Consider the following 70,863-nt stretch of genomic DNA (forward strand, 5'->3'; position numbering starts at 1 on the left):
GCAAGCACCTCCCTCTGCGTTACTGATTACTGAAAGAATTGGGGGAAGAAGGTTTATTAATTGAGGGTCGAGGACAAGAAGCAACTACGGAAAGACGGGATTACAGCGTCCGAAAGTTGCAAAGCCTCCAAGGTTTTGTGTGGTTTGTGTGGGCACCCTCTTGGGCAAACTCGAGTCGGAGCGCTATTGGATGAAAAGAAATCATGGCAGTGATAGAAAAAGCACTGGTAACCAACACGCATGGCACTGTCTACGGCCAGGCGGTATCAGTCGAGGCAGGCGAAAACCATAACCGCGCCGTTGCACTACCAACATCTGGACCGACCCCATTCGCATCAACGAAAATCCACCCGACACCCAGCCTCAGCAAACTTCATGAGTACAAAACAAAATGGTCAGGCCGTAGTAGAGGTAGCCTGATAGCACTTTAGCTTCATCTGCAGCGAACGTGGCAAGTAGGTGTCGTGAATAGTTTGGGACCAGGACAGGCGTTGGCTGGAATTCACAGGCAAGACCTCGCTTGGCAGCCACGGAGTTTGCGTCATCTCGGAGGTTTTCAAACGATTGACATTATGCAGGATTAGGCATGTTTCAGTAAATCATAATTCTGCATTCAGTACAAATGCCATGACGGAAGGAAAGTAGCCGTTCCTTTCTTAGACCTCGGATAAACTTGAGAAGTGGACCGAAAACGAAGAAATGCAATTACCAAAACATTGCTATTCTAATCAGATGAACTTTGCCCATTATGACCATCTCACGTGACAGTTTGCTAATTCCACCTGAACGACTGGGCATACATCCATACCATGATTGGATAGGCAAGCTGCATGTTGTGTAAAGAGAGCTATATAAATATATTCCTGGCGGATATGCGGAGGTTGAAGGCAGACACTATGTACAAAACAACAACTTAAGAAGAGTCCACTCCAGTCCAAGTATCAGGTGCCATGTAAAAAGGATGTCGCGTTGCCACTTGAAAAAATGAGTACATTATAAATCAAGAGAGTAGAGTGGGAACTCAGAGGGTGAGTGCCACGGCAGCGGCAGTGAAGAGACCAGCAAGGGGAAATGAGTTCAGCATCGTGGGACTTGCAATAGATTCAGTGAGATTTCCCTCTGGGGCGGCTCCGCTGGGAGGCGCGGAAGTTGCGGATGCATTGGTAGCAGGAGAGTCGGTGGGGAAGTTGACGCCTTGGTGGGAAGGAAGACTAGTGGCCGGGTTGGGGGAATCTCCCGGAAGGGACGGGATGTGATTACCAGCGGCCTGGGAGGCGTCCGGTGTGGATGAGTATCCGTTGGGAGCTTGTGGAGCTGCACCAGGATACGGAGGAGCGGAGCTTCCCGGAGCCCAAGGAGTAGCACCACTGCCGCAAGTTTCTTTATAAAAGGGAGTCAGTCAGATGTTTCTAACAGAGGTAGTGATGCGGGTACATCCTTTGTGGTTGGGGGGAAAACCTACGGGGAGCTGGGCATAAGCATTGGCCAGAAGAGATGTCTCCAGGAACTGATGCGCCAGATCCATGGCTCACTGGCAAAGTTGCCCCAGTGGGGTCTGATGCAGGTGTAGCCCCAGAGGTGTGATTTGTCTGGAAAGGAATGAACGACCAGGTACAAATAAGAGAGGCATCCAAAAGGGGCGAAAGGACAGGTGGTCACTTACAACTGGCGTGAGTGGATGGCCGTTGGGGAAAGCTGCACCGGGAGTGCCGGCCTCAGGCCTAGTGGACGTCACGCTCTGGGATTCAAATCAAGAGGTAAGCTGGGACGACAAAAGAGCTGGCAAGGAAAGCAACACTCACGCCTGTGGGCGGCTGGGGGATAGAAGCGCTGGCGTAGGCGGCGAAGGCTACACTTAGGGGCACGAGCTTGGCGTCAAGAAACATGGCGGCCGATGGTTTGTGCTGCTATTACGAGGGACTAAGTCGATTTCTTTCCCTCACTGGTTAGGTGAATACAAACGGCAAGCCTTCGTAGATGGAGGTGACTGCAGTCGGTGGATGTTGTGCTGATGGGTTGCTTCACTGACCAGAATGACCTGTTATTTAAGGTCAAAATAAACCGACATGTGCCCCAGGGTGACTCGTTGGTCTTCGCCACCAAAGTGACAAAGGACGACAGCGACACTGCTTTATGTACTCATCTCGGCCAACCGTGCCGTCGAAGAGCTGATGAAACGTCTGACATTCGCTATGACGCCGGGCGGGGCCCTGACCGCGTTGGAGCAGGTTGGAGCCAATGAGCTTGCTGTTGCATGTTCTTAAACAAGCTGGTCGGAGTTAAATAAGCTCACGTAAAATATTTTTGAGATTTGTGACGTCTTCCATCTCTAGCCTGACAGATCCATCACTGCTTTCTGGAGTCAGCTGCCACATACGCTAAGGACTGCCAAGTGCTCCGGCCAACCTTAGAGAGCTGAAAAATGTAAATGTAATACATAGAGGGCTCAATGAAAGTATCCTCCTTCGTCACCGAGGGTGAACCGCTTGTCGCAATACGCCGGCAGGACGGAACTTCTGCCATTCAGCTCAATGGTTCTTGTGATTGTGTTCAATGGTAGGTTGATATAAAGATTCAACAAAATGTTTGTTGAAGAGCTGGACAAAATCCAAGCTTCTTTTGCTGACCAACCGTGAGCCGAGCAAAGCAATCTTTCATGGTTGGGGATTGGCTTTACAGAGGCAAAATGAGTAAACCATTTGTGACAAGCAATTCATGTGAGGTGATTCCCAGGAGAGAGGAGAGATTACTTTACTGAGAAAAGATAGTTGGAGAAACATGAATCCACTAGATCACATAATTTTTGGCAAATAAGATCACTGGTAACATTGCGTATGTGGGGACCACCTACAGTTCCGCAAGCTCATCTGATTTCAGGCCAGCAAGAAAATTTAATGGAAATTTTGGTGGTGGGAAAAAGTTTAAGTTTGGTATTTAAATGGATTAAGGGGTGATTGATTGAGTCATGATGGGTTCAACTTCAAGGAGGGGGAGGGAGGAGGAAGGAGTGGCAGTAGATGTGTTGAGGGTGATATTTCCAGCTGATGAATGGACTTTGTATATTGGAGGGTCAGTGTGACATGTCCTTGTGATGAAATAGAGTACTTGGTGGCCTGTGGAGTGGTAAGGGTTACATTTCCCTCTGGCACAGACATTCTAATAATTTTTTGGAATCTGTCTTCTGCCTGTTGGGCCCCCCACTTCTTGCCGGTTTTCTGGCTGACAAACCTCTCTCACTCCAACAGTTACGGCAAATGGCCACCAATGTCTGACAGGATGTTTGTCAGAAATTTGCCCCAGGCAAGTTAACATAAATTGCCCAAAGTCAAGCGAGATTGTATTAATTAGCTGAGGGTTGGCAGGTGTGTTGTCACTTTGGTGGCAATCTGACAGCCCTGGGGTCAATTTGTCAATGATTTCCACCCCACATCAATTGGATGGACAAAACATTAAATTGTGCAACTGCCATGAAGCAATGATCACCCACACAGAGATGACCATTTTGCACCTGTTGAGAAGCCACCCTTCAGCGGGTACCTGTGTGCCCTTGCAGGTACCCATGACTGGTGCTTGCTACTTGCTTGAATTCTTCCTAAAATGGAACACCCCTAACCCGCCATGGGTAACTGCAATTACAAGCAGGCATTGGCTGAATGTTAGCGGTTTTACCCGCAAGGGCACACAGGTACCTGCTGAAGGGTAGTGCCAAGTGGGTACCCGCTAGGGCTGGCGCCCGTTCCCGGCCTCTCCGGGTATACACGCTGTCTGCCCCGCGGGTATAAGGCTCCGGGACGCCTCTTTGCCTGGACCGTACCCGGTCTACCCGGCGGGTACGGTCCGTGGGCAGCCTGAGAAATACCCGCGGGCATATTGGGCATTAGGAAAGTCATGTTCAGGTGAACTGCAGCTACCACGTGCGCCCGCTTGGATGAAAGCAGAAACAAAAATGCACATATCAGAACTACAAAGGTCCCTCAGCCTAGACTGGGGCCCTCATGGATCATGAATGCAGTAGCTCTGGGCCTTTAGAGCATCAGAAATGGTGGCTAAGTTAGTATGGACTAACTAGCTTGGATTATGCTTGGAATAAGCTAATCCGAGTGGCCAACCGCATCGGTGCAGACTTGCAGGTCCGAGGCTGTCAGAGATTATGTGTTTAGGTGCCAGCATGTTATGTTTTGGGCACCTAAACACATAGAGTTCATGCTTTCAAGCATGATGAATATGCATGGTGTGTTTAGTCCGAGGACTAGTGGGGTCTACATCTAGACCCCACTAGCTCCAAACGGAGCTCCAGGTCAAGTTGATCCCAAGTTGATCTGAGCTGATGCGGATGCAGGGGTGGACTAAGTGCCCTAATCCGGGCTAACTTAGCCACGGATGCGGATGCTCTACAGGCCTTACCCACGGGAATCGGGAACAGGTTGCAGGTAGGGATGGCAATTGGGCGGGCTTGCCAATGGGCCGCCAGAACCCGCCTGGGTTTGGGCCAGGCGCGGGCCACCTTTTTTGGGAAATTTCCAAAGACGGCCCGGCCCAACTCACCTGGTACAACAGTTGGGCGGGCGCGGGCAGCCCTTTGGGCCGCCCCTGTCTCCCCCAAGTAGATATCTGATCAGGAGTAGGGCTGGGCCCCGGGTGATACCCGAGGCCTGGAGGCCATCCTACGCTGGTCCCCTGCGGGTATACCCAAGGTTGGGTATCTAATTAACTACTCCCGGGCACTATCCGTCGGATATTGGGTACCTCCCGCGGGGACCAACTGTCCTACTGGTTCAGGCCGTAGTATCTTGTCAATGAAAAAAAAGGGAAGGTACAATGCACGGCAATTTTGAAGAAAAACAGCCGTTCATGTAACACTTTGCTAACGCGGGACAAATGCTCAATCAAGCACAGAGCCTATGTGTGAGCTTTTATCTCGCAAACATCAGAAGATGTCCAGTTAGGTCATCAAGCAGCTGTCCTCTTGCTGTACATCCTCTCAATGACCAGTCTGCATTGGTCATCAAAAGGTTTGCATCCCCTTGATGACCACTCAGACCGGCCGTCCAGCAGCTTGAGTCTAGTACTGGATGACGGGTTTGTACCAATCATCGGCAGAACTCACGCCCCTCCATGACCGGTAAAGTACGTACAAACCGGTCATGGAGAGGCTTGAGTCATGTTGAGACCTCTTGATGACCGGTCAGACAGGTCATCAAGAGGGTTATTGCCACTGTTGCATATTTGATTCAAGTTTCTATTTTTTTTTTCTTTCAGCAACACTCTCTGTCTCTTGTAATGAAAAGTTGGTCTCTGACCTTCTCCAAGACTTCTCCCAAGTCATTTACCCGAGATATCCGCTCGGGTAAAAATCCCAAAATAAATTCTGCGCTCCGACCGACTGGGTCGGATAGTCGGGTATACCCGATTGGCCTCGGGTCGGGGCCCAGCCCTAATCAGGAGTAACCATATCAGCTAGGTGTTTGACCTGTATGACCCCAACTTTGACATTGTTGGCGGCAACAAACACCGGGCAAAGCAATATTGATGTCATTCCCCTTAGATCTGTATCTAGAGGAACAAAACCTCATCATCCCTGATGGTTCCGACTTTGACCTAAAGATGGCCAAACGGGTCCGGGTACCCGCAACGGGTGCGGGTACTTTGCGGGTACTTGCTACAAATTTCTCCAATTTTGGACACCCAGACCCGGACACGGCACCCGCCAACGGGTACCAGCGGTACTTGAGGGGGGTATCACGGGTACCGCCACTGCATTTTGCAAGTGGCCTATCGGGTGGCGATGGCCGGTCATCGAGCGCATACACACCCCTCTCGATGACCGCACATCAAGCGAGGTACACATCCCACTCGATGACCGGCCATCGAGTGGGATGCACACTCCACCCGATGACCAGTCATCGAGTGGGGGTGTAGGCCGGTCATCAAGCGGACTACACACCCCGCTCAGTGGCCGGCCATCGTGATCACCCCGCTCAATGTTTGGTCATCGCGTGGGATGTGGGGGTACGTACTCTGCTCGACGATGGCCGGTCATCGAGGGTGTGTACCCCTCTCGATGACCGTTCATCGAGCGGGGTGTGTACTCCGCTCGACGATGGCCGGTCATTGAAGGTGTGTACCCCACTTGATGACCGTTCATCGAGCGGGGTGTGTACTCGGTGACCGGTCAATGGTCATTGAGTGCGCATCCCACTTGATGGCTGGTCATCGAGTGGGACATGTATCCCGCTTGATGTCCGGTCATCAAGCGGGGCGTGTACTCCGCTTGATGTCCGGTCATCAAGCGGGGTGTGTACCCCACTCGATGGGATGGCCGGCCATCGAGTGGGATGATGTTGATGGCCAGCCATCACACTTGGAGTGCACAACTGCGGCTGACAACAACGGGTACAGACGGGTACCTGTTTGGTACCCGGGTACCCGGAGATTTTTCAGCCCAAATAGTATACCCGTACCCGTACCCGGCACCTGCGGACGGGTACTCAAAGGGCAGTGGCGGGTACCCGCCAACGGGTGCCGGGTACCCACTGGCAATCTCTACTTTGACCTATTTTGCTGGTGGAAATTGAATGCCACAAGATTCCCAGATTTATCCAAGATTTTCAGGACTCTACTGATGGTTCAACTTCCAATGACCTCAGTGGCATCTGGATCCGTGTTCTCTACCGGCGGACAGGTCCTGGACAATTATTGAATGCACTTGAGCAAAGAATTGGTTGAGGCGTTTATATGCACTCAAGATTGGTCCAAGGCAAGCAAGCTAGCAGACAAGGAGCGATTAGTTCCATTTTTTTCTTTTGTTTAGGCCTATTAGGCTAAGTATTAGCCATATTTTTTTATGACTAGGTACTATCTCTCAAATAGTGTAGGGAGTATTTGATAGGATCAAATAACCCTACCATGAAGAAAAAAATTGAAAAATTTGGCTGGGGCCCGTGGGCAGCAGCTAAATGGGTTTGGGGCAGGAGCCTGTTTGGTAAAAAGTGGCCCGGCCCAACCCACCCAATAATATTGCGGCCCAACACAGGCTGCCCGTGGGCGGCCTAAGCCGGCCCGATTGCCATCCCTAGTTGCGGGTATACCCGCAGGCTGGCAGGTATACCTATAGCCCGTTGTGGTATATGTAAACGTGAAAAATCAAAATTTCTCTCTAATACATATAATTACCCATACTAGGCCTCAAGATCCCACCAAATGTACCCCAGGAATAGATCCTATGGCCAATTTCACCCTTAGTCACCACTGGAGGCATCACTGGAGCCCCTCTGGATTGCAAGTTACACCTCTTTGGACCCCCTAAACACCTATCACATGTTCAACACACCCCCAGTCACCAGCCTCAATTCAAGGATCACGGCATTATGCTTATACATATCACAGGATACAAAAATACATCTCCCTGTCAGACTACATTCATTACATAGTGTCAAGTATGCCCTTATTTCCATACTATGACATCATTTTACACTGCTTCTGCAGCCTCTACGGATTGCCAAGTGAACCCGAGTACCCGTGGCCGGTGCGGGTACTGCCTGGTTTTTTTGCCCAAAACAGACACCCCCATCCGCACCCAGCACCTGCGGGCGGGTACGGTTTTTGGGTACTTTCAGGGAAGAAATGTGCCTTTTTGATGACAGGTGTGTGCCAGTCACTGAGAGGTTTGTGTACCCTCTCAATGACCAGTGTGTGCTGGTCATCTAGAGGGCTGAGACCCTCTTGATGACTGGTCTCTGGCGGTCATCAAAAGGGAGGTGTGCCTTCTTGATGACTGGTGTGTTCCAGTCATTGAGAGGGCTGAGACCTCTTGATGACTGGTCTCTGCCGGTCATCAAGAGGGAGGTGTGCCTCACTGCCAGTATATTTGGCTGGGATGAAGTCATCCCAGTTTAACTGGGATGCACTCACCCAATTTAAAACAGGTTGATCCCATCCAATGAAATATGAAACCAAGGGGGGTACCTTGGATTTATATTCCATCAGTTGAGATCAACCAAGTTTAAATTGGTTGAGGGCATCCCAGTTTAACTGGGATAACCTCAACCCAGCCAAATATGCTGGCAGTGCCTTCTTGATGACTGGTGTGTGCCGGTCATCAAGAGGTTCGTGTACCCTCTCAATGAACAGCACCAACCGGTCATTGAGAGGGGTGCTGTGGCACCTTTATTCACAATATAGAGGTGGGTGTTGACCACAGGTACCCAGGTACATGGTTTTTTTTGCCAAATTCCAAAACCCACCGTATGGCTGCAGGTACCGGGTATTGCCAAACGGGTATCACTTGGTGATCCTTAGCAGCCTCAGACTTCATTTACACACTCAGTGCATCTTTATGTCACTTCATGGAGCCTACTATCAGTACTGTCACTTTTATGCGGCACCACCAGCCTTCTGACAATGTTGTAACCGCTGCACTGCACTAAAAAAAAACGGTCATTTAGCGCAGCCCAGAAGTCACACTGCTACATCCCAGAGGGATGTAGCAGAAGCGGTTGAAAAACCGCTGCGGTAAGTGCTACACGCAGCGCGTCACCCCTACCCACCCAGGGAAATTAGCAATAGCACAAATCCGCTACGCTATCCGCTAATTTAGCGGATAGTGGAATTGATTGTGTCTTAAACTGATTTTAACAGCATTGATTTTTTTTCTTCTTTTAAAAACCCCTGAAGCGCAGCAGTTCAGCGCTACGTGTGCGCTTTTTTAGCGCGCTAAAAATCACCATTTTTTTCCAGGGAAAACAAAACTCGGTTAGTGCAGCGGTCTGACCGCTGCGCGTAGTGGTAGCGCAGCAGCGCACAAAAACTCTGCGCTAACCGCTGTTGAGTTGTCTGTTAGTCTGCTACCATGATGTATCACCACAGTAAAGAGGGCTGTTGGATCGACCCATGAGCACTACCAACCAACCACCCAGCTGGCAGCCACAAGCGTCTGTAGCCTAGTTGGTAAAGGCAGCACTCTAGTATGTGTCTCAGCATAGCTGAGGTCGTGAGTTCAACTCTCACCAGACACATCTTCATTTTACAGTCTCTACAGGTTATGAGCCCAGAGCTACCTGAGCGCTACTCGCTTACAATAGAGACTTGATGAATTTGTGAATGCTTACTTGTAAGACCACGCAAACCCCTATAAGCCTACATCTAGATCACGGGTTCAATCCCTACGCTGATCATCTTTCCTGGGTCTCATTCCCACTCTCTCTTGGGGTCAATCCCCACTTCCCATCATGTAGCAAGGGGGGGTGTTGAGTTGTCTATTAGTCTGCTACCATGATGTATCACCACAGTAAAGAGGGCTGTTGGATCGACCCATGAGCACTACCAACCAACCACCCAGCTGGCAGCCACAAGCGTCTGTAGCCTAGTTGGTAAAGGCAGCACTCTAGTATGTGTCTCAGCATAGCTGAGGTCGTGAGTTTGACTCTCACCAGACACATCTTCATTTTACAGTCTCTACAACCGCTTTGCTGCACTTTCTGCAGTGCAGCGTTTACAACATTGTGGTGGTATAAATAGGCAGGCCGTCAGAGAATGCCCACAAAGCAGCATGGCCAGAAAGCGCGGGCGGCTGAGCTCATCGGAAAGCTTTTGCATTCCTGAGAGAGTAGAAAAGCACGCGTGCTTATATGCTGCTGAGGGAACCTTGAATGTACAACCAAACAAAAGCACGCGGAAAGTCAAGGGGCGGAGGCAGGTGCAGACCGGGGGACCGACACAGGTGCGGGGAACTGAGGTTCAAGCCACGGCCTAGTCGGAGTAGGACTGAGGCGTATTGAGCACATGGATGGACTGGTAGCGGTGTGGAGCTAGGTGAACTGGGGCAGCAGAAGCGGACGTCATCAGCGGATGATGTTGGGGTGGAAGCGCTGGGTAGAGAATATCTCTGGAGGCTAGTCGCGGGGTGTGGGAGAACAAGCGTCACAGATGTGCTAGGCTGGGAGGCAATGCAGGCGGAGTTTGTTAGTGCAGGAAAGGGGGAATGCAGACAATGCCGGGTGGTAATAGAGGATGACGGGGCGGAGAGAGTGGGGGGGGATATGGAACTTTAGGGGACGGCTTTTCTCTTGGGGGGGGGGGGGGGGATTTTCTAGCATTCTACTACGGCTATTACGGTACCAAAATTGTAGTAGCTGTTTTCTTGTGTGTTACTTTACGGATTACTAGCATGCGAAGAGTTTTTACCTACCCTAAAAAATCATACCTTTGCAGAGTTCTTGTGTGCAGAAGTGGAGCAGTTGAACTCTTTGTAGACCAGGCGGATTTTATCAGACTCACGGAGGAGTGCTGAAGGGATTTGTACGTTGCAGAGTTTCAGTGCCAACTACCAAACAAGCCTGGAACAATTCTAGAAAGAAGGCAGACACTCAACTTGACCTATACGTCCCGCATTCTATTCAACAATGTTGCTTCTGACATCATTTATGTCCCCCTGACATGTTATTGAAAGAACTCAAAGGACTAAGAGCTTATAATTAGATGGTCATGTATACAATCTAATTACAAGTGTCACAAAATATGGGAAAGTAAAATTACCTAAGAGCGGAACAAGAAGCCGCTGTCTACTTTTTGTAGAACTAAAAAGTGGATTCCTTTATGGAATTCAGGCTTAAGATGATCTTAATGATCTTCCTGTTTGCTGGTGGCAAACTGTATCAAGCATTAGCTCTTCCTGCGCAAGGATAAGGATAAATCCAATCTCTTACTTGGATCAAGAGTTTATCTCTCATTGTCCAGCTTATTTAGCTTTGGCGAAACGGCGTAGGAGTTGCGCAACGGCGTCTAATCAAGAACACCTTATTTTCAGCTCCTACGGCCTTTTGTTTCTTATGGACGAAGTGTTTACACTCGCTAACTCACCTTTTTCCGTTTCTTCTCTTCGAGAGGATTCGGTGGTTTGTTTGGTCTTTTCCTGTGCGTCTTTGACTGCAGGAGGGGATGAAGCCTTTAGCTGAACATCTCTACCATCTAGTGATTGAACTTGCTACTCACCTTTGGTGTTAGCTGAGATTCTCTCTGCTAGAGGTATCTGAACGGGAATCTCCACGTGTCAATTTTTGCGGCTCGCGGATGCAGAAACTGTATTCATCATTTAGATGCAATCAGTATTTTCATTCCTCCGCGACACAGCCTTGGACTGCGGAATCTGGTTCGCTTTGCTTACCTTTTTCCGCAGCTTGTTGAGCTCCCGACACCCTCCTCAATTTATGAGGACGGTGTTGTTCACCTTGGCTAGTAATCTCACAGTTATGACATCATTTTTACATATTATTACATCATTTTTACCTACTGCCACCAGCTAAAATGCCTCATACCCCTGTCTAGTCTAACTGAAATCCTAAACCAGGAGCCTCCCTCAGAGGGGGGGGCTAAAATATCTCACATTTGTCTATAAAAGGAGCTCCTCCTCCACCTAGTTCTCTTCTCCTAAGTTCATTACTCACCAGTTCAAGTTCCCCCAATTTTTAACCCTTATATTAGAAATTAAAGCCTTATACTTGTCAATCAAACAAACTCATCTTGAGCCAACCACTTCTATCACTTCATTAAAACTTGCCAAGCATACCTTGCTGGGTATTGTTGTCTGATAGCCAGAAGGACATAGTTTGAGCCTCCATCATACCCTTCACCATTCAGCAAAACGTTTTCATTGCCGCTTTTGAGTCCTACACCGTCAGCCCTGCAGATACCCTGGTCCTGTTCCTGATTCCCACAGATAGGGCTTGGGCTGCTTTATTTTGGTACCCAAGTGATGGTTATACCCGCGGGACGGGCGCCGGTGTAAAGCTCAAAAGTGTTCCTGAGAACCTTTTGCTGAGTGCGGAAAGGGATGAATGAGGTTACCTCTGCCTTTCCTGGGTCACTAGACACTAAAACAAGCCCCCCAATCTACGATTGGAAGTTTTATGTAGTGATAGTGGAGGTGTATCAAAAGATAGCCTACTTTGAGCAGGTGGCTTAAGGGTTATGGTGATGTAGCTGATGTGTAAGTGTTGTAATGAAGTTGTAATTTGTATTTAAGGGTGTGGAACCACCATATAGAGTGGGGCTAATACTGTAGAGTGAGCAAGTATTGTACTGTTATGGGGTAAGCTGAGTGCAAGTAGTTTGCTGAGAGAAATTACAACTGGGGGGAGGAGAGCCTCCTTAAATAGAAAAGAGTGAGGGATTTTAGCTCCAGGGGAACAAGAGAATGAGGGGTTTTAGCTGCCCTGAAGACTACAATGAGGTATTTTGGCTGGTGGTTGACAGGTCACATGGCGTCATGATGTCATATGAGGGAATTTAGCTAGTGAGAAATAGGAGGTGAGATATTTTAGCTGGCCTGGCCTGTCAAATGATGTCATCTGCAAGCTGAATGAGGGGTTTTTGCTATCTTTATACCTGCATGATGTCATCTGTCAACTGTCAGACTGCAGCCCCTATTACACTAGTCTGCATGCACCTGCTTAAGACTGCATAAGCCTGCATCAAGTGTGCATAACACTGCATGACATGTGCATAGCACAATGAAATGAGTGCAGCTGATGAGGTAAAGTGTATGTAAAGGTTTAGACAAGCTGTCAGGGTGGTCCATGTAACGGATTACATGTCCTGGGTAAGTGTGGTTCATGTAACGGATTACATGACCTGAGTATGGTGTTTGTGTGTGTGAAACTGGCTGATGATGTCTTGAAAGGGTTGTAACTGGTGGTCCAGAGGGGTGTAAGATGTGTTGTCCATGGTGTCCTGTGTAGTTTTGGCCGTAGAATCCAGTGGTGTTGCAGTGTTGGTTGATTTGAGAGTGTACATATGAGAAAAAAGGAAATTTTTGAAATGGGCTAGATAGGTAACCATAAAGCATACCACACCGGCTAGCTCAAAGTAGCTGGGTACCCTGCAGGATCCAGCCCTAGTACCCGCCAATGGGTTCAACACCATTTCTACTCCCACATGGAGGGCAGTTATGAACTATCAACACAATTTGGCATGCAAGTGTTTGCATTTTTTGGTGGCAAATGATGTCATTAGTTTACTCCATAGCAGTAACAGTTTAAACAAATCTCATTTATCATTATTCCTCTGGAACATGCAAGCTTGAGCATCTTTACCTCAAACCTTCCAAATCAGAGCCTTTCCATTCTATCTCCTTCATGTCCCCCTTGAAGCCTCCTAAAATTTGTGATGTTGGGTTTTCCAGCAGCCACTTACCTCAATATACTGACAAAACCCTGATTGCAAAAAAACCCTAGTAAGGTCATGGCAAGTCTTTAAACAGTTGTTGATTTCAAAACAATTTGTGAAGCATGCAAAACATGTTTATAAAAAACTAAACAGACATAAAGATAGCCAAGATGCCAGCACTCATCTGGGATATAGGTCTCCTCCATGCACCTTTGCCCCTTTTTCCACCCAAATCAGATCCAGGATGCTCTCCCACACTAGCTTTTGTAATTGGAAACCAATACAACTGTGTTATGTTACAGTGTCATGTTGTGTTACGCTACACTACTGCCTCTACGCTGTGTTACACCATTACTGCCTGTACGCTGTGTTATGCTGGAGGCTTGCTTCACAAGACAAATGCCTGCAGCAGTGAGGGACTTGGTTGAGTTTGCGCAGATGGTGACTGCAATCATTGATTGGGGTTAATTTTTTGGAATTGAGTTGCCAAATGACAGACCACGGTCAAACTTAATGAAGTCCCTCTGCTGCAGGCATGTGTCTTGCAAAGCAAGCATCCAACAGCCCTTGGCAGGAGGGACTTGCGCGCTATTGCCCCTTTTTGGCATACCAAGAATCTGAGTTTGGCTGGGTGTAATTTTTGAAGCTTTATAATTCCTGCCCCCTTGACATTTTTTGGAATATAATAGCTTAGGTTGTAGGCCTGATTTTTCCCATCCAACCTACATAATTCCAGGAGTTTGGCAAAAATTGTTCCACCCGCAGAAATTCCACAAAAATCCCCACTCAGCTGGAGTTACAAGTAGTGCTCAACTTGCACACTGCACCTTGCAGCTTGTGTGCACAATTGGTGGTTGTTTTTTTGTGTAGCTTTCTCTCAGAGGATGCTATCAGCCCTAAAAGAACACAATTGTTCACCAGCTGTGAACATAACTGGAATCAAAGTGGCATTCTTGCTGTGCCAATGTGGGGAGGTACAGTAGGACAGTTCACGTAGGGATTTTTAACCCTGCTGATGTTATAAATCAGCCAGCCTTCCCAGCCAAATGGGCTGGGACCGTGGGATAAACTTTATTTTGGTCTTGCTGATTTTGGCCCTACATGACCCGTCCTAGTGTATTTACATATTGGTTTAGTCACCCGACTTAGGGCCCGCGGTGGAGATGCTCCAAGTCCCTCCTGAGTCCTGACGGAGGCTTGCTTTGCGAGTTCAGCCTACCGGGGGCCCGAAGTCTCGAGGGACTCATGTACATAGCTAAGTTCGGACCGCGGTGGACATGCTCTTAACTAGCAGGGCTCTGCTGACCGGATAATTCACACAGCCCCCGGGCCCCCCGACCTACGCCCCAAATCGCATGTGCATGTGCTCCCCCAGGAGACCAACATAGCCGCCGCAGACTACCAGAAGGAAGACTCCGACGGGGACACGGACCTCCCGGAACGATGATGAGCTTATTACGTTGTTGGAACTGCTCGGGACGGACGGCTCCATCTGGTCTATCAATCCAGGCACGGTTATCAAATATTGGCCAATCGATAGGATCCCGGAGTCATTTGATCGGTAAAGCTTTGGACGGAGGACCCCTACACTTCGATCGACAGTTTTCTCAAACCCGAAGGATTGAATCGACAATCAACCAAACAATCAGAGGATGTAGGAAGACCGTCCGGCGAGAAATCAAAGCACCTGCATTAGAAGGCTGCCCTCAAAAGAAAGGTGTCTGTTCAAAGTTATATACCGTCAAGCCTAGGAAACCCAACTCGGCCGTCCGAAAGGTGGCTAAAGTTAAACTCGCAAATGGAAAAACCGTTGTCGCTTACATTCAAGGTGAAGGGCACAATTTGCAAGAACATTCTGTGGTCTTAATCCGAGGTGGTCGAACTCAAGATTTGATTGGTCTGAAGTTAGTCGCCACATGGTTTTATTGCAATCCGACTTGATGCTGATTGTCTATGACTTCGTCTCATAAACAACTCTGGTCAGGTACAAGATTATAAGAGGAGCATTAGATTTTGCAGGTGTGGTCGGACGAAGAACGTCAAGATCAAAATATGGCGGTGAGTGTATTAGTTCATCTGTCTTCTCTCTCAATCACAGGTTTCCCTCTGCCCATCTGATTCTTTTGTTTTGCCCTAAAAACCTAACAGTTAAAAAACCGAAGGATCAAGCTGCTCCTTGATAATGATAAGTACACCGCCAGATAGGAAACATGCAACAGCAAATCAAGGAGCAGATCAATCTCCTTGTGTGGTCGTGCCGAAATGTAGAAACAATTCACTCTATGCCCTCTAAAATGTGTAATTCTGCCACACGGCACATGAGAGTTAGACCCATGTCCATGTTACACATTATATGATGCTGTTCGGAGTGATGCACAGAAGCATCAACAGTGAGTGTTTCCATGAGGACCCCGACAATCAGCCATCTCAATGTGCCATGGAAGGCCGGATAGTATAAGGCTGTCCGGATCGAATCCGGAACTGACGGGGGTCCCGATGGAAGAGGGAAAGATGCCGAGCCACGTCCATGTCCAGAGGAGTCTTCATGGTATCATGGCTCAACTCAAAGAAACGCTTGACGGGAACGGCTCATCACTCAACCTGCTCAGCTCGGCGGAGACGAACGGGCTCGGCACCATCTCATCGGATATCAACCCCCCACCCACCACCACCACCACAGCAGCAGCAGCAGCAGCACCAAAATCTTCAGCAGCTTCAGACCGGCAGCAGAATCAATCCAATGACACCACTCAAAGCCAAAACCAGTCTATCTGGCAGCAATCATCACATCCAGTCGCACTGTTCTTCCTGTTCTTATTCCGATCCCTAGCAATCGCAACCTATGTCAGTCCCCAAACTGATTGTCATTGTAGGGCCTACACTGACGATCAGTTTTTTTCTTTTTTTTCTTTTTCTTTTTGGGTAGCTACTATGTGGATTTTTTTCAGATTCGTACGTGTTTTCGACAGTCATAGTCGTCATCCTCCTGTCCATCGACTTCTGGACCGTCCGCAATGTGTCGGGACGAGTATTGGTCGGGCTCAGATTTTGGAATCAGGTCGATGAAGACGGCAGTTCTTATTGGGTCTTCGAAAGCAGAGATGTGTGTCCCTCCACTCTTTCGTCTCTTCAAATTGGGTCTGATTCTTTTACTTCCTCTTTCAGCCATCTCAAGCTGCAAATGCGGTCGATTCAAAGTGAGTATAGTCGACCACCAAGAGCGAGGGAAAAAAATCAAGTTCAAGTCTTCAGAAGAGAGAGCCTGACTGGGCTTGGATTTATTGTTACTGATCCCACCGTTGATCGGATTGACGATGTTCATAGGATGTTTTGGATGGCACTGTACACGTTCCCGGTGGCCTGGATCTTTTTACTATTCATCGGGATCCTAAAATTCAACCTCTCCTTTCTCCCGATCGTCGTCCTGGCGCTAGTATTCAACCTGACCAACACGATCGGCTTCACCTATGCAGTTGAGCCTTGACCCCCCCCCCCCCCCCCCCCCCGTCGACGATCGTTCAACATGCTACTCCAATTAACTGATTCCGGGTCACCATTCCTTTCCTCTCTTTTTTTTTCTTGCAGGATCGTGATTCGAAACGAAAATGGGCCAACGAACTCGGGTCGAGTGGTATCAACGGCCTTCTCGGCCAATTCGGCGGCGGATTACTGGGCGGTTTGACGAAAGTTGGAATCGGAAAATTCTTTGGATAACAAACACCATTATGTACTTCAAAAAAATAACACATCAACCAATCTCTATCTCTTTCCTCCCGCTTCTTCACTTTCTTTGTTTATTTCTTTTTCATTCTTTCATGATAATCCTCTTATTATCTCTCATCTTTCATCTCGTTGATGCAGTCAATTGTCCCAAAACAACCCCCTCAACCAAAGGCAACTAAATCTTCTTTTCTTGTATTTCCTTCCACATTCTCGTTGATTATCAATATTTCCTTTTCTGTTTATGTTTTGGTATTGTTGTTGAAAGAGATTAAACAAGAAAAAAAAGAATAACATAGAGAACTGATTCTTCAAATGATCTCCGTCAGCTGCTTGGGTTCCATGATAAGCTGGATAATAGGGGGATTCAAAGTTGGCCATGCGCAACTTGCATGCACTTTTGCAAGTTGGTGTTCAAGGCTTTGATTGAACACCAAATTTCAAAAAAACATCCAAGCAGGCTTAGGGGGTGTAGTACAGTGTGGCTTGCATGCACTTTTGCAACTTATGGTATTCAAAATTGCATATGTCACTGTTTACATAAAATCATAAAGCCAATTTTGGCTGGGAGATGTCAGGTTGCATAAAACTTAAAGTGACATCTCCCAGCCAAAATTGTAGTTTATGATTTTATGTAAAAAAATCTTATGCAATTTTGAATACCACAACTCGGTGTTCAAGAATGAACTTGAACACTGACTTGCAAAAGTGCATGCAAGTTGCATCTGGCCAACTTTGAAACCCCCTGATCTCCAAGTAATGGCAGTAATGGCCATTTGTCTGATCAGCCATATGATCAGCCTTACTCTTAGTCTATGCAATGAAGAATTTATTCTCAAGAGCTCAAACAGGTTTTAGGTAAGATGAGGCTACATATATTGCTTGGATTGCATGCCTCATGGAAAGAAAGACATCCTCCTGAGGCATATGCAGGTTTAGCTAGAAGGAAATTGACAGATTTAGGTGCAATAAATAGTTTGTTGTGGTGGACATCAGTTGGATACTTAGTATGTATGACATATGTATAGTGAATTGACTATGTATATGCACAATTGGCCAACTGAGTTGTAGCCCTTGATCTGAGCTATCTTGTATATATTTTTTCAAGTATTTTTAACAAAAATTGGCTGCTCGGCAGCCATCCTTGCCAGGGCTGTTCCTGGGCAATGTGATGGATCCATTGAACCAATTTCAGGTCAAGATGAGACATGGTCTCACGGTTTTGGCCTCACAAGACCTCCCAAGCCAGTTTTTTACATCACAATTTTTTCCAAGGCTTAGAGATGAGGATACAAGGTTGATGGGATACATCACAACATGCACAATGAGAAGCTGATTATAATGGTACAGGAGGCTGTGAAGAAATCAGATGGGTCTGCACACGGCAATAAGTGGGATAAAAGTAAATTTTGGACAAATGGTTGGGCAGCCTCAAGCCAAATGTAGGACATTAGGCACAACTAGCTTAACTTGGCCTCTCAAATGGAGGGTCCAGGCAACGGTGGGCCGCTACGCTACACTACGCTACAGGGCCACTTAGCGTTAGCGTAGCCGCAAAAAGCGCCCGCCCATTTTGAGTAGCGTTAGCGCGCTGTTAGCACCGCTACGCTGCGCTACGTTTCAGCGGCGCTAACAGCGCGCCAATTGTTGTTAGTGTTAGCACGCCGCTACAGTCACTACGCTTTGCTACGCTTTGCTACGCTGCGCTACAGCGCTTCTAGCGGAAAAAAAGGTCTTTTTTTCAGCTAAAAGCACTGTGGTGCACCGTAGCGCGCGCTCTTTTGCGCCCTGCGTGTGTAGCGTTAGCGCAATTGCGCGCATCTGCGCTAACGCTACGCTAACAGCTAAATTAGCTGCGCACCCTTTGCACGTAGCGTTAGCGCAGAGAAGGCGCAATTCCGCTAACGCTACGCTAAAATTTAGCGGAATTCCGCTACGCTACGGTTAGCGTAGCTGGCCCACCGTTGGTCCAGGGGACCTTTCCCAGAGGGATCTCCACAGAAGGGCTTATGAATAATGTCTGGAGGCTTGCAGAAAAAGGAATGATTTTCAAACCCAAAAATACTAAACAATTATTTGAAGATCAACAAAATAAGCACAAGAAAAACTGAATAGAAAGTGGAGGACTTCCCTTCAACTTGGAATAAATATGGATCACTTTGGGGATCTTTTTGGATCCAGATTTTGCTGTGAAATCTGAAATCTGTTGGCTCAGATCTGACTTTTCAGATTGACTGGCAGTGGAAGTCCTCCTGTTTTTTTGGCATTGCTGATGTGCAGGGATTGGGGAGATGAAGTGCCATTTGAAAGCTGAGGTCGAGAAGTATAGTCTGGCACTGGGGTTGGTCCACAGGAGCTGAAGGGGAGGCTGGGGGTGAGGCTAAATATTTTTCCTCCAGCCATTCATGATTTCTTTCTCAGCCAAATTAGTGACTTTGTGCACCAGTGCCTGCCTGCGGCGAGCCTCCCACCGGGGGGCTTGTGTCGCGAGCACAGGGAGGGAGGTGTTTTATGCAAGTTCGGCCCAAGCGGCCCGGCTGGCCCGACAGCCAGCAACCCAAACTCAACACTCATCCACCGACAGCCAGCCAGCCAGTGGAGCAGATGATCACCAGTTTCTTCCGGATCCTCCGCCCGGACCGCCTGTGCCAGCCGACGCGGCTCCAGCAGACGACCGTCCATCCGGCGCGCGGCCTGGCTCGTCGGACGCAGGGCAGGCTCGCCAGCGATCAGGGCTGGCGACCACCGGTGCGGCTGGCGAGCGGGATGGCGAACCTCAAGCCGGCCAAGGGCTCGACCCATTCCGTCAGTCCCAGCCCACTCTTCCTATCTCTTTCTCTCTCTCTCTCTCTCTCTCTTCCCTCTGTACATTACACTCACTCACTCCATTTTGTGCAGAGGAAACGGGTCGGCAGAGGCCAGGGATCGGGGTACGGCGGGACGGCGGGCCGCGGGCACAAGGGCCAGAAAGCGAACAAGGGCAACAGCCCTCGGCTCGGATTCCAGGGTGGGCAGACTCCGTTGACTCGACTGTTCCCGAAGAGGGGGGCCGTGAACCCGTGAGTGATGGACAGGGATTGAGGAGAGATGTCGGATGAGGATTGTTGAAGACTGATGATACTCATGTGTTTCGCCGGATGCTGCAGCACGCAGGTCGAGATGTCACCGCTCAACCTGTTCCAACTCCAGCTCTGGATCGACCAGAAACGGATCGACCCGAGCCAGCCGATCACGATGAAGGAGATGCTAGATTCGCGAATGGTGCATGGGATCAAGGACGGGGTGAAGCTACTCGGGAAGGTGAGCGAGAGAGAGAGAGAGAGAGAGAGAGAGGGGGGAGCAGGCCAGGGTGGCTGATGAATGGACAGCTGACGATGATGATTTTGGGCAGGGAGCGGCAGACTTCCGGGCGGCGAATCTGACGATCGTCGTCTCGCGGGCGTCGCAGAGTGCGATCGAGGCGGTGGAGAGACAGGGGGGGCGGGTGATCTGCAAGTTCTACAACCGGCTGAGTCTGCGCGCGTTACTCAAGCCGCACCGGTTCGCGGCCAAGCACCGGTTCCTGCCGGGCGACGCCCATCCGGTGCGCAAGCAGGACTGGATGCGCTACTCGGACTGGGAGACCCGCAGGGGATATCTCGGCAACCTTGCGCTCGCTGAGCAGGTCCTTCGACAGGTCTCCGACAGACGCGCGGGCTTCGGCTGGCTCTCTCGGGAGCAGATCGCCAGCCAGGTCAGGGCCAGAGTCCAGCCTGACCAAGCGCCCCCTCCGAGTTGAAGCAAAGATCACTGTTTTCTTTTTTTCACTTCGTCTCTTTGTTACATGCTGCAACCCATCAAAATACAACTTTCTTCCACACACACACACACACACACACACATGCAGTGAGCGTTGGCCTGGGCCCAGACAGAAGAGACTTGGGCTGATGTGACCACCATGGGTGGCTTGGCGGCATCCACCTCGCGGGGGTGACTGAGTGTGCCTCGGGGGGTGTCCGGGGGATCGCCCGGTGGCCTGGCTCCTGCTGCCCAGCTGCAGCCCGTCCCTCCACTCCCAACACCACCACCCCCCAGCCACCCTCGCCAGCCATCACCCGCCCCAGCCCCAGCCCCAGCCCCAGCCCCAGCCCCAGCCCCAGCCCCAGCCCCAGCCCCACTAGCTTAGCCCATGCAGTCCATCAAGTGTGTCGTCGTCGGCGATGGAGCAGTCGGAAAGGTACTTGCTTGTCCTACCATCCCCCCCCCAGCACACCCACACCCACACCCACACTGACCACGCCCACCCCACCCCACCCCAAGACTTGCCTGTTGATCTCCTACACCACCGTCAGTAGCCCTCCCTCTGCCCGCCCACCCCGCTGCGAGCCCCACTCATCCTGCCCCCCCTCTCTGCCTGTCTCTGTCTCCTGCAGAATGCCTTTCCCGGCGAATACATCCCAACCGTCTTCGACAACTATTCGGCCAACGTCATGGTCGATGGCAAGCCTATCAACCTGGGCTTGTGGGATACCGCCGGTCAAGAAGTCAGTCCCCCTCATCACACACACACACACTCTCTCTCTCGATGACTACCGAACTCACTCAAACTCGCGCTCGCTGACCATCTTCCTTAGGATTACGACCGGCTAAGACCCTTGTCCTACCCCCAGACCGACGTATTCTTGATCTGCTTCAGCCTCACCTCCCCCCCATCATTCGAGAACGTTCGAACAAAAGTCAGTCACCCAACGTCTCCTCTTCCTCTCTCTCTCCCTCTCTCTCCCACCCCCACACCGTCACTACAAAACAGAAAAACATCGACTGATTGATCCTCATCATCCGAAAAACCATCAGTGGTACCCTGAGATCTGCCACCATGCTCCCAACATCCCGCTCATCTTGGTCGGCACGAAACTCGACTTGAGAGAAGACCCGCTGACGATCGAGAAGTTACGCGAACGTCGGATGGTCCCGATCTCCTACCAGCAAGCCGCCGGGATGGCCCGTGACATTGCCGCAGTCCGGTCAGTCTCCTCTCCTACTTACTCCCCACGCGACTCTCGCTCTGGCACACAAAAAAAAGAGCGTAGAGCTTGAATTAAAGCGTTCTCTTTTTCTTTTAAAAATCTAGATATCTCGAGTGTTCAGCCCTGACTCAAAAAGGCCTCAAGAACGTTTTTGATGAGGCTATCCGAGCAGTCTTAGCACCTGCTCCGCGTGAGAAGACGACAAAGAAACAGTCGAAAGGCTGCACCATCTGCTGAACCCCCCGTCCGAACCGGAGATCCATCCATCTCCCATCCACCCCCCTCTCTCTATCTTTCTCTCGCCGCGTTCTCCAACTTGTCTCGTCCTTTCTTTCTCTCTCTCTCTCTCTCCTCTCTTCCTTTCTCCCACTCTTCTTTCTAATCATCTGGTCCTACACTAACACACACACACACACACACACACCTGATCTCTCGCTCCTCTCTACTTGAGGCGGATCTCGTTTTGCATCCAATCTCATCGAGTAAACGACCCACTCTTTCTCTTTGCGCTTTAATCCTTCGCCTTCCTCCTCCTGCTCCTCCCCCCTCGCCTGATAATTTTGCTGTGTTTTCTCTCTTCTCAATTACTGTTTTTTTTCCAATATTGTCTTTTTGATTACGGTCTAATTTTTTTTTGGTATACATACTTTCATCAGATTCATCTTGTTTCTCGGCTCCCTTTATCTATCCTTCTTTGCCTCTCTCTCACACATAACAACCAAGAACTTTTTTTTTTTTTTTGAAACAGAAAACAAAAGAAACTGACTACATACACCTTAAATACTTGCCCTCCATCTGTTCTTCAACAACTCATGTCTTCGTTCTCCTTCGTTGATCAACTCGAATTATATTTATCCCATTTCCCCCTTCTATCATCCTCCTTTTTTTCGAACACATAAATTAAATTGTTTCAAATGAACTATATTCATTTTTTATCTCGATTGTGAGGTTTGCTCCCCCCTCCCTCCCCTCTTCTCGCCTTCGCTCGCTCTTGCTTTCCATGAAAGACCATCGCTCTCATCCCAGTACACCCTGCACCCCGACCCCTACGACCCCGTCTCTCAAATCAATTTCGATCGTCCTTTTCTGGTTGTTGTCCTGCTCCATCCCTCCGTTCATTTTCTTCAACCCAAAAAAACAAACCACAAATAAAATACACATTCATTGATCATCATCCTCTTCTCTTTTGTTCTGCCTCTTCTTGTGGGGCTCCCAAAACACCTGCTGTTCCTCTTCTCTCTTGCTCTTGATTTTGGGGATGGTTCATCTTTCCTTTTTGTGCTCAGTATTTCATTTCTCAACTGAAGAAAGACTACCAAATAAAATACATATAAAAGTAAACCAAACATTCTCAACTGATGCGGGCGTTGGTTGGGAGGGCTCAGGGAACGGGGGGCTGGCAGGGGAGGGGGTGAGTCTTTCATTTCTTTTTGATTTGTTGTTTGGACTGTTATAGTTTAAAGTTTCAGTTATCCATACACTTTCTTTATTTATTTCACTAGCATACACAGATCACTCCTGGACAAACAACTTTTTCTGGAATAACTTGACTGTAAATCACTATGCATGTCCCGGAGAACTTCCCTTCAAGACCTGAGGAAGTGATCCAGAGTTCCACATTTCAGATTTCACAGGGAAATCTGAAATTCCAGATTGATTCCAAGTTGACGGGAAGTCCTCCACAATGTATCTGGCACTTTTGATTTTGATTTGTCTCATGATGGATAAAAATGCATACAAATAGGGGGTCAATATTTGTGCCCGGTTTTTCTGTGCTTACCTTTTGTGGACCCCCTTCTTGGCACCAGCCCAGCAAGAAGAGGGATTCCTCATGGTGGGGCTGGTATACATACAACACAGGGCGGGTTTCTGGGAAACCACCCCTTCCAATGGACCCTACGGGGCAAAAGCATCACTTGGACAGTTTCAAAAAGCGTCCCAGTGCCGCTTTGCTGGCCAAAGCGTCATTTGGACACCCAAAAAATAGCATCCATTGGACACTCTCCTCCAGGAGTGTCCGATGGACGGTTTTCACGCAAATGTGCGCTCCAACAATTGGACACTCCAGCCGGAGTGTCCAACGGACACCAAACAAGTTGCCCAGCGGACACTCTTGGTTGACAGGGTCCATTGAAAACAAGAAACACTGTGCATCAGACACCCTTGATTCATGAGGGTGTCCAATGCGCACCAAAAAAAAACCCTTGGACACCCTTGATCAAGAGTGTCCAATAGGCTGTTGGACAGCGAAGGGGTGTTGTTGGTTGCAGTCTTTTTGTGACAAAGCTGGGCATGATCACAAGTGTTGTCTACGTGGCGTACACTGCCCGCAAACGGGTGTCAAAATCCGGATTTTGTTGCGCTGACAAAATCCAAATGTTGCCCTGAGTTTGAGCCCCGGCGCTGTCGTCACCTCCAACAGGTCACCCACGGATTTTGTCAGCTGATCTGCCCATGGGCAGATTCAGATCTCAGGTCAACGCTCCCTGGCAGCCGCACATCACCAAGAGGAGTACACACCCTCTTGATGGCCGGTCAAACCATTCATTGAGAGGAATACACATCCCCTCAATGACCGGTCAAACCGGCTGCAGTCACCGAGAGGAGTACACACCCTCTTGATGGCCGGTCAAACCAGTCATCAAGACGAATACATTTCCCCTCAATGACCAATCAAATAGGCCATCAAGAGGGGAACACACACCCTCCATGGCCGGACATCAAGAGGAATCCTCTCAATGGCCAATCAAATTTGTCATTGAGAGCAACCATGGGAGGTTACATTAGAGATAATGCAAAGTAACGTTGTGGTGATCCAGATCTGTTGCGTGCAACAAAACTGTCAAAACCTCAACTTACAGCCTACAATACTAGCATATGATAGAATATTATTAGAGAAATAGATTCTACATACAAACTTAACCCTAGTCACTCACTTCAACTACCCAGCTAGCTCTTTTAGTTTAGAAGTTAGTTACAATTATAGGTTTAGTACAGGCCATACCCAGGTGGAAAGTCATATAAATCATAAAAGGCATGCATATATAGAAGAGTATAGTTAGATTTACTAGTTAGGCAGGCCTCCACTATTAGCTACAGATCACCTCACGCAACCTGCGCGTTGGAAACTGCAGCGACTAGGCCTCCACTCAACAACTCAACAGATTTGCGCGGACCTTACATCGATGCATGCGGTCAGAAAGCCTCCACTTTGGCAGTGCAACCAACCTAGGTGGACTTTGCCTTAAAAAGTACAAATCACACATGGTCATGCGGAACATCAGTTTAAGTTATGCACCCCTTGCAGAAGGCAGTGCAATCCACAGGGTCACCACCAGCAGAAATGCCTCAAGTGCAGCCCTCACCAGCAAAAATAACTCAGGAAAGAATATATAAGGAGGCCCTCCTCCCACCATTTTTCCATCATCACCCAGGCACCCCAGCTCAGTGGTCACCAGTCATCATTTTTGCTATCATCACGGAAGACACAGTCATCATACATTAACATAGAAATCTCATACCACACTCCATCATCATTTCTCTCTGCTGAAACCATTAAAAACCCAACAAAACATATTCTCACTTGATTATATTCTTTGCCCATCTCGCCATATAGAGGTTGTATACGCATCTTGTACTTGTTAAAACTGATCTAGGTCTGATAGAGACTACTACATACAAGTTTTCTCCGTCATAAAAGTCACGCCACAACAATAAATAAATTTGTTGTCAGAATTCTGTAGTATAATAGAGGGGCAGGTCTTTCAAACCACCCGTAACAGTAGTATTACTTAGCTGGAATATCATATTGTTATTTCCCCCTCAAAGGACTGCCAACCCATCCCAAAGGAGTTCTCACAACGTTAACGTAACTAAAAAAAGCACGTTATCGTTGAAGTTTTTTCTAACTTTTTCAAGTTGCGTTAGGTGTATTTTTCCTTCTTTTTTTCTCACTTGAGTTACGTTATCAGTTTTTTTTTTTCTCTTTATTTTTTAGAAAAGTTACGTTATTCACGGCAGCCAGCTTGCTTTAGAGCGAGCTGGGTTTGTACGCGCCGCAGTTGTACTGTTGGTTTACGTGTAATCCAACAGTACAGCCGCGGCGCACTGAAATGACGGCGGCAAGCTTGCTCCAGAGCGAGCTGGGTTCATACGCGCTCCCATCCACATGCCGCCCAGACTGGTCAAACCACAGGCAGGGGAGCAAATTGCATGTGATTGCGTGCATGCATAGACTCAAGTTGTCCACATTCCTCCGCGTGTGTGGCCACCAAGTCTGACCAATCACTGCATGCCACCAACAAGTTGTATGTATGTTGCGTGAAATTCCAGTAACACTTTAGACTGCCTGGATCAACTCAATTTTCCAGTATCTGCACAGAAGGCAAAACACCGCCCTAATCTCTCCGGCCATCCAAAGGCTCCTACCATGCCAACCCAACATGTATTATACTAACGGGTAACAAGGTAGGAGTCAAGGGGGTCTATCACATCAAAATTAAATGCAGCTCAAGCTCACCTCATCCAGTCGCCGCTGGTACATATTTCTACAGTCTATAGCCAGTTCTTTCTTCATTCCTACTGACATGTGTTTTTTGATTTCGTTCACCTCAACTCACACAGGTACCTACTATTTGCTCACAATTGTCTCATGATCCTTCTTGATCAGATCCAGCCTCAAAGACTAGCACAGTGGTATTTGACGTGTTTTTTGGGCCCCTCAAATACTGATTCGTCGAATATTCGAGTATTCAGAGATATTCGACGGAAAAACTTCCAAAATACATTAAAAACACCAAAAAATTACATTTTTTGTGTTTTTGACTTCTTTGGGCCCATTTCTGGGCCATAAATTTTTGAGGAGGTCATCCGTCAAAAATTTCATGGTGCCAAAGACGCTTACAATATTGCCGGAGGCATATCTCATAATGGCGGACGCACTATTCAGAGTGCCGGACACACTTTTGATAGTGGCGGACGCACTTTTGATAGTGGCGGACACACTTTTGATAGTGACGGACACAATTTTGATAGTGGCGGACACAGCGTAGCGCGCGCTCTTTTGCGCCCTGCATGCTTAGCATTAGCGCAATTGCGCGTATCTGTGCTAACGCTACGCTAAAATCTAAAATGTATCTGTGCTAACGCTAGGCTAAAAGCTAAAATAGCTTTGCACCCTGTGCGCGTAGCGTCAGCGCAGATGTGCGCATAGTGCAGCGCAGATGCGCACAATTGTGATAACGCTACGCTAAAAAAGAGCGCATTTGCGCTGCGCTACACTACACTAAAAGCTATGGTTAGCGTAGCTGACCCACTTTTGGGCCTTTTCAAAGTCACCTGGGGCCTTTGGGCCCCATAAAAGCTTGCATTGGCCCTCTACGCGCCCCTTTGAGCCATTATTCGAATTTATTCAAATATTCGAGCTTAAATTTGCCCAGGCATTATTTGACTCAAATCAAATACAAATACAAATACTCGAATTGATTTGATTTGATGTGCTAGTCTTTGTCCAGCCTCCCGCTCTTCATCAGGAGGGGGAGCTTAAGCCAGGACCACCACATAAACTGGAGATCTTGCTCCAAGTTAAATGATGTTTACAGATTTCATTGTTACAGCAACAAAAATCTACATGTACATTTACAATTATTACTCTGTTTTCCTTGTTACCCCTGTTATTTCACTTTTTTTTTGTCAAAAGAAAGTTACATTACTGCCGGGCTCAGGAGGAAGGAAAAATCATAAGTTACTTTTCCTGAGCCCGGTCTTGCTTCAAGTTAAAAAAAACTTTAACTGGTGAGAAGATAACGGGAAAAGTTGTGTTACAAAAATTGCTTCAGATATTGTAACGTATGTAACTTCCCATTGTTGTTGAGAGGAATCCTCTTGATGGCCAATTGAACCATTCATTGAGAGGAACCCTCTTGATGGCGGATCAAACCAATCATTGAGAGGAATAAACAACCTCAAAATGCCCAGTTTGACCGGCCACGGTCATCAAGAGGAATACACATCCTCACAATGACCATTTTGACCAGTTAGCATGAGGAGAAAACACCCTCTTGATGACCGGTCAAGCTGGTCATCTTGATGAACACATTTTCTTGATGGCCGGCCGGTTGACTGGTCATCAAGGGTTATCAAAAGGAATAAAATATACTCCTGATGACCCGTCAAACCAACCATCAAGAGGATGTTTTCTCCTCAAGATGGCCGGTCAAACTGGGCATTGTGAGTTTGTTTATTCCTCTCAATGACTGGTTTGATCTGCCATCAAGAGGATTCCTCTCAATGAACGGTTTAATTGGCCATCAAGAGGATTCCTCTCAATGACAAATTTGATTGGCCATTGACAGGATTTCTCTTGATGTCCGGCCAAGCCGGCCATGGAGGGGGTGTGTTCCCCTCTTGATGGCCTATTTGACCGGTCATCGAGGGGATGTGTATTCCTCTCAATGACCGGTTTGACCGGCCATCAAGAGGGTGTGTACTCCTCTTGGTGACTGCAGCCGGTTTGACCGGTCATTGAGGGGATGTGTATTCCTCTTGATGACCGGTTTGACCGGCCATCAAGAGGGTGTGTACTCCTCTTGGTGATGTTTGGCTGCCAGGGAGCGTTGACCTGAGATCTGGATCTGCCAGCTGAATCTGCCCATTGGCAGATCAGCTGACGAAATCCATGGGTGACCTGTTGGAGGTGACAAAATCAACGGCAGGTGACAACAGCGCCAGGGCTCAAAATTGGGGCAAAATTTGGATTTTGTCAGCACAACAAAATCCGGATTTTTTCACCCGTTTGCAAGCAGTGGTAGTTGGGAGAGCAAGGGTCCCTAGGCTGGTCATGTGCGGCAGGTTGCATGTTTGACCCCGTCTTGAGAGATGACATATGCTGGCTGGGTGTGATGACTCATTTTTTCATGCCTGCTGGAGTGTGGAGCCATCCAGCGGATGGTCCTTCAATCATCCGCTGAACATTCCCTGGTCCGTCCGTGGGATGGTCTGTCCAAACCATCTAACAAAAGGGAAATACAATGTCTGTCCAAAGGATGGACCCCCCCCCCCCCCCCCCCCCCCGCACCGGAGCCGGTGTGGTGATCAAGTTGGTGGAAGCCGTGAAAAGGCGCAAAATCAAGAAATCACCCCCTCTCAGGATCAACTAAGTCAAGTCTAAAAGATTCAATGGCGGCACGCGTCTCCGGATCTAGAATTGTCCGGCTCTCCTGGTTTTTCTCCACCTCCCTGGTTCTCCTCTTGGTTCTCTTATGGTTCCTGTTCTTCCCAGTTTTTGACCTCTCCTTTCTTTCTTTTCTTTTCTTTGTTTCTTTTGTTGTCTTGTTTTCCTTTTTCTTTTTTTTTATTATGAGTGTGCTATTTCCTTCTGTTTCTCTTCTGCGCGCGTTGGATGGGAGTGTAGGAGATGGGTTGGTTTTGGTTTTAGTTTTTGTTTGTTTGTTTGTTATGCCTGGTTTCCTTGTTTTGTTTTGTCGTGGACTCTGTTTTCTTTCTCCCTAGGTTGTAGCGCGCGCGCGGCGGGCACGAGGGCCTGTCGCGCAGCTTGTCGCAAGGACTGTCACCAACCCTGAATCTAAGTTCAGCCGAACTTAGAAGAGGGGTTGGGATGGTATTCGGGGAGAACGAAAAGATATCATCACGTTTTTGAGCTTATTGATCCGGATCGTGAAGATCCTTCCTGAGACTTCGGAGTTATTTCATTTTGCCGAGCCTTCAAATCCAACGTTATACTTCCTGAATCTTTTTAAGAGAACACTCAGAGAGCTTAACAACCACAATCGCCGAGGGCAATCCAAACTCCCTTGTTCTTTCCTTCTCACTAAAAAAAAAATCCTCCCCCCCCCATACCGCTATCAATTATCTCGATTCTTCGCGCTCACCAGATCCGGACCTGCGAACGAGGGCAGCTGAAGCACTTTCCCCTCAACCCGCTGTCTACCGCGCACAGGTAGAAGCGCCATATTGGTCCCCCGAGCCGGGATTGAACCAGCAACCTCAAGATTTACAGTCTTGACTCAGGATTTCGAGACGGACTAGTGGTCTTAGGCCGGATTTGGTTTCTTTAGATTTCTTTGAATACGTTTTAGGATCAAGATCAACCCAAAATTTTCTTGGGCTCTTTTGGTTATCGCTTTCATTTTATTTAGGTTTTCAGCTGCGGGGCACAGGAGAGCTATAAGTAAGTCCCCTCCATTGTGCACCTCTAGGGTTCTCTACACTCGTCAAAGCATCACCCGCCCCTCTTTGTTCCGCCCTTGCCTTAATCTAGTGAATCCGGCGCAATGGTCAAAATCAAGTCGCCGAATAAGCGGCTATGTTTCGACGGAACTAAGGTCGAGAGGTTCATTGAAACTTATGAAATGGTTGCGAGTCTGGATGAGGCGACGGAGCTGGATATGGCGAAGCAAATCCGGTTATTCCTGGCCAACGATGAGTTGTTGGACATCCTCGAGACGTTGGATGGTTTCAGTCCCCCCGATTGGCCAAAGCTGAAGTCAGCCATGGTCGCGTATTGGGGAAAAGTGGACACGGCGAGGTTTACGACGAGGGACTTGACGTCCCTAGTCAATGATTGGTCGTCGAAAGGAGGTGTGGCTACGGCAGAAGACTATCAGGCTTTCCGTCAGTCATGGGAGCCGATACAGTCCTATCTCTTGTCCAAAGCGCATATCGATTCCGTGGAAGAAATCCGCAACTCCTATTACCAGTCTTTCTCGTCGACGGTGCAGGATGAAATTCGGCGTAAACTAGTTCGGGATAGGACTATGGTTACCACTCTCGATAATCGGTTTAAATTGCCAACTTTCCAGATTCTTAAGGAAGCCGTGGATGCAGTCATGAAGGAACAGACCGCGCTCACTTTCGAAGAGTCGAAGACCAGCCGACCGGTGGCGCCGTCTCAGTTCCAGGACGGAAACTCGGTGATGAAAAAGATGGGCGATGAGAGGCGGCCTAAAGAAGCTCCTGCGGTGCCGAAACCTGCGCCGGATATGGACGAGCTGTCGAAGTTATTCGAGGCTTTCGAGCAGCGGATTGACCAGAAGATCGCGGCCATACCCGCTAAGCCGTCTCAGCCGTCGGGCAATAGACCGCCCATGGTGTGCTTTTATTGTCATCGTGAAGGGCACGGGACCAAGAGCTGTTTTGAGCTTCAGAAAGGCAAGGTGGAGAAGCTCGTCGAACAGAAAGGCACGAATTTTTTCCTGCCGAACGGCGCGCTTATTCCCTGGGACTCTAGCCGACCCATTCGACACGTTGTGGCTTCTTTCCCCTCCCCTCACGTGAATCAGGCAACCGCGGAACCTTCGGGAGAGTATAAGGCGGGGTGCGGCTCCCTTCAACAGTGGTACCCGCCCGCAGTTTCTTCTCAGTCATTCTCCAGTGCGTATGAGGCGGATCCGGCTGGCAGGAAGCGTCACGAAGACCCCAAGCTTTATAAGGCTCCATCTGTCCCTAGTAGCGCGGCTAAGCGACCAATCAGACGCACTCCAGCCTCGAAGGAGTCCCAGGAAACGCAGGCTATGGAAGAGGAACCAGAGCTCTTTGAGCGTGGATCTGGCGACGCACAGAAGGAATCAGACTCACGCCCGGATACCCCGTCTCAGACGGCGAAACCTGCCGGCCCGAAGGTCAGGTTCGAGCGGGACGTTGCTCGCGACCACCCTAATGCGGTCGATGGTGCGCTGAAGAAGATATTCGACTTGCCCGTGCCCCACATGACGGTGGCGGAGCTGCTGGCTCTTGCACCTACTGTTGCAGAGGGTGTCAAAAAATGGGTGTCGCGAAGGCGCGTGGAAGTTGGCGCGGAAGAGCTCAAGGTTCACTCCGGCACTCTAGCCGAGGGGGACGAAGTACGGGATTTGGGGGCGGATCTAAACCTTTACTCCTGCCCGCTAGGTTATCTGTCCTGTCTCATAGGCGATGGAGAAACTCCTGCGAAGCCACTTATCGATTCTGGTTCGCAGCTTAATTTGATATCCGACACGATGGCGAATCAGTTTAACTTGACCCCGAGAGTTAATTTTCAGTCCGCGGTCTACGGTATCAACAACCAGGCCTGCGAATTGATAGGCGTGGCTGAGGATGTTCCGATTCGCGTCGGGAAAACTATCGATAGGACGTGCCACTTTTGGATCACGCGCAATGACGGACCTTTGATTTTGGGTCGTCCTTTTCTGATGGACGTGGCGGCCACCCTTTCTTTCAACCCGCAATCCGGCGAGAAGATTATCATTCCAGATGCCAGCGGCCGCGACATCGAGTTATCGCTGTGTTCAACTGGGTCCGGAAGATGGGAACGTGAATTCCCTGGTCAGGGCCGCAAGGGTGTGCTGGCGCACGTGGCGCGGCTTCCCGACGATTCTAACGAGGATCGTCCTTTTTTATGAGCTCTGCTGGTTCGAATTACGGCGGTCTTAATTTAGGTCCTCGCATTCTTGCCGCCGAATCAGCTCAAACTCTAGAGGATCATTGGCCCGTTTCCCCAATTTCATCATTTTTTCTCGATCAGCAAAATAGAAAACCCGAAAAACATCTCAAGATACTCAAAACCATTAAAAAGAAGATCTCAGCTCGATTTCAATTCAGTTTTCAATTCCCAGTGTACATTATGCAAGGTGCGGCGGAGGAGGATACTGGAACCCCGTGGAGGCAAACTGAAGCAAAAGTAAGTCCTCCCAGTTTATGCACCTCCAGGGTATCTACTACCTTCGTAAAAACCCTGCCTTGTGCCACTCTCGTGAGCCATCCCTATTCGCCCGCCTCTGCTTGCAGATCTCAGAAAACGCCTTCGATGGATTCAACTCGTCATGAAGACAAGAAATTACTTGCGTTTCACCTCAAGGAGGACTCAGCCTGTTCTAAGGAACCCTCCGCTCTCTCTCGGTTCTTGCTTCAGGAAGATTTACACGATCGTCTCCACAACAAGAATAAACTTCTTAAGCTCCACAATGAGGGTAAACTCGTGCCACTCCGCAACGAGCCTAAACTGGTACCGCTCCGCAATGAGCATAAACTTCATTCGCCCTGTAAGCATGTAAATCCCTGTAGATCCTTGCAGATCCGGGGTAATACAGTAGTACAGTATAATTGAACTGTAATTGAGTTATGTAGATCCTGTATACACAGGATGCGCACGGTGTATGTAGTACCACTTAGTCCCGCAACCTAATGCGCTCTCGAGTGGGAATGCAGTACAAATGCTTTCCTGCCGTAGGAATGGTAGAGTTTGGAGTCTCACGAAAAAAACCTAGTAGTGTAAATCAACCCTTGCGGTTCGATTGGTCTACTCAGAATTTTCGTATCTATTCTCCTTTTGGGGGGAACAAGCGTTCCGGTGTGTTTTCCGCAGAGAAAATGAATGAAATTCACTAGAATTTCAATGTGTAGAGTCAACCAAGTGTGTATGATTCAATTTCTATGGGTTTTTGGCGAAATAGAGACAATTTTTCCAGTACAAAAAGAGAGAGATAGTCAACAATAGGATGATTTTTTATGGATTTTTCCGGTTTTATAGAAGGAAACAGGGTGAAGAGTCTAGGAAAATGATGAGAAAATAAGGGAGAATCTAAGACACAATCACGGGAAATCTAGTCAATGATTTGACTTCTCTTTCTGCGCGTAAGTTGCGGAGGAGGGCCGTCAGAAGTGAAGGGGGGAAGCGTGGAGTAGGAGGTATGTTCTGTATAAGAGCAGTATTCTTCGTCAAAGGGAGGATATCCAAATGGGAAAGCTGTGAGTTTTGGTTTTCTAACAAGTTTAGTTTGTTCTTCTTCCACAAATTCTGATTCTTCAGTAGTATCAATAAGTGTACCGTCAGGATGATAGATACAAGTTATCCAAAGAGTACTGTAAGTAATCCAGGTACAGGTGTAGAATTGGTCCTCTCCAATCAGTGTATGGGTTTTTCTGACGTGTTCTTGGACTTCAAGGTTATTAGGGTCTTCCTTCGTGTATTTCTGTAATTTCAGGAGGTTGGAGTTGGGTTTGAAATCACAGATAATGGTGGTCATTTGTCTTTTAACAAGACATTTTGGCGTAAAAATGGTAAGGAAATAGGTATGTTAGTATGATTTTCACGGTTTGGGAGTGAGAATCACGGATAAATAATAGGCCAGACCCCCAATTGTCAGCCTGTATGTAACTAACCGTGTCTGAGAGGGTTGTTACTATCAAGATGATGGTGTAAGATGCCAAGGATGGGCCAATGGGTTTGTGGTAAGACCTGTAAAAGGTTTCACTCTATCAGTAATCTTGACTGAGAGGCTTGCTCAATTAAGGCGCATCCAGATCAACACAGGGTGTTAATAGGCATCCAAGGAATAACTCAACTTGGGTTCGTGGTTTTACCTACAGAAAGGTAAGGGTAATCAAGAGTTGATGTTATTCCTGAATTGAAAGATGGGTGAGAATGAAGGCACTGTTTAACTATGCATATGTTAAACCTTGCTATAATAATATTCTGAGGGATAAACAGTCCTGAGGGGCGTGTTTATATAGAGGGGAAAGAGCAGGAGGGAATATGAGGCGCTGGGAGGCGCTTCAGGACCAGGGGGGAACTGGAAGCGCTCAAGGGAAGCAGATCCTCATGAGGATCAACATTGGAAATGATCAGGGCAGTGTAATGATCAGTACTGATCCTGGATCAGTAGCTGTGCACACTAGCTGATCATAACCAATCATTGATTCCATTCAGTGCTCTTTGAATTGGATTACATCATGTATTGTTTATGTAATTATATCATAACCAATATATTATGTAAATGGGGACTGAGGTGTAACAGGGGATAAATGAGTGATACCTGTCTTGGGGTATTTCACTTGTACAGTAATGTTACAATGTATTGTAATCTTACTGTTGCACGTAACTTAACTCTCATAACAACAGTACATTATGGTAACTGTATTTAACTATGGTTATCTGTAATGTAATGTATAACAGGAGTACATTCTTAAGCTTGTATCAAATGATATACATATGTAATAAAGGTGTAAAAGGAATGTACTATATGTAATGTGAACAATTGCAGGTACTTGGTACGTGTAAGGTACTGTGACATGTACTCTGTGGCTGACAGTTCCTGTCCCCTGTTCCTGTCCCCTGTCACCTGTCCTGATTTGTATGGCCGAGTGGCCATGAATTATCTCCTGTTCCCTGTCACCTGTCCTGTCCCCTGTTATTGCTTTTAGGCCCCCCTTTGGATCTTGCTGGGGGGCTCTGTAGTTGTTTGGTTAAAGTCTGCTCCTCGGACATGAAATAAAAATCATCAAATCTGAGCAAAACCACACAAGCCCCACCTGTGTCAACCATCTTCAGGAAAGCTCCTCGGTCATCAACCCCATCACCTCCCAACTCGCCTCTAAGTAAAGAGCTGAAATCTTAACATGTTTTGGAGGTGTGTGACGGAAGAGAAGAGAAAAGGAAAGGGGATAGAGCCGGGTAGGAGATAAGAACTGGGAGCGGGTGAACATTGTGCACAACAGAGCAGAGCTCATGGGCAACAGGGAGGACATCACAGGTACCGAGTTGGGCAAATTCCAACACTTGTGAATCTTGGATTTGCAAACCTGCAGATATCTCCACATCCTACCTATAGCCACTCAATTGTTACATTTTGCTGCAGATAGGATATTCAATCTTGCAAATTATCAGAAAATCCAAAAATGGATCTTCAGAGCAACAGAAGATCCTTCAGGATTTGTTTGACCTTTAAAATGGATTCCTTCAATTAGCTTTGAAGATTTACCCTCAAAGAAATAGGTGAGGGTGCCAAGTCTTGCTAGGAAAACTGTCTCTTTTTTCTGATTTCTTTGTTGAATAATCTCTGCAAGTCTGCAGACATTATTCATAAGCCTCTCCTACAGAGAGCCCTCCAGTCGGGGTCCCCTGGACCCTCTGTTTGAGAGGCTTAGAGCATCTCCAACGGTCCAGGGGGGCAGTTTGCCTGTGTTCCCCGGCTGGCAAACACATTTCACAGCAGTCGCAGCTCAGCTCCAATTATGGACTGGCAGTTTAAGCCGCAATCCAAATGAGCTCACTCCTCCAGCACCACCCACCACCCTCTGCAATCCTTGTTCCGGTCATTGGGATGCACACATATTGATGACTGGAACATTCTGGTTGCATGTATCTCAATGACCAAAGCAAACCCCGTCATTGAAAGAAGGAAACACTCCTCTCAATGACCCAAGTGGACCAGTCATTGAGAGGAGTTTCCTATATTATACTCCTCTTGATGACCTGAGACTGGAGAGAACCACACATGTATCTGGATGACTGGAGCAAACCCGGTCATTGAGTGGAGGAAACACTGCTCTTGACGACCAGAACAGACCTGGTCATCAAGGGGAATGTTTACTCCTCTTGATGACCAGAACGGACCCGGTCATCAAGGGGAATGTTTACTCCTCTTGATGACCAGAATGGACCTGGTCATGGAGGGGAGTGTTTACTCCTCTCAATGACCAGAGAGAACCGGTCATGGAGGGGAGTTTTTACTCCTCTTGATGACCGGAAAAGACCCTGTTATCAAGAGGAGGCTTGTTGATTCAATTGATGAAGTATTTTTTTTCTTGCTTGGTGAGCTGCAAGTAGAATTTGGTGCATTTGTTGATACATACCATGTTGTCCATCTTTGGGAGGTATGAAGACGAGTGGATGGAGGTGTCTGGTATTGCGGCTGGGAGGCGACCCACAGAAGTCAGCAGGTGATTGCGGGTTTGACTGCCCCCGGCAATGTTCCCAGGGTTGTCATGCGGGTCCGTTGGAGCACAAAAAAGGAACCCGGGCCGCCAAAGTTTGCCCCCAAACACCCAGTCACGGCCAAACTTAGTCAGTCCTCCCTTCTGGGTTGGCAGGCTGGCGCCCCTTGCGCAAAGCGCAAGCCTCCAAAGGAGGGACTTGGGAGTAATCCAGGAAATTTGGTGTGAGCGCTGAGGACTGCCTCCAACCATTTGGCTGGTGTCAAACTTTGACACCACACTAAAATTGCCTCCTGCAGGCCAATCAGGCCGCCCTGGTTCAAGATTGAAGGCCTGCATCTCGCCTTCAATCTTACATAGATCACATGTAATTAACTTGAGCGGTCTTGAAGTTACAAAGCTTGTAACATCATCTTACCAAGATTCTTGGATTGTCCGTACATTTGTACATGTGAGGCAAGTACATAAGAGCTAAATAGACATGCCAAAGTGTACAGTTATGGTGGCTTCTGTACTATGTTTTTGTCGCGGTACAGGTAGGATACAGCAAGTTTATTGGATAGTGGAGTGTACAGGAGTGAAAAAAACAAGAGTTTGACTTTTGGAAAACAGCTCATTGTGTTTTTTGAAAGGATGTCTAGCACTGATAGATGAATGGCTGCGCAAGAAGCCAGGCTACAAGGCCGTGCCACTCATGACCTCGTTTGTTGCGTGGAAGGCATTGATTTAATGTGTAGGCATTGATTTAGTGGAATTTGGGTGCTGGCCAGGACTACAGTCTGTCAGCTCTCACGCCAGAATTTGCCGCTTGGGGGCAAGCCTCTCTGTGAGACAGAGACCCTGCGGGGCTATGCTCCAGAGAGGCTTGGTTAAGCTCGAGTCATGGCTCCGTTGGAGATGCTCTTAGTTAAGCTAGCCCCTGCGGGAGGGGTAGCTTTGCCGCCAGCCACAGCAGGCCTCCCAGTCCACCAAGGGGGACTTGTGGTAAGTTAGTTTAAGCCAGTTGTTTTCCAAGAAGGCAAATCAAACAAGAGATAGGTACCTAACATAACATGACAAAAATAAAAATATAGCATCCGGAGCCTAGTTTAAATGAGATAGGAAGCTGGATTTGTTTAAAATGTGCCTATTTTTGAATCACATTTGCTTTGGATAAAAAAGGTAGAAGGAATGAAAACAGAGTGATTAAGATGTAAATAGTAGACTTGAAATTGATCTAATCAAAATTTCCATGTAATTCTTTCGTGCCCTGATTGCATCTTTTGTGAACCCTCCTGAAGCCTAACAGAGAAAAATTGGAAAGTAAAAACGAGTTAATTGAATTTCTCAAACCGGTTTTCAATACACTTCCTGGGTTTATTCTGACGAGATAAATGCTTACCAAATCGATATTCTGTAATTTGACAAACGTTGGCCTGATGAATTCCAGGCATTCTTCTTTAATGATATTGATATCAAAATCGTTACCGGTGTTATTACTGAGGAACCGATTTCCCGTGAGAGAGCTATTAATCCCATTATGGCTGGCTGCACCAAATAGAGCTCCATTGTCCTTATTGGCGCTTCGTTTACCCGATAGCAGATCAAGATTCAATTTGTTTGGATAGCTAGTGGTCGATCCTGACCCGGGTCCACCAAGAAATGAAGACGACGATCGTGGTAATGTCGCGAATCCATCGCCACTGGCACCATGGTTCCCATCGCCCATTTCATTTTGTTGGAGGTAATAGGAAGCGTTCCTCCAAAATAGGGATAGCGTCATATCAATCATATCTGCATGATTCAATTCATGAAAAATTATCCAAAAGGTTACACGAGATCAATAATATTCCGACCATGTGTAAGGAGCGCAGAGGGGACTCCATAGATAGATCGAAAGCTTACCCAAGATCGCCACAGATCTTGCATAAGATTTCGTGTGAGCTTCAGTCACTTTCTGTTTGGCTTGAAGCTTCCGATCTGATTCGTGTGTTTTGAACTCATCATCTTCCGCTAAGATCTGAAAACAAAGCAAAAAAAAAAAAAAAATCAATTACGCGAGGCAAATGTTTCAGATACGATTTACCGTGACGCTCTGACTAAAGTGAATGAATGAAGAGAAAAAGTATGGCGAGAAAAACAAATGCTGAATGTACCTCCGCAACCTCTTCCCGACTGATTTTACCCCAGTTGTTTAACCGATGAGTAAGGCTGCTAGTCTGAAGGACAGTGAACTCGAGCAAGTTAGTAGAATCCCGGAGGAAACTTAGAGTGGTTCCAAGAGTGGGACCTGGTCCTATAATTTGAGAGAACGGGTTAGTGAGGATTTTTCTTCTTGCCTTGTCTGCTAGTATGTCAAAGCATTACTTACCAACCATCCCATTGGTTGATTCAAGTGGTCTAAGAGTCGGTGAAATCACTGGGATGAACCTTACTCGAGCTGTTTGGGAGTCATCGTCACTAGTTAACTCGAAGATTGGATTGATGTGCTAGAACTTGGGCTCACCTCGCCTTTGAGATGCCACTCTCATGTAGGTCAAGATACTACTTTCGAAAGTCAGTCCGAGGTCTCTGATCTGCTCCTGAAAGACTGTGAATGGAGCATTGGAGCCTTGAGATGCAAACCAAGATGTTAGTTCACGATCGGTCCATCCTCGCCAAGGAAAAAAAGAGAATCTGTTACCTGGTACGATGCGAGCTACATTTTCCCTTTCGAGCTCACTTGCAGGTAAAATGTTATTCATCCAAGCTTGACTCCCACACACTACATTCGCGATGGCAAGGATACCGGTGTGGAGTGCACCAAAATCTGTTGAGGAAGCCTGGAAAAAGCATCGAAACAAATCAATTCCTGAAATCTATTCAGGCGGGTATCAAATGAACTTGTACCCACAATTTCTTGGTCGCCAACAGCCGGTAAGGCTATTCTTAGGATGGTAGTAATTAGGAGTAACTCCTGAATTCCGACGCTGGATGTCAGCATTCCCGCCGAGCGAATGCATGTCATGATCATCTCTCGTTGTGCGTTGATGAAGTTCAGAGCCTTTTGACAAAAATATGGCGTCAGTATGCTATCATACCAAAAACTGTTTGAGGGTCAAAGTAAATTGACTCTTACTTCCCGAGTAGCAAGACCAGACTCAGAGCCTAGACTGATGAGAACACCGGCGACCAATTGCAATGCAGGGAGGAGTAACTGATGGTATCTCTCTGAAGCAGATGGAATGAACATATCGAACTCTGTAAAATGATGTAGGTTAATAACCAGGCCTATTTAATCAGATTCCTTGTTAGCTTACCTTGATGGAGAGACAGGCTCTGCGGTGAGCCACTAAGGTAGTTGCACTGTCCCAATCTCACTAGCAGTTGAGCGTCAATGAGCTTCTCAGCACCGGCCTGACTTGAGGCGACGCGTAGCAAAAATGCCATTTGGGTCTCGTAGACATACAAGGCATTCAGAGATTCTGATAAAACAGAGGATAAGCGGGAAATAACAATGTAGTTCAGGTTCAGGAGAACGGAAAAGCTCACATACCTGGGTCAGGCTCAAGAACTGCAAGGAGGTCCGCTTCTGCATCTTTCACAAAGTCGACGAAGTTTTTCATGGATCCATTCCTCCATAATACGGCCATCAATTTGAAGCCGGATCTTGAGCGGTCGGATAACATCAAGAGCGAGTCCAGAGCGGTAAAAGCAACTGATTTCCACACCTCACTACCCATGATCGCGTCTTTGGATAGCACTGGTAGCAGTCGATCAAAGGCTGTGGATATCATGGCAATAGTATTGGTCTCTAGAGTGCTCCGAGAAGAATTCCACTGACTGACAACGGTGGAGGCCGCATCAGGCGATGGAACTAGTGCGTCGGCCAGTTTCATTATGTCTTGAGACGAGAAAGATTGTGAAGCTGTCGAATCAGCGTTACTGGTCGCGTAGACGTGCTGAAGAAACCCTAGTAATGACGCGTATAGATTGCCTCGAATAATGTTGGAAGTGTTGGAGAGGACGATACTTTGAACAATCGTCTTCAGAATGGTTATCATGCGATCGAAGGGGAAAGCTTGTGCTGCTTCACCAGTCGCTAGAGATCCTAATTGAGTTCCTTCATGGCGTAATTTGATCATCAACGCGACAACGATTTCGCTTAACAGTTCAGCAGAATCTGAATCAACTTGACCTTCTACTAGCTTCGACAGGACTGAACCCAGCAGGTCGAGCAAGAAGATGTGTCGATTTTCGGCCGGGACCAAGTGAAACGCTCGACTCAAAGTGAGGCGCAGTAATGTGCTCCATGAACGCAACATATGGTACTGGGCTGAGGCAATCTGTCGCCGCTGATTTTCAACGACAATAGATTCAATCACAAATTTAATTTCTTCCTGCATTTCGGCCTGTTGCGCAGCGGTGTTCAGCAGACCACGACGCTTAATCTCTTGTCGCGTAGCTCCAAGCATGCTGAGGATTGCACCTAAATCGAAGAGCTGGCAGCCCGTGCTATCGATGATGCAACACTGATCGAAGTTGAGGGTTGCAAAAAAATTTAATGGACGAGGCTCGATTGTCGTATCGTTCTTCCAAGCGAAATCCAAGTATAAAAACAATTCTTGCATCCTTGGAAGGGATTGATCTGGACTGCCAACTTGGTCCAAGATCGACTTGCTTTGATTTGGGGAAGATGAAGATTCGAACAAGATAAACAACAGGTCGGTAGCGCGTTCTCGCTGGGTTTGCTGCGTGAGAATATTGAGCTCTAAAGAAATTGTTTCCAGTACCCAGGATGTCGAATGCATAGTGGCTACAATCTCACTGCAAGTAGTCTCAACGACTTTTCCGCTGCTCATGATGAGCTGGCCACCGGCGATGGCGTGATTGGCCGGTATCGACAGCGGCAAAGCACTGGCCTGGGCGATGAAATACTGCTCGGTATTACGGAGGTAGCGGGAAACTGGTTTGCAAGAATATTCGTGTAAACAGAGTTGTCGAATAACGCGGTGAGCTTTTTCAGCCAGGATCGGATCCCTCTCGAGCAACGAAAATTCGACTTCATTTTCTTCAGATTTTCTTGACGCTTGTCCCATCCGGAGCAAATCGAGAATAGCATGGAAACAAGACAATTTGGCATCGGGGGATCTGGGATCGGCTAAAGCAATGGTATCTTTAGAAGCTCGTGCATCGAATCCCAAAAGATAGTGTGCCACGTTGGGGGCAGCTCGATGAGGTTGAGTATTCTGCAATAAAAGATCCAATATCGCACTTCTGATGGCCGAGGAGATTCTAGACATATCTCTCTCCTCTAGTTCGCCAGATGTATCAACCACAAAATCGCCATCATCCACGTCGCGAAAGCTTGATGCGGCTGCTTCCAAGCGACCCATAAAGTTACCCAGAATTAAAAGGCTCTCTTCTGAAGAATCTAGCAGACCAAGTAAACGGTTCATTCTCCCAGGGTACTGTCCATGGAACTGATCAGCAGCACTAAAGAATGTGGATTCGGCAATGTGCGTTAAAAGTTTAACAGCAAGGTAAGCAACTTCCTCGTCCTCTACACACCCCACCAGAACGGCGATTGAAATAACCATGCTGCTAGAGTGAAAGATGTGCTGATCCAAGCTTTGGGCTGACCGGGCCCATATCACCCGATCGTGGGGGATATTTGAGGCCGCGTGCTTCAGTACGTGGGGTAAAACGCCGTCTAGAAAAGGATGTTGCAGTTCGATAACCCGGTGCACGATCCTGAGAGCGCGAAGGACACATCGGCAAGTGATATCAGACTTTTGAGGTTCATTTTCAACAAAACGAGGCCCATTAAGAAGGGTTTCAAAAAGTTGCCGCGTGAGCTCAGTGTTATTGAGTATGCGAAGCATGATTTCAAATCCTGGATGCGTTACTACGGCTGATACTGCTCTAGAATGGACCTCACTTCCTGAATGTGCATTGGAAAGTGTCGAAGTAGCCAAAAACGGCCCGATTTCGTATGACGTTAGGCATCTTTCAATGAAGGCCAGACATACTTCGAAAACCTGGTATCTTTCTTCTTGATGTAAAAAGTCGCGCGATCCCACTTTCCGGAAGACTTCATCTACTACGAATCGTAAATAAGGTTCGATACCTGGAGATCGAGATGAAACACCCAGGTTTTCAGGGATGGACTGTAGTTCTAGTTCTTCCCCCTTCTTGACTGGAGATCGGCGCGCCGGTGGGTGAATCAAAGCAACCAGAAGACGAATAAAAGCTGTCGACCCGGGATAGACTTGATTGGTTGCTTCCACCTCTTCCAGCTCGGCCAGGATACCGGTCCTGATCAGTTCACCACTGGTCAATGAGAGCGCCCCTGGAGCGCCGAAATCAGCAGGTAGGCCCCATGTGTTCGTTGATAGAATCTGACTATGTTCAAGAGTAAGCCAACACTTGCGAGCAATATCAGCACTGATCTTGCTGCCGGGGGCGGCAAATGCGGCAATGGCCAAGAGTAATTCTGCTTTTAGGTCTAGCGGAATGGGGCAGGCTGCCAAAGCGAAAAGAGTTTGGATAGGTCGATACTTTTGATGATCGTATAGCGTAGCTTGAGCGATGGACGAATAACGGACAATTTGTCTGATAACTTTGGCATACTTCTTGAGGATGGACACTTCAGCCGGGAAGAGCTGCCTGTTTTCAGGCGTGTTGTTTTTTTGTAATGATAATACTTGGAGTGCCTGGATATAGTACTGGAATCGGCCAAAGATAGAGGACCACGAGCACGTCAAGAGGTTGATCCTACCCATGGCATCGGCAATGCGGGACATTGTAGGATTCATCCCACTCGTACCATCTTCAGACGAGCCGCTCATGAGGAAAGAGTAGGCTAGATCACTGCAGCGCGGGCCCGTGGCTAAAGACGCCAGCATTTCGTAAAACGATTGGACCATTCCGAGTTGACGACATTCGGAGGCCCATCTAACAAACCCAGTCAATTTGGTCGAGCGCCCGGACGTCAACGTGGGGTCATCGATATTATCTTGATTCTCGCCGACTCCCCAGTACACCAACGCAGAATCGGGGGCATTTCGATGGATAGCAGCAATGACTTCGAACAGGGCTTCAATATCATGATGAGGGGTCGATGGGAGGCTCTCTGACATGTCCGGATTGGACGTTTGATTCATTGAATGGTAGCGCATTGAGACGTGCACATCTTCTTCTTGGTTGCGTAGTCGACGTAGAACAGATTGAAGCGAGGTAACAAAAGTGATCATTAGATGATCGATTCGCTCCACAACTTCCGATCGAAAACCTTCCTCAATACCCAAAAGGTCATCGGCAGTGGCCACGCGAAGGGCATCCTCCGTTCGGGGTCCAAGGATTTGAGGAGGCGATTCTTCCAGCAAATCTTTCTTTTTGAAAACCAGCAAATCAGAAACCATGAATGGAAACGCGCCATTGTGGATCGCAGACATGACCATCTGATCTATGAGATCCTCCCATATTTGTGTTTCGTGCTCGAGTCGGGGATCTTGCCTGTAGAGAGTTAAGGGTCAGATGCATAACTTGTCGCCAGCTTTTGCTATTGAGAGACAACTTGACATACTGGTAAGCTAAGCCTAAAAACAAACACCATTGTAACAATGCGACTGCTTTCACTTGTCGAACCAGCCATCGCTTTTTAGTTAACCGCTCAGTCATCGTCTGCATAAAAGCGATATCGTTCCACAGCCCAGTAAGATAGTTATACTCAGCATCCGTCGGTGAGCTGCACTCGCCATCCATTGCTGCGAGGAAGGTCATCAAGAAATGGCAAATCAGAGGATCCTGGGAGTTCATGTCGGCAAGGATATCGACTAGACTCAGAAGATGTTCCTTGTTGAGCAACCGAGAAAATCCAATCAGATATACAATTTGCCCAAGTTCGCGTCTTTCCGATTGGTGCTGCTCTAGCATTCTTTGGACGATCTCATCGCTGAATTTGACTACCACCTGATTTGATTTTTCCGGAGCTCTTTGAGGTGGGGTAGATGTAGATCCAAAGTTGAATGCTCCAGTACTGTTGTTCGTCGATTGACCTGCATATGCATTCGAAGTTGAACTTGAAGTGAGCTGAGCTTTCAACTTGAGAATTTGATTCTTTGAGTGCTCGATTTCTTTGAGCACCTTCGAGACCCAAGTATCCTGCTTGACTGAGGTTGACCGACTACTTATCAAACCATTCCGAAACCGTTCGAGTTCCTCACTGAGTCCACTGGTGATAAGGTTTTCCGAATCCGTAGGTTGAAAGATGAGTTTCAGAACTCTCAGTAGGGCTGTTCGCTCCTGATAATAGATGATCACCGCATTGTCTGCGTTCGGTCTGCCATAGCGCGCTTTACGGGACATTCCATGTTGCAAAAGGATGGCACATTGATTTTCAGATAATTCAAGCTGCTCAGAGAGATAGAGTGCCTCTTGCGTGAAGTCGGATGTGTGACTATGCAAGGTAGATTGATAAACGAATTGACCTGTGTTTCCACAGACGGAATAAAAGGGAAGCATCACCCCTTAGCAAGTTGAGGCGGAGATCACTAATACAAGAAAAACTGTACCTTTTCTGATCTGATCTGCTTCCTTTGGATTCCTGGGTCGTTTGTCAAATAGTTGGATAATAAACGGTCTGGCGCGATCGAGTTCCAACCGTAGCCGGGGCAATAACGAGGGGTCAGGTTTATCGATGAGATCTTGCAGGAAGTCGAACAGTCTGTGAAACAGATCGGGAATGTAATCCGTCGCCATCCTAAGGATTTCACGATGCTTTCAGAGTGATATACAGAGATGGTTGATGTGAATCGATTTAAGTGAACACGATCGATTTGAGATCGGAGAGCTGGACCACACGACAACGGACCCATGAGCCTGTTTAATCTTGATGATTACATCAGCAAGTCGTGAATGGGCGCGCCGCTGCGCGAGAGCACGCGAGTGCCCTCATTCAGACTCGAGCTCGAGCCATCCAACGGTCCAGGGCCACCGCAGGAATCTGTACAAAACAGATGAAATGGCGTGCATCATCATAAGATCCGCAAGAATTCCCCAAGAAACAAGCTCTGGTTAAAAAACTTTGGCCATTCCAGCTCATGGATCCAATCCTAATTGTGAGGATAGATAACTGAAGCCAAGATGGTCAGCTATCCTGTTCAGGGCTTCAGCAGAGGAGGGCCATTTCTTTCTGCATAACGAGGCGGAAGCAAAAAGGGGCATAAAAAGCCCAAAAGCCCAGAAATCTCAGGCAAAAGGTACGACAAGTCATAAGCCTCTCCTATGGAGAGTCCCTTTACAGGCTTTGGGATGAGGGAGTCCCCCCGCCGTTTGAGAGGCTTTGTTAGGCCAGGGGGAGGACGCCTTTCCGCCTCTTGGGAAGCTGTCCGGGTGACGGTTTTCAAAAGTATTCTGTTCCAGTATTGACTCTCCTCATCATGCGGACGCTTGTTGCTAGAGAGGCGCGAGACAGCTTTTTAGCGTCCCCAGATGCGTCCTCAAGACACCCCATTTGCCCTGGCGCAGAGTGTCGTCGCTGCAACAACAGGCAGCAACCATAAATGTCATGACGGTGTGCCCCACCCTGCTCAAAACCCCGTTCCCCAAACCAGCAGATGAATAGACGGGAGCTTTGTTGCTCTTCCAATGCCACCCTAAACATCAAAGAATGATTGAAAGCTGATGGGACCCAACAGCTAGTCAAACATGCTTGCCCCATCCAATTTTTTCTTTGATGGTGGGCATTGGATAACAGATTTTCAGAGGAAGGACTGAAAACATTAATTACTTTTTTCCTTCATGTTGAGTTGTCTGTTAGTCTACTACCATGATGTATCACCACAGTATGGAGGGCTGTAGAATTGACCCATGAGCACTACCAACCAACCACCCAGCTGGCAGCCACAAGCACCTGTAGCCTAGTTGGTAAAGGCAGCACTCTAGCAACACTGGGTCAATACGATTCAATATGATATTAGGCCAAATTTTGTATTGAATCAATCCCCGTTACCTATTTGGACCGTTACCGTTAGCAGTAACAAGATTTTTTGCGCGCTGCGCGTATCAAAACCCTATCTGCGTTACCATACTGTTACCCTTATGGTAACACAGAAAATGTGGTAACGGCAGTATTAGAGCCAAAAAAAAGGCTAAAAGAGCCAAAAAAATCTCGATACCGCGGCAATATTGACTTCATATCAGCAGCAATATTGTAACGGCTTGAAAAAAAATCCAAAATTCAAACTGAATATCGGTAACGCGCTGCCGTTACTGGTAACAGTAACAATAACGCACCAAAAATTGATACGATATCGATACGTTACCGTTACTGGTATCTTATCAACCCAGTGTTGACTCTAGTATGTGTCTCAGCATAGCTGAGGTTGTGAGTTTGACTCTCACCAGACACATCTTCATTTTACAGTCTCTACACTTCAGACGTACATCAGTGAGAGAATATGAAGGATTCATACCTTTTGCAGAGTTTTGTATGGCAGATGACCAACATGTTACACAACGTAGCCATGCATAACTTTCTACTGATTTTTTTGCCTGGTCCTTGGAAATGTTCTCTGCATGTCTGGGCGAGTACCATATAACGTGTTGGAAGGGGGGGAGGAACTCTCTAAGTTGCCTCTTGTCTGGCTCGCTCAGGGATAATTGAAGATGTACAGTTTCCGGCTGAAAAAAATCACTTTCAAAATGTATGCTGATGATTTAAACAAACCTTTTTGCTTTTTTCACTCACACTCAAAAATCACAAACCCTCTTCCAGCAGTGACCTGGTCCATTCTGGTCATGCGCTTCAGCATTCAATTTTTATTATTACGGACTTACTTTGTGCACTGTGAGAAACTCTTTGCGCACTGTGGGGGTCGTTGTCTCAACGTCTAGCACCCAGTGCGTGCCTCTGCCACAGCTCTTCGCGCACTGCACAAGAATTAAGACCTAGATTATCTGCTTTTTTTTTCTATAAGTTGTTGAAGGGGGTAATTATTACCCCTCTGAAATTTCCTTGAGGTGCTGGGAGCTCTCCTTCCAACAGAAAAAAAAATTATGAAATAATTGATTTTCAAAAACAGACTTACTTCGCGCACTGCAAGAAACTCTTCGCGCACTGTGGGGGTTGTCGTCTCGACGTCCCGCCCCCAGTGCGCGCTTTTGCCACGGCTCTTCGCGCACTGTGCATTCCCCCCAAAAAAGGGCTTGCATTTCTTGAGATATTTTTTGATGAATCAATAGAATGACTATTTATGATCCCCCTAAAAAATAATCAAGTCATTTAGGGGTCTCCTTGAGCCTAGAGAAAATTGACATGAAAAAATCATATTTTAACACGGCAGGGACCTGTAATACCGCTTCCTGTGCCCCAGTAGCCCCAAAAATTTCACAGTATCATGGTACATGTGCAAATTCGTGACCTGATAATTTTCAGAATTTTCACCAGCTTTCCTTTAGCCCAAATAGGTATTGCGTTTATTATTTTGCGTATATGTATAACTTTTTTTTTACACACAACAAAGGTACACAATTTTGAGAGCACAGAGAAATGTGCTTCAAATTGATTCCCTGAAATTCCTAGCAATAGTGTGTCATTATAAAATGAGATAGAAGGGGTGCGCAGCAGGCTTAGTAGGAAAATTACTGCTAACTGTATAGCTTTTTTGTTACACACCCAAACAGTCCCAAAATTTCAGAAATGTTTTCATTGTAGATATTCTCCGCGCCATAAATTTCTTGGCAATAGTGTGTCATGATAACATGAGATATAAGGGGTGCGCGGCGGGCTTAGTAGGAAAATGGCGGCTACATGTATAGATTTTTTGTTACACGCTGAAACAGTCTGAAATTTTCAGGAATGTTTCAATTTTGCATATTCTCCGCGCCATAAAGCTCTTAGCAATAGTGTGTCATTAAAACATGAGATAAGTTAGCAGTCATTTTCCAACTAAGCCCGCCGCACTACATCTCATGTTATCATGACACACTATTGCCAAGAAATTTATGGCGCGGAGAATATCCACAATGAAAACATTTCTGAAATTTTGGGACTGTTTGGGTGTGTAACAAAAAAGCTATACAGTTAGCAGTAATTTTCCTACTAAGTCTGCCGCGCACCCCTTATATCTCTGGGAAAAATTCTGAAAATTATCAGGTCATGAATTTGCACATTTGCCATGATACTGTGAAATTTTTGGGGCTAATGGGGCACAGGAAGCGATATTACAGGTCCCTGCCGCGTTAAAATATGATTTTTTCATGTCAATTTTCTCTAGGCTCAAGGAGACCCCTAAATGACTTGATTATTTTTTAGGGGGATCATAAAAGGCCATTCTATTGATTCATCAAAAAATATCTCAAGAAATGCAAGCCGTTTTTTTGGCGGAAAATGCAGTGCGCGAAGAGCCGTGGCAGAAGCGCGCACTGGGGGCTGGACGTCGAGACGACGACCCCCACAGTGCGCAAAGAGTTTTCCGCAGTGCGCGAAGTAAGTCCGTTCAAAAATAACATTTGGGTCCCCTAATCAGGAGGATTACAGAGCAGACATACGGGAAGGGGAATGAACCCCGGGGGTCTCACACTCAGATGCTAAGATACCGGTACATCATACTGATCACTTTTCACTCTGCCGATAAACGACGATGGATCCTCTCGCCGATAATGCCGCCTTACCGGCACAAAAGATGGCAAAAGGAGTACACGACATTGACGCACTCTCTCCCACTTTTTTTGTGATTAGACGTATGGACAACCAACGGGAGAAAAGTACAAGCGGGCACAGAAGAACTTCATGAAATTGCTTGTATCATACTCAATTATCTCGTACATTTCGCATCTAAAAGACCGACACAATGGGAAAATCTTGATTGACAAGGAGGGACACATCATCCACATTGATTTCGGCTTTTTGTTGAACAATTCGCCGAGCTCAATTGGCTTCGAGATGGCCCCATTCAAGCGCGTCCAGGACTACATCAAGGTCCTCAACCTGCCAAGTTTGTCAAGCTCTTCAAACTATTGTTCAAGAAGATCCGCAAACACGCCGAGCAAATCATCACAACCGTCAAGCTCATGCAAGTTGGTAAGAGTCCCCCCCTCCCCCCACATCTTTCCTTTCCATCATTAGAGAAAAATCTGAGTGAACTTGTCCTCCCTTCACTCAACTCCGTCTTCACCCGACTCTACGACTCCTTCCAGTACTGCAGCCAGGGCGTCCTCTGACCCCCACCCTCCCCCCTTTGTTTGCCTCCACGCCAGTTACATCACAGTGCTTGCTTTTGATCGTGCCTTTTGTTCCGGAACATTTTTTTGCTTTACCACTGCTATCCTTCATACACATACTCATAGAATTTTCCACACCCGTCTGTCTCTCTTTCCCCAAATAACAATTGAATTTTCAAGATATACCTCTTTAAGGGGACCCAGTTTGAATCCTTACAGCCAAGAAGAGCTTCCACAGTTTTAATCAAGCTAAAAAAATCACAACCATAACTCAGGAGACCAGGGAGTTGATCACTGCCCCAACATGCTGAAATTGCAGCAATACCTATTTGACATACAGGAAAGCTGGCAAAAATGCTGAAAATTATCAGGCCATGAAATTGCACATTGACTATTATACTGTGAAGTTTTTGTCGCTACTGGGTTACAGGAAACAACATTTTGAATGCTTGCCGCATTGAAATATGATTTTTTCTGGTCAATGTTCTCTAGGCTCAAGGAGACCCCCAAGTGATTTGATTATTTTTTTGGGGGATGATACAAAGTCATTTCATTGATTCATCAAAAAATATCTCAAGAAAGGCAAGCAGTTTTTTGGGGGGAACACACAGTGCGCAAAGAGCCGTGGCAGAAGCGCGCACTGGGGGCTGGACGTCGAGACAACGACCCCCACAGTGCGCAAAGAGTTTCTCGCAGTGTGCGAAGTAAGTCCGTATTATTATCCTTTCTTTTCCATATCTATCTCGGAATAGATGTCCCGTCCAGAATATACCCTGACCCAGAGCTCGCTGTCAGGGCCGCTTCACCAGATCCGGCAAACTCAAGAGTAATCAACATTCCCCAAGATCTAAATGGTAGTTCTGAGCCTGCTATTGCTCCTCAAAGCTTTTGGAACCAAATAAATGAAGACACAAACAGTATCTCTAAGACAACAGGCAGTTTGAAAACAAGAAGTGCCACTGCCCCTTCAAATTATTTGCAGCATTCTCCCCGTGATAGCCTAAAATCAAAGCTGAAGTATCATGACTTGAACAAAGGCATTGAACTGGAATCTGCTTTTCATGAAAACAATTTAGGTCGGACCATTTTCATCTTTGTGGATTGGTTCAAGAAGCTCTGGTTACGGGTGAAAGACAAACTTTTTTATGAGCTTTTGAAGAAAGAAATCAAAAGGACTTACAAAAGTCAAGCAAAAAAAAGCCTTTACAATGCAGGTGAGTAACCGTGGTTTTGAACTTATTGATACAAACCGCCTTGTCTGGACGCACCCGTCATACGTCATAAATGGGGATATTTATCACTCTCAACCCAAAATTTGACCCCCGTACATATACACCAAATTTTCAGAACCCCCAGGGGTCATGCATTTGTATGCCTATTTATCACACATCACAGTGCATCCAAGTGGGGCCTAAAAAAACATCATGAATCAAAAAATTATCAGCTTATTGATTGATGATCTTGATGTTTTCTTTTCAAAAGCACCATTAAACCGCTGGGATGGTGAGTAATAATTTAGACCTGCAGCCAATAAATAAGATAATCTAAATTTCCTTTTTTACATTATCACAAAAAATGCATGCACAGTTTTAGATGGTGTGTCCCCTCGATTCCTCTAATATTGAGGAAGTAGTTCTATGATTTTGGGAATTTAACTTGCAATTGATTTTTGCAGAGAGGGAGCTAAAAAGTGAAGCAGCCGAGTTGAAGAAGAAATTGCTTGAAGATTTTTGCAGCCATCCCCTTTTTGTAAAAGAGATAGACAAGTTGCCCAATCTTTTTAGGTTGCTGAAATGGTTTGAGGTTTTCAATCCGCCCAAACATTGGTGCAATAGTGACTATAGCAACATTGTTACTTCCTTTTTATCAAATGTGGAAAACAAGGAAAAGTTGGGTGCCAAAGACATCTTGACGCTACAGTTGGTTAAATATATCAGATTCTTCAATCCTCAGGCGCAAGAACTGTTCAAAGCAAAAATGCACAGTTACAACCCCAATGGCAAGGAAGTACCTCAGCCTGATGTTTGGCACAAGCTTATAACTGCAGATCTACTATTCCAAGATTATCCGCGGCAAAAATTATACCCTCATAGATATCATGGGTCATTAGAACAAATGAGCATGGGTGAGTTCCACTGGCCAAGGCGTTGCCATTTTCAGCAGAGATTGTCACAGGTTGTTAACCCCGTGGTGATATTTTGAAACGCAAAATGGCGGGAAGAACTTAGATGAAGATTTATAGCCAGGAAGTTGTCATCAGCAGCGGTTCAACCTCCCCCTGGTTTTCAAAGACGGGAAGAAAGATAGCTTTGCAAGATTTTTGGAGAGCTTCAGAAAATCCAATTCACAACAAACTGGCCCATTGAGGCAGAGGGGTATTACAGCAACCCCAAGAGATTAGTCAGAAAATGTGTCAGATTTCTGGCAAAGCAAGCTCACCTTCCCCCTGAGGCCAATACCAACTCCAATTGTGAACTAAGGATGACAATGTAGACCCGGGTGCCCGCGACGGCGGGTACCCGCTCCTTTCTCAGCCATTTCTTGATACCCGGACACGTACCCGGACACGCGGCGACGGGTACCCGGGTCTTTTTGGCGGGTACCGCGGGTACTTTCTGGGTTTTTTTTTCTCAGGTATGTATTTTACCAAGAGGGATCCCTCTTGGGCCTCGGCGAACTGGTATGTGTATACCTGCTTGCCGAGAGGGATCCTTCTTGGTCCTCGGCGAGCTTGTATTTGTATACCTGCTCGCCAAGAGGGATCCCTCTTGGGCCTCGGCGAGCTGGTATGTGTATACCTGCCGCCGAGAGGGGATTTCTCTCGGTGGCAAGTATACATATACCAGCTTACCGAGAGGGATCCCTCTTGGTGGGCTGGTATGCACACACCAGCTCGCCAAGAGGTATTACTCTTGGCGAACAGGTATACATTACCAGCTCGCCAAGAGGTATCCCTCTCGGCGAGCAGGTTTCCATACAAATACCAGCTCGCCGACGCCCCGAGGAATCCCTGTTGGCGAGCAGGTACATGCACTAGTAGCTCGCCGAGAGGGATTTCTCTTGGTGGGCAGGTATACGTAATTCTTCTCGGCGAGCAGGTTTACATGTGCCAGCTAGCCCAGAGGGATCCCTCTTGGCGGGCTCATGGTACAGATACACCAGCTCACCCAGATGAATCCCTTCGGCCAGCTGGTGGAGCCGCAGCCGGGGATATCTCAAGTACTAACAATATGATGCGGGCGGGTATCAAACCCTGGTACCCGGGTACCCGCCTGAAAATGTTGCAAAAACAGGCACCCGGACCCGTACTTGGTACACGTGGAGCGGGTACCCGACAGAGCAATGAGTACCCGCTGGCGGGTACCCGGTACCCGGTACCCGCCAACGGGTACCCACTTGCACACCAGGAAAAAACAATGATCACTTGTCTGCAAGTGACATAAAAAAGTACAAAGGGGCTGTCACTTGTTGACAAGTGATAATTGTTTTTTCCTGGTGTTGCCATCTTTATCGTGAACATCCAATTAAGTTGGTCTATATTGTTCCAAATCACATTTATCAATATAGTAAAGGGGATTTTGAAAGACAAATGTTGATTGAGAGGCTCATCAAGCAAGATGTATATTGTCAAAAAACTATCTACGCTCACGTCCTTTTGAGACAAAAATATACTCCGCAAGAGTTTGCTACACTTACCCTCTTAGAAGATATTGGTTTTTACAATCTCTTGACGCCTGGAATGAGGAAACATTTGCAACATCGTGGGTGATAGCAATTCTTTAATTACCATGATCATGCCTTCAGAAAATTCATTTCACATCTCATATTCTTCCTATTCAACCCTAATCTTTTGAACTCGTTAAGTGTTGGACTGTGAAGTTGCGTTAAATATACCAAGTGACGTGTGTAAAAATCAAAGTAAGTCTAGCTATCTTATCTCTATTTATTCATCTTGATGTATTCAAAATGACGTTTTGCATTAGCTAAGGCATTGGACTTCTCATCTCTACCTTCCCGATCCAACTGATCCAAGTATATTAAAGCTTGAGAATCATGGCAAAAAAAATCCAAGGGTTCCCCCTACAAAATACCAAAATCACAAAAAAAATGCCACTAGGGATTCCCCTTTACAAAGAATCATAAGAAAAAGGCCAGGGTTTTCCCCACATAAAATACATGGCACAACAAAGTCACATTACAACAATTTATTCAAAAAAGTAACACGCAACCTGCCACCTAATCCAGCAAGCTGAGATATGTCTAACAGGGTCAAAAAACAAGTGGGAGGATGGCCCCCAGCGGTTAAGCAAAGGGGAGCCAACAAATAATCCCCGCCGGACTGCGCAAGTGCAAAAGCGGACGGGGTGAGACAAAACCCCCGCTGAAAACACAGCCGGGGGAGTTGCCTGGCTTTTACCCCACACTCCAGAGGCTCGTTATATACTCAAAACCCGCACTCACACCACCACTCGTGTCTACACCTCAATAGGCCTCAATGCGCAATACTCGGTTGCTACCTTGTTGAAAATGCCACGCCGCACCGCCCTTGGTTGTTATGTTGTTGCAAGTGCCACACCAAATCATTGCCAACTGTAGCCAGTCAGTTGCCAGGGGCTCACCAGCCACTAACCCAAAGCTAACACACCCGAACCTCCAACCATCCTTCCCTCCCAGCAGTCATCACAATGAACAGACCCTCAGCTCAACACATCTCACAACTCACCCGGCCCAGTCAAGAAGGACTAAAAAAAATATCCAACTGACCCTCATACCGGTTGCCTCCCGTTTTGTTGCATGCAACAGCTCTCACAACAAAATACACCAAGCCACAACAATTGACCACCTGACCAGCCTCATTTGCAACCAGAACTCTCCTTGCGCCAAGGTCCTCAAGCTAGAGGTCTACTGAGGTGTGAAGATTGCACTCTATTTCTTCTCACTTGCAAGCTTTCCATTTCCCTGAGCCAAAGCAAGCTCTTGCTCCACCCCATCTCATAACAAATACCTCTCAGTCAAATCTACATACAAAGCTTGGCTCTGAGGTAGAAAAGCCTAGCCCAAATGAAACTATTCCCCCTCACGATTGGCGCAGACCTACGCTTCATACCATGACTATGATTGCCGAGTGGCCACCACCACCACCAGGTTCCATACCGGATCTACCAATTGTGCATATTCTCCGTTCAGGCACCTTGAGCCGCACTCGGGCTACACCTAGCGCACGACTTGCAAACAAATCTCGGAATCTTGCTGAGTTTGATCCCGTCCGTCATTTCCTCTTTATTTATTGTCGGTCTCCTCCAGGAGGAGACTTGGTCAATCAGACTAATGCTGAAGCGACTTCTCATCTTTATCTACCTTCTTTTTCCTAGAGGGTTGCTGTGAAATCAAACAGAGGCAAACATTACGAGGTAAATAGACGAATACTCAAGACAAGAGAAACTCAGACAGATTGCCCTCAGAGGTAACCTTCCGCAACAGCTGTCTTGTTTCTGCAAGCAAGGCCGCTAATTATCATCCGCTTTGTTTGTTGCTTGCACAGATGATGCCCAAGATTGACGCTGTATTCACCAACATTGAACAGTGTGAGATGAAAACTGAGTGGCTGACTGTAAGTCCATTTTTCTTTTCCTTGCGCCTTCCATTCTTTTTTAACATGATTTCTTTTTCGGTCAAGCAAGCTGAGCAAGGTACTGAAACGAGTTTGGGTCCTCGAAGAACGGAAGATTCCATTGGAAGCTCAATGCAACAGTAGAGGAAGAGTGTGTGCTCTCCAGGAGAAATGGAGAGATCTACTTGGATCAGATGAAGAGTCGAGTCATCGCCCCAAGACTGCTGCTGGAAATAATCAAGCCAAGGTGAATGCTTCAGCCGGGCAAGGAGAACATAGATCCGACTGCTAGGAAGAAACTCGAGGAAGCAGTGATGATCAACGGGAAAGAACCAATGAAGGCATCCAAGCCGGACGATGTGATGATGGATGAGGACAATTCAATGCCCTTCCAAGTGACAAACATTGATGAAGATAGACTAGCGTCGTTGAGGCTTCTCGCGCCAAAGATGCCAAAATCAAAGAGCCTGAAACCGAGGCCCCAGAGACGTCTCCCCCTCAAGCCAATGATGATCAGAATGCTGTCAACGTTCAGTCCGAGCCAATCGAGGCTGAACGCAACACCGACACGAACTCACGGGATCTAGCGTGAACTGCCCAGGTCTTTGATGCCTGTGCAATCAACCATCTGCCGCCCACCCAGCCCAAGGCCGTCTGGCAGGCCGTTGGCACCAGTAAAGCCCGCCATTATTCAGTGCTCCGTGGTGTCAACCCTATACGTCCCTGCTAATCTTTAAATATAAGCATACCCTGAACTACTGTTGACCCAATTATCACCAACAAAGAAAACAAAAGGGCAAATTGGACCAATAAAAAGCCAAATCATCTCTTTTATTCCTTGTTGTCTTAAAGAATGACAATTAGGGTTCTCAGATTTAAAAATGTACAAATTTTGAGCCTTATGAGTGCAACTTCCCTGTTGAGAAATGTATATGAAATTTTTTCCTGTGGGTAGCTGAGGGAAAAGAGAAGATCACAATACACAAACATATATACTGAACATTTTACTCTTAGTTACAGAGTAAATGATGAAAAGATTGCATGTCACCCAAATTTGAGAAGCCTAAATGTACATATGATGACCCAGTCACAGATATAATGGGGGTTCTCAAAGTTGTGACATAGTGGCATATGTCATGAAAACATACAACCTTATTTGCGGGGACTGTCAAATGCTTCCCTGCAAAAACGGTGTGTATGGCAGTATGTCACATTTGTATGTTTTCAACTTTAAGAACCCTGAATGATGACTTAATGAAAGATAAGCTCTCCTCAGACTCCTCTTGGTGTGCAGTGATATCAGTGTTGGACCACCATTACCAGTAACAACAATGGTGACAGCCAAATACATTATGTTCTTGTTACTTTAAGGATTACCATAGCAATAACCACCACTGCAGAAACAATTGTGTCCACCGTGAGCAGTTGGCATGTGGTAACTTTGAGGAAGCTTCTGGTGTTACGGACAGTTACAACTTACGTCAGCCTTATTGAAAGTTTGACTCAAACAAGATTCAATGCACAGTGACTGTGCCAACAAAGGCACATGTGCATTCAGGTGGAGCTAAAATGGCAGCTTGGCTTGAGTATCCTACATTTCAACTGCAAAAAGTTGATCCAGTTTTTTTTTGCAGTGCACCCACCATTGCTTATACTCTTCTCAGGGTGCAGATAAAGCTACCACATCATGTGATCAAAAAAGGTCTGCATTTGAGCTAACAAATACAATGTTTTCTTGCTGGCTTGTGGTATATATTTTTCCCTGGAAGTTACAGCGGTGCATACTGGTAAACTGTTTCATTGATTTATTTCAAAGTAAGAATAATAATGTAAAAATCTTGCCATGAAAAGGCTCAAACTGAAATATCCATTGATTACTTTTTCATACCGGTGTTTTGATATGCTTGTGTGACTGAACATGCAGCGGCGCAGCCGCCTTGGCCTCTAGTCTGATTTAAAATTTCCAGAAACAACATGATATTGCATCGTCAGACAAAATTATTCGCTATGCACAAGGTAAACCAATACCCTATCTTCCCCTATCCAAACATATTGCTAATTAAACAATTTCACTCCCAGGCAGACATGAATTACCAAATATTGTAATACCCAACTGCTATACAGATTCATCAGCTGAAAGGAAGCTTGAGAAAAATCTTGATTCAATTATTAAAAAGTTTGAAATGAATAGCCATGAGCTAAAAAAAATCAAACATGGCGGGATGTCTCTAAAAGAACATGAAGTTCTTTCGGAAGAGCAAGCTAAGTTATTATCAAGTCTCATAGAAGTATCTTCAAAAGGACCTTGTATCTGGCAAAGAATGCAAGAGAAACTTACCAAAAAAGAGGCTCTACGGCTTCAAGTATTCAGTCATTTAGTCAAAAGAATGAACTCCCTATTGGATCAGTCCAGCGCTGAAGATAATAGACTTTTTGGTTCTGTGTTTGCCGATTTCCTGTACTCAATGACAAAGGGTAAGTACTGATTTGTATAATTTTTTGAGAAGCGGTACTTAGCAGTTCTGACCTATAATGACCCTTCCTAAATGTTCATCACGCTTAGAAGTGACGGAGTTTCTGCAAAGATCTGATGATATTGGTTGACTAGAATGTCTAGGAAACAATAAACTTATGAGAAATCTTATCAATGAGGAGGCCGCAAACAACATCAACGATTTCATATCAAAATCAGAAAATGTTTGGCTTGAGACCAAATGGACTTTGTTAAAGAAAGGGGCCAACAACATATGCCCCGTGGAAATAGCAAAGGACTCACTCAGGTTGATACGTGAATATGGCTCTGGAAGACTCCCTAAAGATGTCCATGAAGGACTGGTGAACTTGATGTGGCATTTACGTCATGGAGACGGGCCCGGGCATCTGGAACTGGGAGTATTTTACTTGGCTTTTCTAGATCCGGTTGATTACAGCGTGTTTGCTTTCTTTCAAAGAGTGGATCCTGAAGATGTGAAAAAAGCGGTACAGTCTGAACAAGCAAACCTTGATGGGTTGACCGAGGAAATGCAAAATAGACTGCAAAGATCAAAAGAAGAACCAACTGTGTACACACTTTAAATATTTACTCCTCAAAATCTTTTTAAACAAGTTCAATTAACTAACACCACCGCGCCCACTGGAAGCTAAAACCAAGTCTTCCTGTAGTACGCAGGGCATGTGTTGAAAAGCAGCTCCTATGAGGAAGGATACTTCAATAAAAAAAAATCTAAAGTGGTGAAATTTTCAAACTTGGCCCTACCAAATTGCAGGAACCAAGGAAACTCTCCCCTCAACTCTGACAATATTTGAGAACCACCTTTGCCTTGTGTATCATATGATGTAGCTAGAGTACAAGGCGGCTACGCCGCTGCCAACACTGGGTCGCTACGCTACGCTACGCTACGCTACGCTACGCTATTTCAGCGCTATGCGTTAGCGTAGCGGCAAAAAGCGCCCATCTATTTTGCATAGCGTTAGCGCGCTGTTAGCGCTGCTACGCTGCGCTAATTTTCAGCGGCGCTAACAGCGCGCCAATTCTTTGTTAGCGTTAGCGCGCCGCTACAGTCGCTACGCTACGCTGCGCTGCGCTACACCGCTTTTAGCGGAAAAAAAGCCCTTTTTTCCCGCTAAAGGCGCTGTAGCGCAGCGTAGCGCGCGCTCTTTTGCGCCCTGCATGCGTAGAGTTAGCGCAATTGCGCGCATCTGCGCTAACGCTACGCTATCAGCTAAAATAGCTGCGCACCGCGTGCGCACCGCGTGCGCGCAGCGTTAGCGCATATGCGTGCAATTGCGCTAACGCTACGCTAAAAAATAGCGCATTCGCGCTGCGCTACGCTACGCTAACCGCTATGGTTAGCGTAGCGACCCAGTGTTGCCGCTGCACTTGGAGGGGCCTAGTCTCAGTAATTTATAAAATCAAAATAATTCTCCTTGCAAGAAATGGAAAATGAGAAAAATGCACAATCATCCATTGTGAAACTGCCAGTTTTTGGCATTCTTCCACATGAAGAATAATGAAACCATGAGGAATATAATGGTAGAAATTTTGACACATTGATTAAAAAGGTATAATTTTCTTGTTCAATACAAGAAAGGATGGGGTCCATTAGGCAACCAAGTGATCATGAGAGGAAAATAGAAGAGAAAGAAACGGAAAATCCACAATCTTGAGGGTTTTTGATGACTCATTACTGGACATGGCCAACACAGATTACATTGAGAAAACACATCGGGAGACACCTCCAAGATCCCAGGAACATCACCAAGCATCACAAACACAAAAACACTTTGCTTTAATACTACTACAGGCAATCATAATTTGTTGAGACATGCTTCACTGCTTATAATTGAAATTTATTTCCATTTATAAATGCTGTGAGGACAATGATTGATAATGATGATACACATAGCTGAAATTCAGGAGAATATGAATTAAAAAAAAATTCTTGTAAAATGGATGATCTGATGAATGGATGATATGAAAAACAAATTCATAAACATAATTTTCTGATTGGGTGAGTTTTTCAACAATCTCTTTTGATTCAAATCAATGTGGTTAACAGGCTGGTCTCCACCATACAAAAAAAGGAGAAAGGAGGCAATGATACATAATAGAATGTCATCTACACTGCAAAAGTGGGAGAAAGACACAATCTTTAACATTATCATATATTGAAGACCCAAAATTGTAGAAATTGGCAACAAAAGCATGACCTTCTTTAGAGGGCTTCTTGCAATGAGCAGAGCTGGTGTGCGCAGCAGACTTCCTAGCAGGCAATAGAGCTTCAGTAGCAGTGCCAGTTGCCAATGAAGTGAGTAAATTGGAACATATTCATCTACCAAATGGAGGTATTTCAGCAAAAACACCAAGGGCTCAAATTTTTGATTGAAGGGTGGGAGAAATGCTGACAGTGGGAAAAGAACTGCAAAAAGCCCTGCCTTTATTAATTCAGAAAAAAACCAAAAAATGGCAGGAGATTTGTTGCAAAGGCTCATGTGACACGTTGATGATCTGTATTGAGTCGATTACAAGTGCCCTGCTGTCAACCTCAAAGCTGCAAACGGTACAATACCAGCCCGGCGAGGGAAAAAAATGAGCCCAGGAAGACCAACCAACAACGAGGTCGGCCCCGGTGGGGGCCGGAAGTGAGTGAGGAGAGGAAGCAAAGGGTTGGCGGCGGCCTGGGCAGTGTTGCTTGACAGGGGAGGGCCCTTCACAACAGATGAAGCAACCAGAAGTTATGTCAGTCAGTTGTGAGTTTCAGCAAACAATTGGTGCACAAATATCTTAATTTGGAAAACCCTACCTGTAGATATCTTGGAAGGGAACCTGAAACTTGAGGGGTAATACAGAGGCCAAAAGGAACATACTAACACCAAAAGAGTTACTTCCCAAAACAATTTTCTCAGGAGAATTCACTGCAAGAAAAACTCTAGAAACTGTTTGCAGTTGAGATGCAGCAAGCTTGAATCAAGCCTCAGCTCAAGCTGGAGTCAAGCACCCAAATTCCATGCTGGTGCACCTTGAGTGTGTACCTTGTTCAGCATCTCAACGCTGAACATGCAGTAGGCTGAGGCAAATTTTCAACCTTGAAAATGAGAATACCCCTGAGCAACCTTTTATTTGCTTTGAGCAAACACTCCATCTGCCATTGAATCCAGCCAGAATAGCATAACAGGGGTATGTACACATGAAAGGTGTCAGCCTTAGAGATACATCAAGTATCCAAAAGACTGCAATAACTTAGTAAATAATAATAATTAGTGAATTCTTATTGCAGAATCAGATTCCTCATCATAAACTAAGGGGGGTCTCCCACTCAAAGTAACCCCTTATTCCTATTCCTTCATGTACTAATTGTATAAATAAGAATTGGCCCCAGAAAGCGCCCAAAAATAGTATTACATACCAAAAATTAGTAAAATAAACAAAGTACATAAAAATAAACTGTTGTACATTAAAGAGTAATATTAATCGTGTGAAAATACCCCGTGAAAGTATTATGTAGACTTCTACTGAAGCTCTTTCACATGACAATTGGTTATAAACATGTCATGTGACAGAGTCAGGGAAATTAGTCTATTGTAATACAAATAATTTGCCCACAGCCAAGCCCTGTTCACGGCTACACCTCAGGATACTCCCATAGGGAGAAAAGGACTTAGTGGTTGCGCCCACTGAAGTCCCCTCTATAAATAGAGGCCTATTTGGCCCTCAGGAAAAGATCCCCCAGACCATTCACCGCCCAGAAACTGTAAGTTTGCCGTGAATATTCTCCCCTGCTACTAATGTAGCCCCTTTTCCTTTTAAACCACCCTTTGCATGCAAAATCCACTGAATTAAACCCTTTAAATCATCAAAAATCCCTTATTAGCATATCTAAAGCTTTATCCTTATAAGTAGTTGCCGTAAGACCTCCGCCTCTGTCAAGCAGCCAATCAGTTTAAGCGCTTACCACCTACTTTTACGCCAAATTAATTCCCTGTAGTTAATAATTACATATTATTAATTACATAATTAATCCTTCCTCTGTTATAGAGTGTTTAAACCCTTGTAGTGGCCATATTTGCCATGTAACAAGCTTGGTAATTTATATTACCAGTGTTTACATCAGCACAGTTATAGTGCTAGGGCCCAAAAACCCTTATTTTGACGGGTTTTTTGCCTTAAGCTTCATAAACAGAGCTGTCAAAAGGGATATCTACATATGAAAGGAATATGTACGCATGAAAGGGGAATGTGATAAGGTGTATTGACACATAAAAGACACAAATGATCAAAGGGGTATGTATGCATGAAAGGGTTATGTGCAGTAAGGGGTCTTTGCACATGAAAGGGATATGTGAACATCACCTGAATGATGAAAGGGGTATTGAAAGGGATGTAAAAAACTCAAAGGGGACATGTAAACATCAAAGGGTCATGAATGCATGATGAAAGGGGAATGTACACATTGTGAAAGGGATACATGCACATGAAAGGGATACACACACATGAAAGGGATACACACACATGAAAGGGGTATGTGCACATAAAGGGGTATGTGCACATAAAGGGGTATTTACACATTATGAAAGGAATTTTGACACGAAAGGGGAATGTGCACAGGTATCAACTCAGCATTTTGGAGCCTGCATGTACTCAGTTTTTTGTACCTCAGACTCACTCTTGCATAAATTATACAATGTCCATGGAATCAACCAGTGCTTGATTCTTGCATGAGGCACAGCTTGCCTTGAGCTCTTGCATCTCAATTGCAAGCAGTTTCTAGATTTTTCTTGCAGTGATGGTTAGGGACAAGCGGCGGCAACCTTCACAAAGATATATTGAGCGCCTTGGCTAATCTTTCTCCGTCGACGGCTCGAGCTTCCCTGTTGCAATTGCACAATATGAGCAGACCTCGTTTGATCCCCCTCGCCATTGCATTTGTGATAGGCGCCATGGGCCATTGTACTCATCCTTGGAGTTTGGTCCGGCGCTATGAGCTTTTGTCGGTGTTCCAGGTGTGTACGAATGAACTGTTATGTTGGCATGAAACCTGAAGCTTGAGGGGATAATACAGAGTCCAAAGCAAATGTACTCACCCCAAAAGAGTTTACTTCCCAAAACGATTTTCTTGAGCCAGTGGGTAAGGACAAGCGGTGGCGACCTTGACAAACATACATATATTGGGCGCCTGTGCCAATCCTTTCCCATCAACAGCTCAAGCTCCCCTTTCGCATTTGCACAGTTTGAGCAGACCTCGTCCAATCCCCCTCCGCCATTGCATTTGTGATAGGCCCAAGGGGCCAGCCACTTTCACTCCCCTGTTGCATTTGCACAGGTTGGGCGACCAGACTTTAACACCCCTCTGTCACTTTGCAATTGCAATTGACCCGAGGCGGTCCTTTTCCTCATTTGCGTGTTCAGCGTTTTTTTTTTGCCCCCCTCCTGCCCTTGCAATTGCAACAGGCATGAGGGATGATAATGAGAAAATTTAATTTTGATAAGGATGTGAACTTTTGAAATCAACACTTTATCTATGGTGTTCAAAGTTGGTTGCATAATTTTATGCATGCATAAATCAGAAAATCAGAAAAATATTTTGGTGAAGAAATTTCGTATTACATACGGACCTACTTTGTGCAGCAGCAAAAAACTCTACTCGCACAGAATCAACCGTCCCCCAATGTTGAGCCTGCTGTACGTGCAAGACTAAAAAAACTTTGCGCACAGCAATCTCCCCCAAAAGAAGCAGAGAGGTTTTCCTCAATTTTTTTTTATTTTTTTGATAAATCAAAAGAGGGGGTCTTCCTTGCCCCCTCCAAAAAAATTGAGAATTTTTTGACTCATCAAAAAATATGAAATACAGTCATTCTCAAAAAGCTTGCGGGCTCAAGGCCAGAAAAAGAATTTTTTTATTTCAGCCACAGGGCTGTACAGCTTCACTGTGCAGGCAGTCAAAACCCCTTCGGGCGGCTGTTTGGCTCGGTGAGGGTGCCGCGCTGGCCACAGGGCAGGGGATGGGCATGCGGCGAAGGGTCCGATCAGTGTAAAATTGCACCAGGATTCCAATGGTTAAAAACAAAGAAAGTCATGATTTTCTTCTAATCACATTACTGTATGCAGGGGCTGTATGCAGGGGCTATACAGGCTTTGAGGCTGAAAATAGCAGTCCAAAATTTAAGCCTACACAACTGCAAGCTTTTCAGGAATTGATGTATTAATTCCAAAAATTGCCTGGGCTGCCGCCCAGACCCGCTCACCAAAAGTGGCTTAGTTAAGCTTGTGAGTGGTCAAGGTCCAAACTTAACTAAGTCCCTCCTGGGTGTGAAGCCCACCTCTGAAGGAGGGACTTGGGAAGAACGGAGTTTTTTGGCATGACAGGTACGCACAAGCACACCTGCTTTGTTTAGCTGTATATTTGCCAAAGATTGTCCAAAATTCTTCTTAAAATATGTATTGTGTAGCCAAGAAGCTCAGTTCCACTCTCATATGTTTTTTGTATTTTTTGAGCAACTAATTGTCAGAGAACAAAACAAGGAAATGGGGGTTTCAGCCTTTTCCCACGCGGAGGCATGCTTTTTGCAGCCCTGCGTGGCCATGAAACTGGCAAAATGTTGGTCTTTGAATGCCAATTTTTTGGGGAAGGTGGTGAAGGTTTATCCCCAACACGGATGAGGAGAAAGGCAAGACCAAGGCCTTTCTCATATTCTTTTCCATGCCAGCATAGCTGGTATAGATGAAAAGTTATTGCAGAATTTAGATTTTCTCTGCCAAATCTGAAAAACTTGTCACACCAAAAAACTCTGTTCTTTCCCTAGCTTAACCAAGCCTCTCAAACGGAGGGTCCGGGGGACCCCGCCCGGAGGGCTCTCCGTAGGAGAGGCTTATGCATAATGTCTGAAAGCTGGAAGACAAGGGAAGGATTTTCAACCCTAAAAACACAAAAACAGAATTTCAAAATCAACAACACATGAACAGAGAAATCTGAGTAGACAGTTCTATCAGTCTCAGCAGTACTGATGTGTACCCTTGCTCAAGTTTTTGAGGCATAAACTCCAAAACTGATTGAAGGAACCTGTTTTGAAGGTCAAAGGAATCCTGAAGGATATTCCATTGCTCTGAAGATCCAAATTTGGATTTTCTGATAATATGCACAATTGAATATCCTATCTGCAACAATTGAGTGGCTACAGGTGTAGGATCTGCACATATCTGCAGGCTTGTGAATCCAATATCCACAAGGCATGATGGTTGTAATTCCTTGGTTTACATTTCTTTGTGTTTTTGTATTTTTAAAAGATTAGTACAAGGAAAACAGTTGGGATTGAGGAGATGAGACCAGCACCATTTTGAAAGCTGAGGTTCTGAAGTATATGTTGGCTCTGGGACAGGTCCGCAGGAGCTGAGGGGGAGGCTGGGTGATGCTAAGTATTTTTCCTCCAGCCATTCATGATTTCTTTCACAGCCAAATTTTTGACTTTGTGCACAAGTAGCGAGCCTTCCACCAGGGAGGACTTGTGTCAAGCTAGGTTCTTTCCTAAGAGCATCTCTAACGGAGCCGCAACTGGGCGTTTGGGGGTGAACTTTGGCCGCCCGGGTTCCTTTCTTGCGCGCTAACGGGCCCGCAGAACGACCCTGGGAACACTGCCGGGGGGAGTGAAACCCGCGATCACCTGCTGACTTCTGCGGGTTGCTTCCAAACTTAACACAAGTCCCTCCCTCACGCCTACGCTTGGGGGGGGGGCGAAGGGCCTGCCTCCCGAAGGGAGGGACTTGCACCTAAAGTCAGCTTACAAGGGGGACAGCTACCAGCCAAATGGCTGGGGAGTGATCTCATCCCACTATATCCCCCATTAGCCTTTAGATAACCATTGGGCCCTTGGCACCATTAGAAGCGCAAGGGTTCGTGAATACCTCACACCACTTGAAACTTCTGAATAGCTCCATCCCCTTGCAAGAATTATCCAGTAAAGAAAATACCGTTGTAAACAATCCGACCTTTTCAGGACCGGATATCCCAGCAGATATCCCTGGTGCAAGTACATAATATACCTTGCACTGAGTAACAATTCAGAAACCAGAGACTATCATTTTAAAGATGACATCTGGCCCCATCTAAGTCACCAAACCGTGAGAGGGTGTGTGAACCAATGATCCGACCGGTTTGCCAGCTGTTGATCTCTACTGGGCAAAATGCTAGGACATCGCTGACTAGCAATCACAAGCAACTGCTTATTTCAAGCCAAATCACCCCAAAAAAGTATGAAAAAATGCCTGAGAAGCAAGTCTACAAACTGTTCTCCTCAGAATTTCATGAAAGGTGGTTGTTTGTGTTTAACAAGATGTTTATTCCAAAAAAGAAGAAATTCATGTAAATTTCTCAAAGTGCTCAGGCCACGCGGCCAACTTTGGGCGTAAGGCTCTCCTACGGAGAGTCCCTTCGGGATCCCCGTTCGAGAGGCTTTGTTAAGCTCGGGTCGCCTCCCAGCCGCAATTGACCAGACACACCTCCATCCACTCGACTTCATCAGCAAAGATGGTCAACAACACACCCCAACTCCTACATCAAAGCTCGCCAAGACAGAAAAAAACATGTCTGCATTGGATTAAGTCAAGAGTCCTCTTGATAACCGGGTCTGTTCCGGTCACTGAGAGCAACCGCATCAGTTGCGGTTTTAGCTCGGATTAGCGTAACTTACTCCAACCCCTCAACCGCATCGGGGTAGAGTAGCTTTGGAGTAACTACTCCCGGGAGTAGGAAAAGGAGTAGCAAGGGGTAACTTTGCTCTCCGCTAATCCTGGGAGTAAGCCGTCCACAAACCCTCGGTACGACCCTGGAGTAACTCATCCACACACCTTGTCACCTCCAACATGCCACCTCGAAAATCACGACAACCTATGGCTACCACCCAACTCTCCGAATTGACACCAGCCAGCCCAACGACTCAGTCCCAACCTCCAACCCAAACTGACCCTCCTCCAAAGCGCCGAGGCCCAAACTTTACCCCCGAGGAAGATGAGCAACTCGCAAAGAGCTGGGCCTTCATATCCCAAGATGGAGTCACGTCAAACAATCAAAAGGCTGCCAACTTTTGGGCTTGAGTCCTAGAAGATTTCAATCAATTCACGCCCGGACCCCAACGAGACGCTGATGGTTTATCTACCAGGTAAGTTGTCTCAGACTCCAACACATTGGTTTAGTTTATGAGCAAGTTTCTTCATTTATAAACACTTGATTTCCCTGCCATCAATCAGATGGAAACCCTTGCAACAGGCATGCCTCAAGTTCTCGGCTCTTTACAATTGAATTGCTAATAACCCGGCGTCTGGTAGTTCACCCGATGATTGGATGTTGAATGCGCAAGGAATGTATCACGAGCAAGTCAAAAAGCACTTCACCGCCAACCGAGCATGGAACTTGTTGAAAAACATTCCAAAGTTTAAAGGTCTTGTCAGCAAGGCTAAAAACGGCCGACCTTCTTCCAACATGTCGCGAGCACAACAACCACGATCAGCTCAATCAATATCACCCCCCCCTGAAACTCCTCTAGAGGGTCAATCTGCAAAATCAAAGGACTGGGAGCGACCTCCAGGCATCCATCAAGCGAAGCGCAAAGTCAGTGACAATGACTACAAGCAAAAGAAGATGAAGCTACTCGAAGCTTCAGAGAAGCACTCATCCAAGCGGACCGCAGAAGCAAAACGTGCCAATCAAGAAGCCAAACGTGCGAATGACATCCAAGCGGAGTGGGTTGCTGTTGATCAAGAGAAGAATGAGATGAATCTCATGTTTCAGAATGTCGATAACTGCCCCAATGATTTTTCTCGAACTTACCTGATCGCAAAGAAGAAGGACATTTTAGATCGTTTGATCAATCCATCATCGGCGCCTCCCAATAATACCTCAAACAATCCATCATCGGCACCTCCGACTAGCGAGAAAGATCAATCCTCAAGGCCTCCTACTAGCGAAAAGGAAAGAGACGATGAAAGTGAAAGTGAATCCGAAGAAAATGAATCCGAAAAATCAGATGGCGACTGCAATCTTGATCCAACGCAAACCCAGACTTTTCATGGTGCACATGAAGAACCCGAGTTCCCCTTACACCCTGACCTTGCATTGTTGTAGCTTCAAGTTCTAGTGCTAGTTCTACTGCTGCTGTTTCTTGATTTGTTGTCTCCTTTTCATTTCATCTATCTCGGTCTTGTTTTCCAGATAACTTGAAAAAAAAATTATACAAGTAGATCAATTGGAAATTGAGATAAACAATGCAAAATTTTTACACAAGTGGATTGAGTCGGAGAAACAAACAGAAACACAACAAAACTGTTTGGAGACAGAAATAACATCAGATAAAACGGACAGTCAAGATTGAGGCAGAAAAAAATCTTTTGAGGTTGAGTTCACTCCTTGTCTGAAGGGCTATCCTCATCGGATGTGTCTGATTGGACAGCCTTGTCCCATAAGTTCCTAATGAGGTCGCTTGTGAGCTTATGATTGACAAGCTGGGATCGCATCTCAACTTCTCTCATACGTTGCTGGAGGATGTTGTACGGTGTAGATCGGGGAGGAACAAGCTTGGTTGAGGAGGGCAGCGCCGGGTAAGATTTCGGATTGGCGCGTGATTCGACAATCATATTGTGAAGGATAATACAAGTCTTCAATATGGCTTTGATGTCATCGGGGTACCACTGCATAGCAGGTTTCTTCAGGATTTGGAATTGGCCTTGCAATATTCCAAAAGTGCGTTCAATATCCTTGCGGACTGATTCTTGTCTTTTGACAAAGATTTTTGTTTGCCGGTCCGCAGTTCCTGAGAGAGATTTGGACTGAACAAGAGTAGCCCAAGGATCGTAAATGCCATCAACCAGATAATAAGGCATTTTATATGTGTTTTCGCCGAGTTGAAACTCTACACCCCAGGAAGTCCCGTCAAGTAGCAACTGAAAGATTGGTGATCGGTCTAGAACGTTCTTGTCATTTAAGCAACCCGGTGTTCCAAAAAAACAGTGCCAAATCCAAGTATCCTTTGTTGCGGTGGCCTCCAAAATAATGGTTGGTGTCTTTTCCTTCCCTTCGAACTGGCCGGCTGATTCTGTCGGGCAATTTTTCCAAGCCCAGTGCATGCAATCAAGGCTCCCAATACAACCTGGGAAACTAAAAGGTTCGTGAAATTGAATTGCTAAATGAAGCCGACACACTTAAAGGAAAACAAGTTAGAGATGAGAAATTGACAAGAGAAGTGAAACTGAGAACCAACATTGAGATCAACAGAGATTTGAACTAGGGCAGGATTTGTTAGATGGAGTTGAGAGTGGAGGACAAGAGTAGGACAATAGACTAGGAGAAAAGTGATCAGTTTGTAGTAACATAGGAGTTATGATTTGAAGAATGATCTCACCAGACAAGAAGGACTTGAGTTCGAGGGAAGATAAGGAAAGAGGAATGAGAAGAGGATAGGAAGAAGGAATGATTGAGAGTTGAGGAGTGAGTTGTTGAGGAGTGGGTTGTTGTTGGTTGTGAAGAGTTGAAGTCGAGTGAGGTGATTGAAGGTTGAAGTTGATGAGTTGATGGATGACCGGAAGAGTGAGAAAGAAAAGAATAAAGAAGAAGAGTAGTCGAGAAGGAAGAGAGAGAGGGATGTCACGGATGTGACATGAGCATGATTTTTACAGAAACCTCTTGCAGCATTCTCCTCCAGGATCCTCTTCAAATCATCCCTGGTTGGAGCTCGTAAGTATGTTGGTCCGTAGAACTCTTGGATTGCCCCGCAGAAAATATCCAGGTTTTGTCTTGCAGTTGTCTCGGCAAGTCGACAATATTCGTCTGTTGCGTCAAGCGGAAGTCCGTAGGCTAATTGTCGGATTGCAGCTGTTATCTTCTGATGAGGACTCAGTCCCATCTTTCCTGTGCAATCCTATCAAGAAAAGATAAAATTAGTGTTTGTTGCTTGGGAATAGAAATAGAAAGACTTACTGCTTTTTGACCAAAGTAAGGATAATGTTTGGTGAGATCCTGTATGATACGAACGACAAGACCTCTCTCCATGCGAAACCTTTGGCAAAAGTCGCGAGAGTTGTACCGGGTGAACTCGTTGAAGTAATCATTCATCATAGATTCGTGGTGTTTCAGATGGTCTCGATCCTTGTTGGGCTGCCGTTTTTTCTTGGGTGGTGCACGTGTTTCCTCATCCGAATCGCTAGAATCAAGCTTGTTGTCGAGGTCACTATCTAGAATCTGTTGGACCGTCTTCCAATTCTGCTGAGCTATCCTGCAAACGAGTAACCTGCGGCGTCGAGATTCGGATTGATCGGGAAATGGAAGGATACTCGTCCGAAGCATCGTGCTTTGTTTCGAAGCCGATGCGGTTGTTTGGAGTAATCCAAGGGGTAGCAGTTACTCCAAATTTTGATCCGTACCGATGTGGTTGCCCCCCGGGGGTAGCACTAATCCGGGAGTAAAGTTGAAGCTTACTCCTGGACTTACCCCGCGCACCGATGCGGTTGCTCTGAGAGGATCAAATATGTACTCCTCTCGATTACTGGTTATCTTGGCCAGTCATCAAGAGGAGTAAACAATTACCTTGATGACCGGCTCTCTCCGTTCATCGAGAGGAGTAACCACTTGTACATCCTTGATGACCGGGCCCGTTCCTGTCATCGAGAAGAGTACAATGTAAGATAACTCCTCTCGATGACTGGTCCGCTCGGGTCATCAAGAGGATCTTCTCCTCCTCTTGATTACCGGGTTTGCTCCGGTCATCGAGATACGTGCGTGGTCTTCTCCAGTCATCGAGAGGAGTAAACAACTCCGCTTGATGACTGGACAGTTCTCTCCGGTCATCGAGAGGAGTAAACAACTCCGCTCGATGACTGGACGGTTCTCTCCGGTCATCGAGAGGAGTATAAAATATCATGACCCCTCTCGATGACTGGTCCGCTTGGGTCATCGAGAGGAGTTTTTCCGTCGTTTGCTCCGGTCATCGAGA

The 70,863-nt window shown here is 46.5% G+C and overlaps 8 protein-coding genes across 8 annotated transcripts; 6 read left to right on the plus strand and 2 right to left on the minus strand.

The window, feature by feature from the left end:
* Window positions 1-1,021: 1,021 nt before the first annotated feature.
* PtA15_3A763 (uncharacterized protein) lies at window positions 1,022-1,886 on the minus strand (the record flags this gene model as incomplete). The annotated part of the gene is made up of 4 exons (XM_053167763.1): window positions 1,022-1,380; window positions 1,463-1,589; window positions 1,664-1,738; window positions 1,803-1,886. The coding sequence occupies 4 exons, from the start codon at window positions 1,884-1,886 to the stop codon at window positions 1,022-1,024; spliced, it is 645 nt and encodes a 214-aa protein (XP_053018948.1).
* Window positions 1,887-14,604: 12,718 nt separating this feature from the next.
* On the plus strand, window positions 14,605-15,341 carry PtA15_3A764 (uncharacterized protein; the record flags this gene model as incomplete). The annotated part of the gene is made up of 4 exons (XM_053167764.1): window positions 14,605-14,878; window positions 15,035-15,065; window positions 15,146-15,219; window positions 15,310-15,341. 4 exons carry the CDS (start codon window positions 14,605-14,607, stop codon window positions 15,339-15,341), a joined length of 411 nt encoding a protein of 136 aa, XP_053018949.1.
* A 331-nt stretch (window positions 15,342-15,672) lies between these two features.
* Window positions 15,673-16,875, plus strand: PtA15_3A765 (uncharacterized protein; the record flags this gene model as incomplete). The annotated part of the gene is made up of 5 exons (XM_053167765.1): window positions 15,673-15,793; window positions 16,110-16,264; window positions 16,327-16,358; window positions 16,486-16,633; window positions 16,747-16,875. The coding sequence occupies 5 exons, from the start codon at window positions 15,673-15,675 to the stop codon at window positions 16,873-16,875; spliced, it is 585 nt and encodes a 194-aa protein (XP_053018950.1).
* Window positions 16,876-19,485: 2,610 nt separating this feature from the next.
* PtA15_3A766 (uncharacterized protein) lies at window positions 19,486-20,659 on the plus strand (the record flags this gene model as incomplete). The annotated part of the gene is made up of 4 exons (XM_053167766.1): window positions 19,486-19,686; window positions 19,780-19,940; window positions 20,028-20,181; window positions 20,273-20,659. The coding sequence occupies 4 exons, from the start codon at window positions 19,486-19,488 to the stop codon at window positions 20,657-20,659; spliced, it is 903 nt and encodes a 300-aa protein (XP_053018951.1).
* A 390-nt stretch (window positions 20,660-21,049) lies between these two features.
* On the plus strand, window positions 21,050-22,124 carry PtA15_3A767 (uncharacterized protein; the record flags this gene model as incomplete). Its single annotated transcript, XM_053167767.1, has 6 exons — window positions 21,050-21,097; window positions 21,181-21,207; window positions 21,294-21,404; window positions 21,495-21,596; window positions 21,715-21,884; window positions 21,992-22,124. 6 exons carry the CDS (start codon window positions 21,050-21,052, stop codon window positions 22,122-22,124), a joined length of 591 nt encoding a protein of 196 aa, XP_053018952.1.
* Window positions 22,125-37,781: 15,657 nt separating this feature from the next.
* On the minus strand, window positions 37,782-45,317 carry PtA15_3A768 (uncharacterized protein; the record flags this gene model as incomplete). Its single annotated transcript, XM_053167768.1, has 13 exons — window positions 37,782-37,877; window positions 37,978-38,369; window positions 38,481-38,595; window positions 38,732-38,871; window positions 38,947-39,015; window positions 39,082-39,186; window positions 39,259-39,397; window positions 39,469-39,618; window positions 39,694-39,815; window positions 39,875-40,039; window positions 40,111-44,072; window positions 44,143-45,046; window positions 45,131-45,317. The coding sequence occupies 13 exons, from the start codon at window positions 45,315-45,317 to the stop codon at window positions 37,782-37,784; spliced, it is 6,546 nt and encodes a 2,181-aa protein (XP_053018953.1).
* A 4,033-nt stretch (window positions 45,318-49,350) lies between these two features.
* On the plus strand, window positions 49,351-49,781 carry PtA15_3A769 (uncharacterized protein; the record flags this gene model as incomplete). Its single annotated transcript, XM_053167769.1, has 2 exons — window positions 49,351-49,555; window positions 49,687-49,781. 2 exons carry the CDS (start codon window positions 49,351-49,353, stop codon window positions 49,779-49,781), a joined length of 300 nt encoding a protein of 99 aa, XP_053018954.1.
* A 5,114-nt stretch (window positions 49,782-54,895) lies between these two features.
* On the plus strand, window positions 54,896-55,984 carry PtA15_3A770 (uncharacterized protein; the record flags this gene model as incomplete). Its single annotated transcript, XM_053167771.1, is given in 6 exon segments — window positions 54,896-55,045; window positions 55,154-55,192; window positions 55,324-55,392; window positions 55,463-55,639; window positions 55,653-55,787; window positions 55,811-55,984. The coding sequence occupies 6 exon segments, from the start codon at window positions 54,896-54,898 to the stop codon at window positions 55,982-55,984; spliced, it is 744 nt and encodes a 247-aa protein (XP_053018955.1).
* Window positions 55,985-70,863: the final 14,879 nt, after the last annotated feature.

The sequence above is a fragment of the Puccinia triticina genome, chromosome 3A (genome assembly GCF_026914185.1).
Source record: "Puccinia triticina chromosome 3A, complete sequence".
Lineage (NCBI taxonomy): Eukaryota > Fungi > Basidiomycota > Pucciniomycetes > Pucciniales > Pucciniaceae > Puccinia > Puccinia triticina.